Source organism: Gorilla gorilla, chromosome 6 (assembly GCF_029281585.2).
Source record: "Gorilla gorilla gorilla isolate KB3781 chromosome 6, NHGRI_mGorGor1-v2.1_pri, whole genome shotgun sequence".
NCBI classification, from domain to species: Eukaryota; Metazoa; Chordata; class Mammalia; order Primates; family Hominidae; genus Gorilla; species Gorilla gorilla.
The window spans coordinates 157,513,258-157,585,346 of record NC_073230.2 but is presented as its reverse complement, the minus strand read 5'-3'; the positions used below and the strand labels follow the sequence as shown (position 1 = coordinate 157,585,346).

The 72,089-nt window shown below is 43.1% G+C and overlaps 1 protein-coding gene and 1 long non-coding RNA gene across 2 annotated transcripts; one reads left to right on the top strand and one right to left on the bottom strand.

Moving 5' to 3' along the window:
- Positions 1–15,221: 15,221 nt before the first annotated feature.
- On the bottom strand, positions 15,222–40,619 carry C6H7orf33 (chromosome 6 C7orf33 homolog). Its single transcript, XM_019030667.3, has 3 exons — positions 40,272–40,619; positions 16,785–17,039; positions 15,222–15,754 (listed from the first exon to the last, which is right to left on the bottom strand). Exons 1-3 carry the CDS (start codon positions 40,473–40,475, stop codon positions 15,680–15,682), a joined length of 534 nt encoding a protein of 177 aa, XP_018886212.1. The 5' UTR covers positions 40,476–40,619; the 3' UTR covers positions 15,222–15,679.
- On the top strand, positions 21,034–24,092 carry LOC129534645 (uncharacterized). The gene is made up of 2 exons (XR_008681297.1): positions 21,034–21,200; positions 23,590–24,092. It is a non-coding gene; the product is annotated as an uncharacterized lncRNA (long non-coding RNA).
- Positions 40,620–72,089: the final 31,470 nt, after the last annotated feature.

Here is a 72,089-nt window from a genome sequence, read left to right as displayed (position 1 = left end):
AGCCTTGAACTCCTGAGCTCAAGCAATCCTTCGGCCTCAGCCTCCCAGGTAGGTGAGGGTAGCTGAGGGACCACAGGCGTGAGCCACTGTACCCAGCAGTAAACATTTCTTTAGGATAGATTCTAAAGAATGAATTGGGTCAGAAGATATGCATGTTTTAAATTTGGATTGATACTGCCTAGCTGCCCTTTCAAATAGCTTTTTAAATTTATATTTGGGCAAGTTATTTATTTTCTGTGACCCTTTGTTTCCTCAAGTATACAAATTCAATGTAGTCAAACCTACTGCATGGGATTGGTGATATGATTAAGTGAGAAGAACAGTGTAACAACGCTGCTTGGAATGTGGGCGGTTTTTTTTTTTTTTTTGAGATGGAGTTTCACTCTTGTCGCCCAGGCTGGAGTGCAGTGGCACGATCTCAGCTCACTGCAACTTCCATCTCCTGGGTTCAAGTGATTCTCCTGCCTCAGCCCCCCGAGTAGCTGAGATTACAGGTGCCCGGCACCATGCCCAGCTAATTTTTTGTATTTTTAGTAAAGACAGGGTTTTGCCATGTTGGTCAGGCTGGTCTCGAACTCCTGACCTCAGGTGATCCACCCGCCTTGGCCTCCCAAAGTGCTGGGATAACAGGCGTGAGCCACCGTGCCCAGCCAGAATGTGGGTGGTTCTTATCATCCTTACGCCTTAGAATCAGATAGAAGAAATCTATTTTCCTATAACCTTTAGTCTGTTTGGGGAGATTGAGGAAGATCACAACTCTCCTTGTGGGATGTCTTCATACTAGGTACATTTCAGAGGCTAAACATTCTTGGAGGTTACTAAACAAAATGATCCAACACATAGAAGGTAGCCAAAAAGATGGTGGTGTGAATTTTATTGTTAGGCTAGGGGTTCACTTAACAAGCCTGTGTAAGGATCACCTGACTCTCTTGGCAAATACAATTTAACTTCCTATTGGCTAATGAATAGGGCCCAGGCATTTTTGCAACAAAAGTTAGATGTTAATATGTAATAAACTGATACAATAAAAATTATTTTTGTCTAATAATAATGCCAATTATTTCTGTTCATTAGAGAAAAAACCCTAAAGATTATAGTTTATTGCTCTGTAGAACAATGATGAGTTTTAGTATTTAATAATTTTATTCTAGCTTTCTTCTCCTTGATGGGAAATATGTACATTCGTTTCTTGCATCTGCCTTTGAATCATTTTGTCATTCTGTTTGTTCCCTCATTAGCGAGCTAAAAATAACCTTGACATATGCTCATATGTATATGTGTTGTTTTAACATTTTGAAAATTCTACTTTTAACAGTACTCAAGATCAGACCATGCTACTGCTTTCACTCCCTGCAGATGGTCATATTTTTGAGGCCTTCATTCATTTAATTGTCTTTTTTGTGTTATCTCTAAATTCTCCATGGCTCTGGACAGTAATTAAACATAAAGGAGAGAAGTTCTCCCGCCGGCTGTCCTGCGTCACTCCTTCAGTTCTCAGCTTAGATTTCCTGTCCTTGGGAAGCTGTCATCATCCTTCTATCTTTACACCCCGTGATTTACCCCTTGCAGTGTACTTATTACACTGTATTGGAATCGCTTCTTTTCTCTTTCTCTGTGAATTTCTTGAGAGCACAGACTACGTTCTGCTTAATTTTTATCCCCAGCTTTCAGCACAGTGCCTGGCTGTAAGTACTCAATAAATATTTTGAATGAATACTTTATGGGCTAAATGTTACATCAGTCTTATTTTGTGTGTTCAAGGGTGCTAAATAATAGTCACATATAATTTATTGTTCTAACAATAGCAATGGCAATCTTTAGCTTGTGTGCTCCTTGTAGACCTTCCTTTTGGGGATTGTAGTGGTGGTGTATTTTTGCATAACCAAGTCTTCATCTTATATTAGTTGTTTTGGTCCTTTCCATAATATTTTCAGAATACTGCTCCTTTAAGACTGAGGAAAGCCTGCTGGTGAAGGAAGAGGTCCTGCCACTGAACAAAGTGTCTGTGTAGATTTAGCTACACCCATTTGATGTGCTTCTTAGTCTCGTTTAACTTACCTACTCATATATCCCTGTCTCATTTGTTCTTAGATTTGTCACAAAGCCTCTGGTTTTTGGCTTGTCCTGGTTTGAACTTGGTGTATCTGGCTCTTGACTCATTTTCTGACCTCAGACCATCCTTAAATCTGCTTTTCTACTTTGTACCAGGCTTTGGCGTCTCCAAGTACCTGACCTCAGCTCAACCTGTCTTGGGTTTTCTTCTCCTCCCTGACATTGACAACCCAGCCCTCCTAGGCACAGAGAGATGGAGCTGAGTGTGGTTTTCCTGAAATAAAGCTTGCATTATGAGAGGGAATAAACAGGTACATAGTGTTTTAGAAGGCAGCATTTTAACTTCACGTAGGCATTGTTTTCATGACAATTTTCTTTTGTTTCTCCTTTTGTTATGAAATATGCATTTAGCCAATATTAAGTGGAATATTCCAGAAGAAAAAAATAGTAAGTAAAATCTTGCTTGCCTCTCAGTAAAATAAAGCTCTATTTTTAGTTTTTTTTTCCAACTTCCTGTACAAAAAAGGGAAAACTTTAGCTTTTGGGGGAAATTTGGAGCTAGCCTGTTGGTACTGTTGAGCTTAGTGTATCTATAACTATATATTATTTTCATATATTATTCCACAATATCTTAAATACTTTATAAAGATATTTTCATAAATTACAGCAATCCTGGCTTTAGATGATTGATGGCCATTTTTAAACAATTAAAGCTAATTTCTAGCTTTTTATGAGTTTGGTATTAAGCACAGTAGTTTCTTAGAAAGTCTCCAGGGAATACATTTTGCAAAATAAAAATCAGCTAATGACCCAGGAAAGCCTCTTCATGCTTGTTTACAACTTTTTAAAGTGGCTCTTTTCAAACGTCAGGGTTTTTTTTTTCAGTCACTAGGTGAAAAATTATAGAAACCGTCACATCCAGTCAATTGGTTGCTGTAATTCCAAAAGATTTAGACAAAGTGAAGAAAGCTTGCCCACTGGAGGGCATGTAATGTCACCGGCATGTGACGAGACGTGCATATTTGTGGTGGACCGGGTGCTTGGTGTGAGAAGTGCTGGCAATGAGGAGTCAGCCTGGCCCAAATAACCACAAAAAAGAACAGATTTCAGACAGGCCGTTTTACAGTTTCCCACTTGTTCTTTTGCCAACTTCCAGCCACTTCTTTCTCTAGCACTGATCAAACAAAACAAACGATCATTCTGGAAAAGTTCTGAAAATATAGGTCACTTGTTTCTTTTTGTTATCTTTAATCTGCTGTGTATCGACTTACCTTTCCACACTGATCCACTCAATTTACGTTTAAATAAAGTTTTCAAATTAACTGCATACTAAAAAAATAAGCTAATTAGGGGGATGAAGGCTGTTAAAACATGTGTTGTCTTTTCTTCATTGCGATAAAGATCGAGGTGACCAGCATTTTTTTTTTTTTTTTTGAAACAGAGACTCACTTTGTCGCCCAGGCTGGAGTGCAGTGGTGCCTTCTCGGCTCACTGCAACCTCCACCTCCCAGGTTCAAGTGATTCTCCTGCCTCAGCCTCCTGAGTAGCTGGGATTACAGGCTGCGCACCACCAAGCCTGGCTAATTTTTGTATTTTTTTGGTAGAGACAGGGTTTCACTGTGTTGGCCAGGCTGGGGGGTGACCAGCTTTTACAAACAGCCTGTAAAATGTTTTTCATTGTAGCCACAGCCAGTTCTGATATTTTCCTGAAACCGCTCAATATGTAGCACACCTGCCATAAATTTTTTTAACTTGATTTTTATTAGAAAATCCTGATTCACATTCACTAGAATAAAAAAGAATCTGGAGAGAGTGTTTCAGTCTTCTTTCTTATTGATTCATTTCTCTCCCACGTGGCTGTATTTTCACAGCGGCACCATCTGTCAATTAAGCAACGGCTCTGCATAAGCAGTAAAACCAGAGGGTGTGCTTTACCACAGGGGCGAGCTTGTTTGTTGAGGGATACGGGCTTTTGGAGAAGTAGCTTCTCATTCAGCCCTCAGGCTTTTGTGGGGAATGCATTTTAAAACTCTGCAGACCCAGATGGAGAGCCAGAGTTACAAAATGACAGTGTTTTCAGGATTCACTCTCAGAATCTTCCTCTTGGGTATTTCTAACAATTTATTTCCTTTATTATTTCAAAAACAGAGTTTTCTTCTAGTCAACAATAATGCGTAATGCACTTAAAACATTTGTTAAGAGGGTAGAGCTCATGTTAAGTGTTCTTACTACAATACAATATTTTAATAAAATGGTTTTTATTAAATTATTTTAAAATGTACTTTATCAAATATTGAATATACTCAGAATATCCTCTAATAATATTGGAATAGATAACCTTATCCCTGATCATTTCACACTTACGTGGGAATATTCATAAAATAAATTGCTAGTAGAGGGACTGCTGGAACAAATGTACATGCATTATAATTTTGATAGACACTGCTAAATTGCCACAGGCGTTTGACCAATTTACACTTCCACCAACAATGTGTGAAAGGGTCTGTTTTTTGATGGCCTTAGTGACAGGATATGTTACCAAGCTCTTAGATTTTTGCCAATTTGATAGGTGAAAGCGATGTTTCAGTGTGGTTTAACTGGCATTCGTATTTTATGAGTGAGGCTGAATATCTCTTTTTTTTTTTTTTTTTTGAGATGGAGTCTCGCTCTGTTGCCCAGGCTGGAGTGCAGTGACGTGATCTCGGCTCACTGCAGCCTCTGCCTTCCAGGTTCAAGCACTTCTCCCGCCTCAGCCTCCTGAGTAGCTGGGATTACAGGCACCCGCTGCCATGGCCGGCTAATTTTTGTATTTTTAGTAGAGACGGGGTTTCACCATGTTGGCTAGGATGGTCTTGATCTCCTAACCTCATGATCCACTTGCCTTAGCCTCCCAAAGTGCTGGGATTACAGGCATGGGCCACCACGTCCGGCCGAGGTTGAGTATCTTTTATATGTTTTAGAGCCGTTTGTATTTTGTTTTTTGTAAATCGTTCATTCCTACCTATACTTTGCCAACTTTTTTATTGGGTTGTTGATTTTTAAAAAATCATTTTGTAGCTGCTCATTGTGTGTTAGTGAGCTTAACCCCTGGCCTGGGAAATAGAAAATGTACTCCATTCCTACACTCCTGACAAGATAGAGGAGAAAACAAAAGCAGTTTCTCCTACTATGCTCTCACAACACAGATCACTTCTGACACCAGATGTGGAGACTGATTTGAGTAATAATAAAACTCTGGTCTTGCACACAGCTGGCTCTGTATGAATTACTCCTTCTCTATTGTAATTCCCCTGTCTTGAGAAATCGGCTCTGTCTAGGCAGTGAGTGGGCAAGGTGAACCTGTTGGGCAGTTACACAAGGAACCTCCATGTGTTTGGCCATCTGGAAGCTCTATCAACCTGTCCTTTTTTTTTTTTTAATTTTTAAATTCTTTTTAAAAAATTATTTTACTTTTACTTTCTCTTCTTTTGGGATTTTACGGAAACTTCATTACATAGGCATGATTGATTAAGTCATTGGCCACTAGTGACCAATGTAACCTCTAGCCCCCCTTTCCTCTTAGGAGGTGGGGGGCTGGGGCTGGAAAGTCTGAACAATGGGAGGAGGATAAAAATGCCAGGTGTCGCAGCACATGAAGTCACAAAAGATGTATACAGAACCAGATGTGAGATAAAGGTCAGGGAGTTTCAGAACCAAATTTGTGAATGTCGGGTTTGTTCTAATGCCAGTGTTACAAACATACATGATAGCTTAAGTGAGCTCTGCAGGGCTGGACAATCTGTGAATGCCACATTTAACAAGACTGGAGAGAGGCTGGGTGCACATAACTCAAGGAGGTGCTGAGGGTTGGTCAGACCCTAAGAAATGGGTGAATGTCATGGTCAGTGCTTTAATATCAGGAATATGTGCATAGTTCAAGGAAGTGGTTGAAATCAGGCAGGCAGAAATCTGAAGGTTAATCGAGAGAGGCAGCAGGTCGAAGGTCAGATAACAGTCAGGAGCCAGGGACTTTCCAGGAACTAAAGGGCAAGGCCAGATGAGGCAAGGCAGTAAGTCAGCAGGAAGGTGAGTGAACAGCTAGCAGACTGGACACACAACAGAGGTGAGAACCAGACAAGGGGACTGGGCAACGCCCAGCTGAACGCTAAATTGACTCTTAGTCATCCCAGCCAGGAAGCCTCTGCTGACATTTCTTACTAGAACAGAAGCTAACTATTGTGGCAGTGGGGTTTCACGGGAGACAGCAAAAAGATGAAGTGCTTGAGCTTGAGTCAAAGGGGCAGCTGGAAGGGCGGTTGCTGATCACAGCCCATCCACCAAGGAGCCTTCTGTCTCCTGGCATGCGCAGGTTGTTTCTCTAAGGGGGATCCTAGGGCTGAGTTTGGTTTTGTTCCTGGGTGCCACTGATGGCTCCAAGGAATGTCTCCCTCTCCTTGAGAGGTGTCAAGAATCTTCATCTGGGGAAATAGTGCCCCAGGCTGATTTGGTTTGAAAAAGAATATGGACAGAGTCTTGGATTACTCATTTACTAAGTTTTTATTTTGAAAAATTTCAAACCTACAGAAAAGCTTCAAGAATGGTAGAACAAACTTCTATAGAACCGTCAACAGATACTTAACCAAAAATATGTCCTATTTGTCCAAACCTCTTGCCAGATTGTAATATCAGAGGAACTGGAGAATCCCGAAATCTAGGACTCACGGAAATCATTAATGGCACATTCTGAGAAACAGAAGCTTTTGCTGGGTTCAGGGGATAGAATAGGAGCTGCTGCTTCTTTTTTTTTTTTTTTTTTTCTCCTCACTCTGTCGCCTAGGCTGGAGTGCAGTGGCGCGATCTCGGCTCACTGCAACCTCCGCCCTCCGAGTTCAAGCAATTCTCCTGCCTCAGCCTCCTGAGTAGCTGGGATTACAGGCTCCTGTCACCACGCCTGGCTAATTTTTTGTATTTTTAGTAGAGACGGGGTTTCACCATCTTGGCCAGGCTGGTCTTGAACTCCTGACCTTGTGATCCACCCACCTCAGCCTCCCAAAGTGCTGGCATTACAGGCATGATCCACTGTGCCCGGCCAGGAGCTACTTCTTATATTGCAGGATGTAGGTTTCCAGGATGCTGGGGGTCCAGGAAGGGCTTCAGGGAAACAGGTGCATGTGTTTCCTGAGGCTTTAGGAGATGGAATGGACAGGTGTTCTCAAGTTCATGATATAGAAGGAGTAGACTTTACAGACATCCAGGGGTCAGGGGCCCCAGAAGGGATGAGTCTTTTTCTTTTTCTTTCTTTTTTTTTTTTGAGACAGAATCTCGCTCTGTCGCCCAGGCTGGAGTGCAGTGGTGCAATCTCGGCTCACTGCAGCCTCTGCCTCCCAGGTTCCAGCGAATCTCCTGGCTCAGCCTCCCGAGTAGCTGGGATTACAGGCACGCGCCACCACGCCCAGCTAATTCTTGAATTTTTAGTAGAGATGAGATTTCACCATATTGGCCAGGATGGTCTCAAACACCTGACCTCAGGTGATCCACCTGCCATGGCCCCTCGAAGTGCTGGGATTACAGGCATGAGCCATTGTGCCCGGCTGGGATGAGTCTTTTCAAACAAAAGGGGTGATTTTCAGAGATCAGATATACATTTAGTAAGGGAAAATGCAGTTGAATGTAGGAATGTAGGTCCTCAATCTTCCTAGCAATGTTCCTTTAATGACTTTTAGAAGCCTCCAAACCCACAGTTCCTCCTTTGCAGCAGATGACTTTGCGTCCTACTTCATAGAGAAAATAAACGCTATTAAAGAGACACTATTAGAGCACTCTAAACAAAACTGCATTTACAGGCAGCTAAAATGGGAGAAGTATGCCTGTTCCTCTGTAAAGCTCTAGTTCCATCCCGTCAACCTCACTGGGGAGACTGCTCCATACAGGATCCATTTCTCTTCCTGTATCTTTCTTTCTTTCTTTCTTTCTTTCTTTCTTTCTTTCTTTCTTTCTTTCTTTCTTTCTTTCTTTCTTTCTTTCTTTCTTTCTTTCTTTCTTTCTTTCTTTCTTTCTTTCTTTCTTCTTTTTGAGATAGGGTCTCACTCCCAATGCCCAGACTGGAGCGCATTGGTGCAGTCTTGGCTTACTGCAGCCTGGATCTTCTGGGCTCAAGAGATCCTCCCATCTCAGCTTCCTAAGTAGCTGGGCTACAGGTGCCCACAACCATGCCCGGCTAATTTTTGCATTTATACTAGAGAGGGTTTCACCATGTTGCCCAGGTTGTTCTCAAACTCCTGAGCTCAAGTGATCTGCCCGCCTTGGCCTACCAAAGTGCTGGGATTACAGGTGTGAGCCAGTGTGCCCTGCTTCCTTCTGTATCTTTCATCTCTACCTCTTCACCTTATTGACTTGAGCGATTAAATATGCTAATTTCTTCCATCCTAAAAATCTTTTTCCCATCGTACCCACTGCAGGTAGAGGTTTCAACAACAGCAAAAACCTTAGACATCTGCATTCTCAGAGATCCCAAAAGTCTACATCTAGGAACTTATTGTGAGGAAATCAGCATTGTAGATACTTTAAAGATCTGAAATACAATGATGTTCTTTGGTGATATGGTTTGGCTGTGTCCCCACCAAAATCTCATCTTGAATTGTAGTTCCCATAATCCTCACGTGTTGTGGGAGAGACTAGGTGGAGATAACTGAATCATGAGATCAGCTTTCCCGATCCTGCTCTCCTGATAGTGAGTTCTGACAATATCTGAAGTTTTATAAGGGGTTTTCCCCCCTTTTGCTCGGCACTTCTCCTTCCTGCCACCATGTGAAGAAGGACGTGTTTGTTTCCCCTTCCACTGTGATTGTAAGTTTCCTGACGCCTTCCCAGCCCTGCTGAGCTGTGAGTCAATTAAACTCTTTCCTTTATAAATTACTCAGTCTTGAGTATGTCTTTATAAGCAGTGTGGGAATGGACTAACACAATTGGAAAGAACACAAATGTCCGGTGAATGTGGATTGGCTGAATAATGGTGCACCCATACAGCAGAATACAATGCAGCCACTAAATAATATGTTTCAAAGGAATGGCATGGAAGTAAACTGACATCTTGTTAAGTGAAAAGCTAGTTATAAAACAGTTTGCAGTAGGTCAGGCATTGTGGCTCACATCTGTAATCCCAGCACTTTGGGAGGCCAAGGTGGGCGGATCATCTGAGGTTGGGAGTTTGAGACCAGCCTGGCCAACACGGCGAAACCCTGTCTCTACTAAAAATACAAAACTTAGCTGGGTGTGCTGGTGTGCGCCTGTAATCCCAGCTACCCTGGAGGCTGAGGCAGGAGAATCACTTGAGCCTGGGAGGTGGAGGTTGTAGTGAGCTGAGATAGAGCCATTGCACTCCAGCCTGGGCGACAGAGTGAGACTGTCTCAAAAACCACTACCACAACAAAAACCAGTTTGACTCCATTTTCTAGGACATAAGGATATGCATAAAAAATAGTTTACTAATTTAGGGTTGGTGAGTATGGTTAGAATTTTTAAAAAATTTTTCTATTTGGTTGTTTGAGCCCTACCCACTGTAGTAGCAGGAAACCCAGCCTTTCACTACTGTGGTCCCTGGTATCCTTCCCTTCTTCCTCCCTCCTCCCTTCTTTTTCCTTTCTCTCCTTCCATGGATTGACCAAGAGCCTTGAGCTTGCCTGGGTTCAAGTCCCACATTCTAGCTGTGTGTGACCCTAAGCTCATTTTTGGGCTCCTCATCTGTAAAATAGAACCTCTCTTTTAGGACTGTTGTTCTAGAAGATTAATGAAATGATACATGTAAGAACTTAGGACAGTGCCTGCAACACAGCTATCTCTGGAAGATGTTGTTGTTATTATTATTACATAATGTTTTCACAGTTGATAATGGTTTGGCTCTGTGTCCCCACCCAAATCTCACCTCTAATTATAATCCCCACATGTTGAGGGAAGGACCTGTAATTCCCATGTGTTGAGGAAGGGATCTGTAATTCCCACGTGCTGAGGGAGGGATCTGTAATTCCCACGTGCTGAGGGAGGGATCTGTAATTCCCATGTGTTGAGGGAGGGATCTGTAATTCCCATGTGTTGAGGGAGGGTGGAGATTGGATCATGGGGGCGATTCCCCCATGCTGTTCTCATGATAGTGAGTTCTCATGACCGCTGATAGTTTTAAAGTGTGGCACTTCCTCGTTTTTGCATGCCCTCTCTCTCCTGTCGCCTTGTGAAGAAGGTCCCTGCTTCCCCTTCCGCCACGACTGTAAGCTTCCTGAGGCCTCCCCAGCCATGCGGAACTGTGAGAGTCAATTAAACCTCTTTCCTTTATAAATTACCCAGTCTTGGGGATTTCTTTGTAGCAGTGTGAGAACAGACTAATACAATTTTTATCAGTTGAATTGTCTCCCCAAAATTCATATACTGAAGTCCTGACCCCTAGAACCTCAGAATGCAACTGTATTTGGAGATAGGGCCTTTAAAAAGGTAATTAAGTTAACATGAGGTCATATGAGTAGACCTTAATCCAGTGTGACTGGTGTCTTCCTACGAAGAAGAGATTAGGACACAGACATGCACAGAGGGACGACCATGTGAGGACGCAGGGAGAATGGCTTTATACAAGCCAAAGGGCCTCAAAAGGCTCTGCCCATGCCTTGGTCTCTGATTTCTATCCTTCAGAACTGTGAGGATATGTGCGTCTGTTGGTTAAGCCCGTCCCCCAACCCCGGTCTGTGGTAACTTGCTAGGGAACCCTTGCCGACAAACACAATATTATCACAGAGTAAAGAAGCGGCCAAACTGCATTTCAAACCTGCAGGATTTCCCCTCCTGCACACTCAATATTATGGTTTCCAAATGATTTGAGGTCAGGAGTTCGAGACCAGCCTGGCCAACATAGTGAAACCCCATTTCTACTAAAAATACAAAATTAGCGGGGCGTGGTGGCGCACCCCTGTAATCTCAGCTACCCAAGAGGCTGAGGCAGGAGAATTGCTTGAACCTGGGAGGCAGAGGTTGCAGTGAGCCGAGATCGCGCCATTGCACTCCAGCCTGGGTGACAAGAGCAAAATGGCATCTCAAAAAAAAAGAAAAGAAAAACAAGAACAAAAAACAAACAAAAAACCCATCGTCAGAAAAGAAATGAAGATACAGTAGTTCTTAGTGTGATGGGATTGTGGGCAAGCTTCAGGAACATTACCTTGACTTTTGAGTTAATCTCATTATGCTCTATTTTCAGTGAACTCTTTTTAAAGAGTGCCCTGGGCTGATGTATGGCCAGCTAGTTTTTCGGGCTCCTACCCGTACCTGCAGACACGCAGATTGCTGTTATGAGGGTGATCTGTGCTGTTTCCTGCTACTTCATCATCCCTTCCACTTTCATTTACTTTTTTAAAAAATTAGGCCGGGCACGGTGGCTCACGCCTATAATCCCAGCACTTTGGGAGGCCAAGACGGGTGGATCACCTGAGGTCAGGAGTTTGAGACCAGCCTGGCCAACACGGTGAAACCTTGTCTCTACTAAAAATACAAAAATTAGCTGGGCATGGTAGCAGGCGTCTGTAATCCTAGCTACTCAGGAGGCTGAGGCACGAGAATTGCTTGAACGCAGGAGGCGGGGGTTGCAGTGAGCCGAGATTGTGCCACTGCACCCCAGCCTGGGTGACAGCATGAGATTTGTCTCAAAAGAAAAAAATTAAAAAAATTTTTTTTCTTTAGAGACAGAGTTTCACTATGTTGCAGGAGGCTGGACTCAAAATCCTGGACTCAAGTGATCCTCCTGCCTCAGCCTCCTGAGTAGCTAGGATTACAGGCACAAGCCAACATGCCTGGCCATTTACTTTTTTAAAAACTAATTTATTAGGCCAGGCATGGTGGCTCACACCTCTAATGCCAGCACTTTGGGAAGCCGAGGCAGGCGGATCACCTGAGGTCAGGAGTTCGTAACCAGCCTGGCGAACATGGCGAAACCCCATCTCTACTAAAAATACCAAAAATAGCTGGGTGTGGTGGCAGGCTCCTGTAATCCCAGCTACTCAGGAGGCTGAGGCAGGAGAATCATTTGAACCCAGGAGGCGGAGGTTGCAGTGAGCCAAGATTGTGCCATCGCACTCCAGCCTGGGTGACAGGGTGGAACTCTGTCTCAAAAAAAAAAAAAACCCCAAAAATCACTAATTGATTTTTTACTGAGGTGACAGTAGCATAACATAAAGTCAACCATTTGTAAGTGAACAATTCAGTGGCATTTGGCACATTCAGTGTTGTGCAACCACCACCTCTGTCTAGTTCCAAATATTTTCATCACCCCGAAAGGAAACCTGGTACCTGTTAAGCAGTTGCTCCCCATTCCTTCCTCCCCTAAGCCCCTGGCAACCATCCATCTGCATTCTGTCCCTTTGAATTTACTTACTCTGTGTATTTTATATAAATGGAATCATACAATGTGTGACCTTTTGTGACAGGCTTCCTTCACTCAGCATGATGTTTTTGAGTTTCATATGCACTAGACCATGTGCCACTACCTCATTCCTTTTCATGACCAAATAATATTCCATCCTATGGATATGCCACATTTTGTTCATCATTCATCAGCTGATGGACATTTGGGTTGTTTCCACATCTGGCTGTAGTGAATAATGCTGCTATGAACATGCATGTACAAGTATTTGTTTAAATTCCTGCTTTCAATTCTTTTGAGTTTATACCTACAAGTGGAATTGCTAGGTCATGTGATAATTCTATGTATTTACTTATTATTTTTTGACACAGAGTCCTGCTCTGTCACCCACGCTGGAGTGCAGGGGCATGATCTCAGCTCACTGAAACCTCCGCCTCCCAGGTTCAAGTGATTCTCCTGCCCCAGCCTCCCGAGTAGCTGGGATTATAGGTACGCACCACCATGCCTGGCTAATTTTTGTATTTTTAGTAGAGACGGGGTTTCACCATGTTGGTCAGGCCGGTGTCGAACTCCTGACCTCCAGTGATCTGCCTGCCTCAGCCTCCCAAAGTGCTGGGATTACAGGCGTGAGCCACCGCGCCCGGACCTTCCATATATTTTCTATGTGCATAAAATATCAATCACCCTTCCCTGTTGTACACAACTTGGAGCAATGGTGTTCACTGCTGTGCAGTCTACTTCTTTTGAGTACAGTTTAATCTGTGGGTGGTCTGCAGCTAGAAGGAGCGGGCCCCAAGCAGCAAGTGTGGTGTATTGCTGGTGCAGTGTCAGTTTCTTCTCCCTTCTCTCTCTCACCCGTCTGGGCGTGAGTCTGGGTGTCTCTCTCTCACTGGTCTGGGCGTGATGGCGGCTCGCCCTGCCGTCTGCACAGCCCTGCCCTGAACACCAGCTCAAGTGCTTCTCCATCTTGCCCTCTGGCTCTGAGGCAGCCAGTTCAGGAATATGTCTTTATGCTGTGGAATGCCAGGACCCCAAAAGCACTCTGTTCATCTATAAGTCCCCAAACGCAATGCTCTTTTGGACATCCTTTGTAGTTGAAGAGCTACCAACTAAGTTAGAGAGGTCATTTATGGTTAGAAAAGCTATCTTTCCCCAAGAATCTCAAGGATTTTACCAACACATCTAGTGGCTTGTTCACTCTTTGAGGACAGGTCTGTGTTTTATTCAATCTCCTGGACCGTACTTTGAACGTAACTGATGATCAGCCCATGTCTGTTGAATGACCACAATGATTTTTTTTTTTTTTTTTTTTTTGAGACGGAGTCTCGCTCTGTCACCCAGGCTGGAGTGCAGTGGCGCAATCTTGGCTCACTGCAACCTCTGCCTCCCAGGTTCAAGCAATTCTCCTGCCTCAGTCTCCTGAGTAGCTAGGATTACAGGCATGCACCACCACACCCAGCTAATTTTTGTATTTTTAGTAGAAATGGGATTTTACCATGTTGGCCAGGCTGGTCTCGAACTCCTGACCTTAGGTGATTTACCCACCTTGGCTTCCCAAAGTGCTGGGATTACAGGTGTGAGCCAGTGTGCCTGGCCAATGATCTCATTTTAACTCCCCTTTTCCAAATAAGGTCACATGCACAGGTACAGGGATTAGGACTTCAACATATCTTTTTGGGGGACACAAATCAACCTGTAACACCCCAAAGGCTCTTTAAGGTCTAGAGAGCTCTTCCTCCCCTGAGGAGGCTGACCAGGTATATCTGGGGCCAAGAGATGAAAGGCCACCGGGCCTCAGTTCCCTAGAACAGGGCTGGGCACTGTTGTCACCTGGACCAAGCCCATAGGCCTGTCCTCTCTTAGTTGTTCTTTCACAGCGATGGCTCTGCTGGGCCTCCCCTTTCTGGCTCACTCCTCTCTGGCCCTCCCTGGCAGCCCTCAGGAACGTCTCTAGGCCCAAGACTTGGGGTTGGCCTAGCCAGGGCAGACCAGCAAGCGCACCAGAGTGGGTCATCTTTCCAGAACACACTTCAAACACAATGGCTTTTTAATATCTAAAACCTCGAGTCTGAGTTCCTCTGCCGGCCTCAAGGCACCTACTCTTTCAACTTTCCCCACTGCTCCTCCCCGTGCCAGCCCCTTCTGGTCTCATCAGGGCCTCTCCCTCTGGGTTCGAAGAGATTAGGGTCATCTTGCCTTATTTGTTAAATACTCGTCTCTCTGTCCTTCTGGCTTTGCAAATCGTACCTATCGTACAAAGCCCAGTTCTAGACCTCTCCTTTTAAAGCAGACTTTCTTTTTGAGAGGAGCTTTGCAGGTTCACAGCAAAATCGAGCAGCAAGTACCTTCCTCACGTGCTCAAGCTTCGTTGTAAACACTGATCATCCTGTCAGACATGCCTCCTTACCCAACATAAGATTTTCATTTGTTTAAACTGGGACATTAAAAAAACATAAAAGGCTGGGCATTGTGGCTCACGCCTGTAATCCCAGCACTTTGAGGGGCTGAGGCGGGTGGATCACCTGAGGTCAGAAGTTCGAGACTAGCCTGGCCAACATGGTGAAACCCCGTCTCCACTAAAAATACAAAAACTAGCTGGATGTGGTGGCAGGCACCTGTCATCTCAGCTACTCGGGAGGCTGAGGCAGGAGAATCACTTGAACCTGGGAGGCAGAGGTTGCAGGGAGCCGAGATCGCACCATTGCACTCCAGCCGGGGTGACAAGAGTGAAACTCCATCTAGAAAAAACCCCAGAAAACATAAAAGAATTGAGAAGAATGAAATCCACACAATGAGATAAGTTTCATCGCAAGTTTTACTGAATGCATGTTTTACTTAGACATACCAGATATTACAAATAATATCATAAATGACAGTGTGTTTCAGTTGTAAACTCTAGAGTCTCATCATCGGGAGCACACAGCAGACAATGGTCAGGCAAACATCTCTATCCAGGTCCTCTGGGGATCTTCGTCTCCCTTTAGAACCTGGTGGCTTGTCATTCCGTGGTCCTCTCCTGGGCCCCACACCAGTGCACAAATGCTGCACAGATTCCTGCAGGTACACGTGGAACTTGGGCTCATGATCAAAGAGAATTCTCAGCCTGTCTGCTGGTGTTCAAAGTTCAGACTTCAGATTACCAAGTTTTCATCAACTGTTATTTCCAGAACTTCAGCTATTTCTCTTTTTTCTTGCAAGAAGAGATTTCCAATCTACACAAATTTAGAGGTGTGACTCTTCGATTCTGCAAAATTCTTAACTGCTGCCAGTTCTGGAAATCTTTGTGGCCTCAACAGAATTCTGGAGGTTTCTTACTTCATGCCCACGTACCTACATGTGGATTACGAAGACTTCTGTTATCTCAGGCTGATTTACCTTTTCCCTAGAACATCAATAGCACAGTTTAAAACACTGTCTCAGCCTGGCATGGTGGCTCATGCCTGTAATCCCAGCACTTTGAGAGGCCAAGGTGGGTGGATCGCTTGAGCCCAGGAGTTTGAGACCAGCCTGGGCAACATGGCAAAACCCCTTCTCTACCAAAAATATAAAAATTAGCCAGTCTTATAACCTGGTCTCAAAATAAATAAATAGATAAAAATTTTAAAAAGTATTTTAAAAAATCGCTATCTCTACCAGCTCCCACCAGTTCCTAACAAAATCAGTTTCACCTACTTCATCTTCCTATTTATTAATGCTCAACCTATTTGCTTAGAACTTTAGCATTTTCCATGCAACTTTTCATTTATGTCAAAGATTTAAAGTGATACAGGCAACAATAATTTTGGAGAAATCTCATTGCTTTATTACTACTAACAGTATTTAAAATTTTTAGGCTAAAGTTTAAAAATCCTTACTATTGATGGATTACTTTTTAAGTTAGGAGTTCCTTTATAGATACTGTGGTTTGAGGCACCAATTTCATGGAACTTTATGTGCTGAGTGGTTGTACGGGCTCATGTAGGACTGAAGCCATAGCTTCCTGTGGAGACTCCATCTGCAAGTACAATGCCAGCTCCAAAATGGCATTTGCACAAAGAATTTCCATACAGGATCCCCTTTAGTGAGCTCTTATTTTGTTAAAGTTGCCTTATGTTCTCTTAATAACATTAGTTATCATTAATACAAGGGAGAAGGTGCTTTCAGAGCATCTTGGTAAGGGGCGCTTTCTTTTATCTTAACATAAACCAAGTTGGCAAAAAAGCATGGGATCAGATCAGTTTCATGCTGGATATTCAGAGAATATGAAACATCCAGGCATGCAAGAATGCAACAATCCCTCCAATCTTCATTTTCATGGAAGTTTCAGAGCATCCCGTGGGTTTCCTTAAACTTGGAGGTGCTAAGACCCTTCGGAGCTTACGTTTAGGTATGAACTTGTCACTCTCCTCCGAGGCTTGTAAGAGAGAGTTAGCAGATCTAGGTAACTGGAAGACAAGGTGCCGACAACTGGATCTGAGGACAAGCCCATCCTGGTGCCTGGCCTGATTCTGACTGCTCTCTGGGCATCCGTGGGACCTTGAGAAAGAAAATGCCACGGGGCACCAGATTTGGTGGGAGCTGATACAGAAGCAATACATTCCATCCCCCGGTTCATGTTTTGGTGTGGGTTTGGCTTCTGGAAAAAACAAACAAACAAACAAAGTGGGTTAAAAGGTGGAAAGATGCTGATCAGTAAGCTACTAATTTGTTCTCACATTTCTTTTGAGGCTACTAAGTAGCTGTCAGACACATGAAATAGCCTAAAGATTATAGACAAAGATATTTTGGAAATTTTGGCAACATTTGCTTTTAGGATTAGTTGGTTCCAAAATTTTAAAACACATCATTTTAATTTTTATTAGCTTTATTATTCACAGGTAATACACCAATACAAGGTTTACAGTGGTTATCAGTATATTCAAGGAAATGTGTAACCGTCACCACCGTCAATTTTAGAACTTTTTCATCATCCCCCAAATAAATCCTGTACCCATTAGCGGTCACTCCCCATTTCTCCCTAAGTCTCCCCAGGCAACCACTAATCTACGTTCTACCTCTATGGATTTGCCAATCTGGACATTTCATATAAATAGAATCATACATGTAGTATTTTGTGACTGAATTCTTTCACTTAGCGTGGTGTTTTCAAGGTCCGACTATGTTGTAGCATGAATCGGAACCTCATTCCTTTTAATTGCCCAGTAATAGTTCATTATATGGGTAGACCACGAATTATTTATCCATTCATCATTTGGTGGACATTTGGGTTGTTTCCACTTTTTGAGTATTATGAATAATGCTGCTATGCATGTATTTGTGTACAGAGCTTTTGTGTGGACACATATTTTCACTTTCTTGAGTACATACCTAGAAGTAGAATTGCTGGGTCATTATGTTAAGTGAAATCAATCAGGCCCAGAAAGATAAATACCACATGTTCCCCTTATATGTGGAAGCTAAAAAGAAAACTTGAGCCCACGGAAATAGAGAGCGGAACAGTGAGTCTTAGGGTCTGGGAAGAGTGGTGAGGAGGAGACTCCGGGGAGAGGCTGGTTAATGGATACGAAATGACAGCTAGATAGAAGAAATGAGTTCTACTGTTCTGTAGCACAGTAGGGTGAAGACGGTTAACTGTAATTTATTCTATATTCTCAAAAAACTAGAAGAGAGGGTTTTGAATGTTTATGGCACAATAAAATGATAAAGATTTTAGGTGATGATATACTGATTACCCTGATTTGATCATTATACATTGTATACATGTACGGAAATATCATTCTGTATCACACAAATATAATGTGCCAACTAAAAATAAAAGGGAAAAGATCTAGTACGTGTTTAATATTTTGAGGAAGTGTCAAAGTGGCTGGCACCATCCTGTATTCCCACTGGCAATGCATGAGGGTGTCAATTTCTCCACATCCTCACCAGCCAGCACGTGTTATTACTTGCCTTTTTAGTTATAGCCATCCTAGTGGGGATGAAGTGGTTTTAATTCTGGCTTTGATTTGCATATCTCAAATGGCTAATGATGTTGAGTATCTCTTCATGTACACATTGGCTATTTGTAATCTTTTCTGGAGACATATCTGTTCATATTCTTTGCCCATTAAAAACATTGGGTTATTTATTGAGTTGTAAGAATTCTATATTTTGGATATAAGTCCCTCATCAGATATGATTTGCAAATATTTTCTCCCATTCTGCAGGTTGCTTTACACTTTGTCGATAATACATTTTATAGCATAAAAGATTTTGATTTTGATGAAGTCCAATTTCTCTATTTTTTCTTTTGTCATTTGTATAGTTCCAACATTTTGAAAGAAATATCTAGCTCTTCAAGGTAGAGATGAAAGAGTTTCAACTTACAGATCTGATGGGAAGTTCATTATTAATGCCACACTTAGAAGATGAGGAAATAAGATACTTAGAACCAAGAAATAAGAAAACAGCAATGGAAATTAAAAAAAAAAATCACTGGCTAACTTCAGTTGACTACAAAGATCTCTGTCAGTCATGGTCCAGGCCAGAAGCAGGTGGAATATTCAGAAGGTCTGACTGGGGAGAATTTAATCAAGCGCCTTTTCTATAGAGGCATTGATAGTGCAAGGAAACCAGGCATTATAATGAAGCCCCCAGGGCTGGCAATGCTGCAAGGTTGCTATTCCAGTGTGGTGGACAGGGAGCGAGCAGGTACTGAAAGCTAGTGAAATGGGAGAGTTCCCTGATTCCCCCTGCAGCACATGCAACACGGGTGTGGCTCACCTGCTTGGTTGCCCTGCAGCTCAAACCCCTAGGGGGAGCATGCAGACTGGCAGATGCAGATGCCGGGATGAATGCTTTGGGCTCTTGGCCCTGCAGCAATGTCTAGGGGTGGGTGTCTGCAACTCCCAAAGCCCAGGTGGGCACGTGAAACCCAAGCTCTTTCGGATTTGCTATCTGCAGATGGCTTGTGTGCTAACTAGCTCAATGGACCCTCTGCCTTATTGCAAGGGCAGAGGGCCAGTGTGACAGCCTCTGTTCCCTGAGCTCTGGCCCAGTGTCCCAGAAGAATCGGATCACACATGGGCTCGAAGGATAAGTGCAAGTTTTTATTGAGTGATGGAGGCGGCGCTCAGCAACATGGATGGGGAGCCGGAAGGTGGAGGGGTGGGGGAAATAATCTTCCCTGGAGTCGGGCTGCCCAGCAGCCGGACCCTTCTCCAACCACCCCTGGCCGACCTTCCCTCGGCATCAAGACGTCCCTCTTTTTCTTCTCTGCTGCATCGTTCTGCTGTCACTGGTCTGCTGGTCTCGACATTCAGCTGCTGGTGTGTGTACCCACTAAGGTCTTGGGTTTATATGGGTACAGGATGGGGGGCTTGGTTGGCCAGGGTGGTCTTGGAAAATGCAACATTCAGTCATGAAAACAGGAGTGCCTGTTCCCACTTAGATCTGTGGCACAGGCTTGAGGGTGGAGCCCTCACCAGGGACCTGGCCCTTCTCTACCCAGCACTTCCCTGCCCAACTCCCATGTCACTAGTTATAGGGAAGGGCTGTTTGGGGAAAGCCATAGCTTTTGCTAGAGGAATATGGCTACTGCCCACCTATAGTCTGGCAGGGAGCACGCTGGAGGAATCATACCTCCAACTCTCTTTCCTCTCACTCTGTCATCTCCTGCCCATACCATCTTAGTCGAACCCAACTCACACCAGGAACAAGGTGGCCTAGTTGATACAGTCCATAAGGCCAGCCTCTGGGGCCACAGAACAAGAAGGTGGAGAAGAATGAAGGGTGGATTGTGGAGCAGAAGGAGAACATCCAGTGAAGTCACTGGGTGGTGAGTCAGACACTTTGTCCTTTTGGTGGGGGAGCAATTTACACTGAAGATAATGCCCTCATCTTGTTTTTTAACTAGCCCTGCCCCATTGCTGTCCCTTTGCCCAGGAATGCTTGTCCCCCATACTATGTAAAATTTGATCTCTCACAAGGCTCGGCTCAGAAGCCACCTTCTTCTTGCTGCCATTCCTTATAATTTGCTCAGAAGTGATCTCCCTCCTCGGAAGTTGTATTAGGGTTCCCCAGAGTGACAGAACTAATAGGATATATATACACATGTAAAATATTATATGAAGGGGAGTTTATTAAGTAATAACTCACATGCTCACAAGCCTCCACAATAGGCTGTCTGGAAGCTGAGGAGAAAGGACAGCCAGTCCGAGTCCCAAAACTGAAGAACTCGGAGTCTGATGTTCAAGGGCAGGAAGCATCGAGCACGGGAGAAAGCCGTTGGCTGGGAAGCTAGGCCAGTCTAGTCTTTTCACATTTTTCTGCCTGCTCTATATTCTAGCTGTGCTGGCAGCTGATTAGATGGTGCCCACCCATATTAAGGGTGGTCTGCCTTTCCCAGCCCACTGACTCAAAAGTTAATCTCCTTTGGCAACACCCTGACAGACACCCAGATCAATACTTTGCATCCTTCAATCCAATCAAGTTGACAGAATTAACCATCACAGCAGTCTTACTTGTGGATCAAACTTCCCACAAAGTGATTCTACCTTTTCTTGTTGTTTACAGATACCTCATATGACTCTCACTGTGCAATAAAGTCCAGATGGAACCATTTTTATTTATCTTTGTGCCTCTTGCAGAACCTGCACAGTTTCCTGATGTTACACAGTGCCTCAGCTCAGAATGGATTTGGGATCAGGCATTATTGAGTCTTCTTGGAATCTGCTAGTTGGAAGGGTCCTCAGATGTACTTCCGTTTTTAACTTAGCCATTTCAAGCTCCTACTCAGCGAAGACTCTCCCTCCAGGTGGGGGACACTGTTGGTAGCCCACTCAGCATTTCTCCTTCTTCCTGTAACAGAGCCCTGACTTTTTCCAACCCTCCACCCTCCACTAAGCGGCCAAGTATCAGAGGGAAAGCTTATCCTGGGCTGAAATAATTTAAGGATAATATGTTCCCTTTTGTCAAGAATTGGTTTAGAAATGGAAATGTGACCACGTTGTGGCTGCAGAGCCTCGGGGAGAGATTTGCTTGTGATTTCCAAGGAAGTCCTTCCTCCCTCCTTAGAGAGAAAGCCCAGTTGTTATTGGCAGCCACTTTACACCTAGGAGGACAGCCAACTTCAAGATGAAGATGTCAATATAGATTGTGGGCTGGGATTTGAAAATCTGGGCTGTTGCTAACATCACTGAGGGTAACCTAAAGTCTGCTTTATCTCTGAAATTCTCTTTTTATGAATAAGTATATTTCCTTTTTGGAAAGACCTTTGAGTTGGGGTTTCTGTGACTCTGTATCTGAAAGGAGGCCCATATACCCTGCCATTGTTTTCCTCTTCAACTCTGCTGATATAAGAGCCAAAATATAATTGAAGAGCTCTATGAATGTTTAGACTAGCTCTGTGCCCAGGAATGTAAGAACGGTTTGTAACAGAGACCCTGTCAAGCCTGAAACATTATATCTCATTTTACTAGTAGCTAGTACTCAGGGGGATGGGAGTTAGTACTGTATTTATTCCAGAATCTTGTTGATGTGCTACCTCTTGTCCATTACATTGGGCCTGATTTTTTTTTTTTTTTCCAAAATAGCGTCTTTGCAATGTGAAAGGTATTTTCTATTTCACACACATGAAAACCCCTTTGCTTCCTCAAGGTGAGAATGAACCTTAAGCTCTGATCCCAGGTAGAGCAGCAACAATATTTGCCAAAGCAAAGCCATGTTTCCAAAAGAGGCCTTTCCACCCAGCACTCTCAGCAGGACCTGATGCTTCACACTAGGGAGGCAATAGGGCTGTTTTTACAGCAAATGGACAAGCCACATTCACAGTGAGATTTGTTTTGCCTTTCCTTGCAATTTATTGATTTCCTGAGACAGAGTCTTGCTTTGTCACCCAGACTGGAGTGCAGAGGTGTGACCGTGGCTCACTGCAACCTCTGCCTCCCAGGTTCAAGCGATTCTCCTGCCCTCAGCCTCCCCGAGTGGCTGGGACTACAGGCATGTGCCACCACGCCTGGCTTATTATTGTATTTTTAGTAGAGATGGGTTTTCTCCATGTTGGCCAGGCTGATCTCGATCTCCTGACCTCAGGTGTCTGCCTGCCTTGGCCTCCCAGAGTGCTGGGATTACAGGCATGAGCCACTGAGCCACCACAATTTAGATGGGAAGTCAAACCAGCTCTTAAGTAAAGTCCATGTCGAGTGATTATTGGAGTCATTTTGGCAGGCAAGGGGAGGGGACTTATTATTATTATTATTATTTCGAGATGCAGTCTCAGTCTGTCACCCAGGCTGGAGTGCAGTGGCCTGATCTCGGCTCACTGCAACCTCCGCCTCCTGGGTTCAAGCGATTCTCCTGCCTCAGCTTCCCAAGTAGCTGGGACTACAGGTGCGCACCACCATGCCCAGCTAATATTTTTGTTTTTTAGTGGAGACGGGGTTTCACCATGTTGGCCAGGATGGTCTTGACATCTTGACCTTGTGATCCGCCTGCCTCGGCCTCCCAAAAGTGGTGGGAATACAGGCGTAAGCCACAGCACCCAGCCCGGGGCTCATTATTGACAGAATTTCTGGTTACCTAATTAGCAATTTCCAAGCACTTGTCTTTCTGGGTAGAAAGATCTCATTTTCTTTCATCTAGTTTTTTAAGCAGGAATGGACAAAGCCTTTAATTGGCGTTTGAGAGGGAGTGAGGTAATACGCTGGAAGTAAAGGCAGGGATTGAAGGCCATTTTATCGGGCACCTGTGGCTGAAGAACTGAAAAAAATCATCAGTTAGGAAAGGGAGAAAACTAGGGGTTTGGAGCCAGGAAAGAAGGAAGAAAAATGTATTAAGAGGAAGAAAGAATATAGGAATACAAGAGAGTATAAGTGTCAGGCTCGCCTGGGTACGATTAAAGAAACATATTTAAACCCGATACGCTTTCTTGTGGTAACAGACAAAAAATACGTTTGTTGGTGGTTCCTAAGTGAAAATATCCTGCAGAACTTTTTTTAAGGTTGGTCAAAAAACTCAAAGAAAAATATTTTTTGAGTCATATTTTCTAAAGGCTGTGGTCTTCTGATCAGTCAGATAGGAGGCATTTATTGCCTAAAATCACGCAGGAAGGATCTGTTCTTTTTCTGAAGTCCTGTAGTGGCATAAAACTGACCTCCTAAGAAATTCTTCCTTGTCTCTTTTTAATCAATAAATCTACATTCTAGGGAAATTGACCATTGCTTCCAGACATGTGCGGGAGTCCAGAACATGCCACTCCAAAAGAAGGAGGATTGTTGAGCTGAAGACAATTAAGAAGAAACAGATGCAGGAAAGCTCTCTGCCCTCCATTTGCTTAAATGCAGGACAGAGATTTACAAGATAAAAGACGTCCTGCCCCTCTCTTTTACCAGGGAGAACAAAGGTTAACCACTGAAGACAGTTTTAGACCATTATCTGCCAGGAGTTGGAGCAAGAGGAATCTACCTGAACATGCTTTACCAACTCGCTTTTATCTGCCAGTTACTTGCTTCCCCGCAGAGAAGCCCCCTCTAGAGACCCAAAGTCCTTTTCCTTTGTCCTGTCACTTCTCTAAAAATCACTATTCTTTGTTGAAGATGCTATACAAGCTGGAATTCAAAGCTATTTCTTTGAGAACTACTCCTTCCCTGGGTGCCTGCCATGTAGATGTGAAACATACATGTAAATAAATTTGTTTTTCTCTTGTGTGTGTGTGTGTGTGTATATATATATATGTATATATATATATATTTTTAATGGGGTCTATTCCAACTAAGAACCTTATGAGGTGGCCAAACGCGGTGGCTCACGCCTGTCATCCCAGCACTTTGGGAGGCCAACGTGGGTGGATCACCTGAGGTCAAGAGTTCGAGACCAGCCTGGCTAACGTGACGAAATCCCGTCTCTACTAAAAATACAAAAATTAGCTGGGCATGGTGGTGGGTGCCTGTAATCCCAGCTTCCTGGGAGGCTGAGGCAGGAGAATCACTTGAACCTGGGAGGTGGAGGTTGCAGTGATGCAGTGAGCTGAGATCACGCCACTATACTCCAGCCTGGGCAACAGAGCAAGACTCCGTTTTTGTTTGTTTGTAAAAGACCTATGAGGATTGAGGAAACAATGATTTTTCTTCCCCTACACATGATTTTGTGTCTGCCGCATATTTTTTTTTGTTTGTAATATCAATGTTTCTCAAAGTGGTCTGTGGGCTACCAACTTCAGCATCACCTGGGATGCTTGTTAAAAAGTATATGTTGTAGGTTCCACACCAGCTGCAATGACCCAGCATCTCCAGAGGTGAGGTATTTTTGACAGTATCCCAGATTTTGATAAATTCTAATGTTGAGAAACAGTGGTCTAGATTTTAAGACAAGATCCATGTCATTTATTTTTGTTCCCTTCTGATGCCTAGCACATAGAAGGTACTTGATAAATATTTTTTGGAGAGATGAATCTAAGAAAAGTGAAACTGTCTAAAAACTTGCCTCCGAATTTCTTTACTGTCCTGTCCCTACCTATCTGCAGAGTGAGCCTTATCTGTCTGTTCATAATCTTCTGCATGTTGGGATTTGTGGTGGTGATGGTGGGTGCAGCAATGTGAAAGGCATTAGGAGCTTGTCTTGCCCAGATGATTCCTGCAGGATGAACATGGCTGGGCTTCCATCTGTTTAAGCCTCGTTCTCAGGCCATTCTGTTTATTCTATAAACCACCCAGGATCATTTCAAGAAATTAGTTTTCTATTTAATTCACCAGCGTAGTCAGGGTCTGGCCAAGAGATAGTTTACACACAAGTTAGTTGAACAGTAAGAATTTAATACCAAAAGTGTTAACTAGGTAAAAATGTGTTCATTATAAAGTTGTAACAGGATAAAAAGAGAACTCTAAGGTCTCATAGAGGTAGCAACTGCAGCTTCCACTCCCAGGGTTAAAGAAACAATAAGAAAGGGAACAAATAGGAACTTAGAGGTGGGGCACCTGGAGCTAAAACTCAGACCTTCAAAGTGGGGGCTCTGCACTGGTTCTGGTGAATATGAGATGGGCCGTATGAGGTCAGGTCTGCAAGTGCTAGAAAAACTGCAAACTGCAAACCACATTCAAAAGCTTCTTCAGAAAGGAAGTGCTGCTGTCGGGGTGAAGAAGCATTGCTATGATGATACTCACAGGAGCAGTGAGCAGACAGGAGGAAACTCATCCTTTCCTCCTCCTCTAGCCTTGCAGTCTCCCTTTTGCTCCCCTTCTTGCCAAAGGCCAACCTGGGTCCAGCTGGCAAAGCAAAATGCAGTTGTAGTTGCCCTGACATCACAAAGCTGAGCATAGAAGGGAGGAGTTGGAGCTGAGACACCAATGACTTAATGATGGGCATAGCTGGGTAGGTCACTATTGCTCACTGTCTTGGATGCCTTTATTCCACTATTCTCCTCTGAACACCTTGTAATTTGGTCTTAATTCCTGAGATGATTTTGTCTTTTCTTGCACTTTCTTTTCTGAGCTAAATAAATTGTTTTACATCTCATTTTTGTCTTTTTCTATTAGGAGTTTTTTCTTTGTTTGTAGCTGTGACTACAGGTGTGTGCCACCATGCCTGACGAATTTTTGTATTTCTAGTAGAAATGGGGTTTCACCATGTTGGCCAGGCTGGTCTTGAACTCCTGACCTCAGGTGATCCACCCAACTTGGCATCCCAAAGAGCTGAGAGTACAGGCGTGAGCCACCGTGTTCAGCCTCTATTAGGAGTTTTTTTATTCATGTTTTTTTGTATGTGTGTATATACATTGCTGCTAGTTTAATTATATTTAACTCATGTTGAAGCATGTGCTATATAGTTTTTCTCTGCCTTTTTTTGGAAATATTTTTATTGGTGGAAAAATTTGGATTCTTCCTGTTTTCTTCTTGTAGTAACTTCCTATGGAGGTTGCCTGCCTTCTTCTGTTTATTTTAAAGTGTCTTGGAATTATTTTTAAAATTTCAATAGGTTTTTGGGGAACAGGCAGTGTTTGGTTACATGAATAAGTTCTTAAGTGGTGATTTCTGAGATTTTGGTGGACCCATCACCTGAGCAGGGTACCCTGTACCTGATGTGTAGTCTTTTATTCCTCACCCCCCTCCCACCCTTTCCCCTGAGTCCCCAAAGTCCACTGTATCACTATGCCTTTGCATCCTCATAGTTTAGCTCCCACTTATAAGTGAGAACATATGCTGTTTGGTTTTCCGTTCCTGAGTTACTTCATTTAGAATAATGATCCCTAGGCCGGGTGTGGTGGCTCATGCCTGTAATCCCAGCACTGTGGGAGGCCGAGGTGGGCAGATCACTTGAGGTCAGGAGTTTGAGACCATCCTGGCCGACATGGTGAAACTCTCTCTCTACTAAAAATACAAAAATTAGCTGGGTGTGGTGGCAGGTGCCTGTAATTCCAGCTACTTGGGAGGCCAAGGCAGGAGAATTGCTTGAACCCGGGAGGCAGATGTTGCAGTGAGCTGAGATTGTGCCGCTGCACTCCAGTCTGGGCAACAGAGTGAGACTCAATCTCGAAAAAAGGAAAAAAAAAAAAAGAATAATGGTCCCTAATTCCATCCAGGTTGCTGCGAATGTTGTTATTTCATTCCTTTTTATGGCTGAGTAGTATTCCATGGGATACATATATCACAATTTCTTTATCAAATCATTGATGGGCATTTGGTTTGGTTCTGTATTTTTGCAATTGGGAATTGTGCTGCTATAAATGTGTGTGTGAAAGTATCTTTTTCGTATAATGACTTCTTTTCCTCTGGGTAGATACCAATAACTACCATCAAATGGTAGTTCTATAAAGTGTCTTGAATTTTTCTTGATCAGCCATTAACACATGTGTCTATGGAGTGAGTGAGGGATTTGAATGACTGATGAGGTTTCTTAGTTTAAGAATGCTCTCTCCTGTTGGTACAGTGAAGTACAGGTTCTTTAACAAATGACTTATTTTCTGGTGCCTGGGAAGGTCAGTGTATTTCCAATTTTATGACTTCTTTGTTTCTGTGGGATCCATAATTTCCACTGCTTGACTTTCTCTTTTCACTTCACTAGATGCCTCCTCTTCCAAATTCTCACTCAGAAGCAGTGCTGTCCTAATGCTGCATCCTGGATCCTGCACACTCTACAGTACCTTTCTTCCTTTTGATTCTCCTTTTTTGGAGATAGAGTCTCGCTCTGTTGCCCAGGCTGGAGTGCAGTGGCATGATCTTGGCTCATTGCAGCCTCTGCCTCCCAGGTTCAAGCGATTTTCGGTCAATTTTTGTATTTTTAGTGGGGATGGGGTTTCACCATGTTGGCCAGGCTGGTCTCGAGCTCCTGACCTCCCAAAGTGCTGGGATTACAGGCATGACACACCGAGTCTGGCCTCCTTTTGATTCTTTAGTAGCCAGATCAGCCTGGTCTCAGAGCTCTTCTGAGATTTCCCCCATCCTGAGCAAGACCCTTTCATTCTGGGTGTGATGTTTTATTTGTGTTCTGCCACCACTAGGAACCTGGCTTTCCTCTCCTCATTTCTGTGTGTTCTCATCTGACTGCTTCAGTGTGGGCTCTGGGGCTGGGTCTGCTGGTTTTGTATCTTTATTTCCTCCCTTGCATGTAAATGGACATTTGTAGCGTTCTCTTTGTGATGATGTTGACAGGCTTTTTGGGATGGTTTCATTTGCTTTTCTTGTTGATCTTTATGCCTTTTGGAGAATAAATGGAGAATTTCAGACTTAAGAAGTAGCCATTATCCTATAGGAATCTGGAAAGGATGACTCTTTTAAAAATATATTACTTTTCTAACTGGCTGGTAGATAGACATGTAATTGAGTTCACATACTTATTTTGTATCCAACAGCTTCGATAAATGTTAAAATTAATACAACAGTTTAGATTATTTTTGGAATTTTTAGGCAGACAATTACATCATCAGTGGATAAAGGCAGTTTTGTTTTTTCTTTTCCAATTCCTATGACTCTTGTTTCTTTTTCTTGCCTTACTGCCCTGGCCAGGATTTTTGGTACAATTGTGAATAGAAGTGTTGATAGCAGGAATCCTTGACTTTTATTTTTTATTTTTTGAGATGAAGTCTTGCTCTGTTGCCTAGGCTGAAGTGCAGTGGCACAATCTTGGCTCATTGTAACCTCCACCTCCTGGGTTCAAGCAATTCTCATGTCTCAGCCTCCTGAGTAGCTGGGATTACAGAGATGCACCACCACGCCTGGCTAGTTTTTGTATTTTTAGTAGAGATGGGGTTTCACTATGTTGGCTAGGCTGGTCTTGAACTCCTGACATCAAGTGATCCACCTGCGTTGGCCTCCCGAAGTGGCTGGGTTTACAGGTCTGAGCCACCGTGACCCACCCTTAACTTATTATTATCAATCTTAGAGATAATGCCTTCAACATTTTGGTATTAAATATAATGGTTGCTGTAGATGCCCTTTATCTTATTTTCACATTAAAAAATAATTTAATGGTGAATTAATACTAATTTTATGAAGCTTTTTCTATAAAAACTGAGAAAAATCATAAAATTTTAATCTCAGTTAGATAAACTGACAAAGGGAGATTCATATAGATTTTCCAATGCTAAACCACTCTAGCATTCTAGAGATAAAGTCAGTTTGGGCCGGGTGCTGTGGCTCACGCCTGTAATCCCAGTACTGTGGCAGGCTGAGGGAGGAGGATCGCTTGAGGCCAGGAGTTTGAGACCAGTTTGGGTACCATAGTGAGACCCTGTCTCTACAAAAAATAAAAAAAATCAGCTGGGCATGGGAGCATGTGCCTGAAGTCGTAGCTACTCAGGAGGCTGAGGTGGGAGGATTACTTGAGCCCAGGAGTTCGAGACTCTAGTGAGTTATGATTGCAACACTGTACTCTAGCCTGGGCAACAGAGCAAGACCCTGTTTCTAAAACAAAACAAAACAAAAACCCCACAAAAACAAACAAACAAACAAAAAATATGTTCTCTAACCATATTGCAATAAAATTAAAAACTAATAACAAATAACAAGTGGGTTGCTTAAAAAGGCCCATCCGAGGTGGCTCATGCCTATAATCCCAGCACTTTGGGAGACCAAGGCAGGCAGATTGCTTGAGTCCAGGAGTTCAAGACCAGCATGAGCAACATGGTGAGACCCTGTTTCTACGAAAAATACAAAAATTTAGACAGGTGTGGTGGTACATGCCTGAAGTCCCAGCTACTTGGGAGGCTGAGGTGGGAGGATGGCTTGAGCCCAGAAGGTGGAGGCTGCAGTGAGCCGAGATTGTGCCACTGCACTTCAGCCTGGGCAACAGAGTGAGACTCTGTCTCAAAAAATAAAAAAAAATTTAAAAGCTCACTTATTTGGAAAACAAATAACATGCTACTAAAGAATCATAAATTTTAAAAGGATTTAAAAATCATAAAAATACAAAATATGTAGAACTAGGCAATAATGAAAACACTGTCTTTTAAAATTGGTGGGAAGCCGCCAAAACAGTATTTAAAGAAAAATTCTTCACTCAAAATAAATTAGGCAACAAGAAAGGTTAAATCAAATGAACTCAAAGAATGATCTTAAAGAAGTCAATAAGGCCGGGCACGGTGGCTCACACCTGTAATCCCAGCACTTTGGGAGGCTGAGGTGGGCGGATCATGAGGTCAGGAGATCGAGACCATCCTGGCTAACATGGCAAAACCCCATCTCTACTAAAAATACAAAAAATCAGCTGGGTGTGGTGGCGTGTGCCTGTAGTCCCAGCTACTCAGGAGGCTGAGGCAGGAGAATTGCTTGAACCCGGGAGGTGGAGGTTGCAGTGAGCCGAGATCACACCACTGCTCTCCAGCCTGGGTGACAGAGCGAGACTCCGTCTCAAAAAAAAAAAAAAAAAAAGTCCATAAAATGGAGAAAGCAGAAAAATAAAGATGAATTAAGCCAAAAGCTGGTCCTTTGAAAGATTAATAAGACAGAACCCTGGCAAAATGGATCAAGAAAACACAAAATAAGATGAACATAGGGAAAATAAAGAACTGAAATGCGGAAATGAATATAGGTGCATAACAAATTTTTATCTTAATGAGTACCATGAACAACAAACATTGAAAATTTGAAAACCTCATTGACATTAAAAAGTTGCCAGTATTGCCCTTATATCCTGGCAAGAGGGGTCCCTGCTCTGGGCTTAATTTATTTCATTTCATTTTTCATTTTTGTTTTTTGAGACTGAGTCTTGCTCTGTCACCCAGGCTGCAATACAATAGCATGATCTCAGCTCACTGCAACCTCTGCCTCCCTGGTTCAAGTGATTCTCCTGCCTCAGCCTCCTGAGTAGCTGCGATTACAGGCACCTGCCACCATGGCTAGCTAATTTTTTTGTATTTTTAGTAGAGATGGGGTTTCACCATATTGGCCAGGCTGGTCTTGAACTCCTGATCTCAAGTGATCTGCCCACCTTGGCTTCCCAAATTGCTGGGATTACGGGCGTGAGCCACTGCGCCCAGCTCTGGGCCTATTTTAGAGGCTCAACTCTGACCCTCCTCTGGTTCTACCCATCCCCAAATGGCTAGAGGTACCCAGAGACAAGAGGCTGTGCCCATTGGAGCCTGTTTTCGTACCACAAAACTGCGGAGCATGGGCTGTGAAATCCTCTAAGCAGCTCTAAGTTCATTTCCAGGGATCGAGGAGGCTCTTTCCTACACGCAGCCTGTCCTCCCAAAGTGGCCAAGGGGTGGCTGTTTATGGGCGTGTAGATGGAGTTTGGACACGTAAGCTGTGTGTCTGTAAACGCACTCAGGAGGTCCTTGAGGTGCAGGGCAGAGCTGGAGATGGGAAGAGAGTAGTCATGCTGCAGGTCAAGGGCCAGCTCTCCACAGCCACCCACATTCCAGGGTGGACTTTAAGAAATCTGAGAATTCTAGGCTGGGCGTGGTGGCTCACGCCTGTAATCCCAGCACTTTGGGAGGCTGAGGTGGGTGGATCACGAGGTCAGGATTTCGAGACCAGCCTGATCAACATGGTGAAACCCCATCTCTACTAAAAATGCAAAAATTAGCAGGACGTGATGGTGCGCACCTGTAATTCCAGCTACTTGGGAGGCTGGAGGCAGGAGAATTGCTTGAACCCGGGAGGTGGAGATTGCAGTGAGCCGAGATCATGCCATTGCACTCCAGCCTGGGCGATAAAGCGAGACTCCGTCTCCAAAAAAAAAAAAAATCTGAGAATTGTAAATTTGAACCTGGCCTTCCAGGTTGTTATAAAGGCATTTTTGTCAAGGTAGGAGGATAGAAGATATTTAACAGTTTATTCACATGACTTCAAACTTTTTCATATTTAGACATATTGTTCAGGGGTTTCATTTGTGTTCTTGTCTCAGGCCCTATAATATTTGAGGTAGACCCGTTTCTTAAGATTTCAGATTTGTAGGAATTAACACTACGATATTAGGTACTAAGCTGTGGGAGCAGTTTGCCATAATTTAGAAAATAGACCATTCTGCATCTGGCTCAATAATTTCATTCCTGGCCAGGGGCAGTGCCTCATATATGTAATCCCAGCACTTTGAGAGGCGTAGGTGGGTGGATCACTTGAGGTCAGGAGTTTGAGACCAGCCTGGCCAACACGGTGAAACCCCATCTCTACTAAAAATACAAAAATTAGCCGGGTGTGGTGGCAAGTGCTTGTAATCCCAGCTACTTGGGAAGCTGAGGCAGGAGAATCACTTGAACCTGGGAGGCGGAGGTTGCAGTGAGCCAAGATCTTGCCATTGCACTCCAGCTTGGGCAATAAGAGTGAGACTGTCTTAAAATAAATAAATAAATAAAAATTTAAAAAAGATAAAATAAATAATTTAATTCCTGGATATATTCTCATTCTCTCTCTCTCTCTCTCTCTCTCTCTCTCTCTATATATATATATATATATATATATCTCCAGGAATGAAATTTTTTAATATATATATCTATGTATATAGGTATGTGTGTGTGTGTGTATATATATATATATAGAGAGAGAGAGAGACAGAGAGAATATAGGTTCACTTATTTGCAGAGTGCCAGTTCTGCTATAAGAAGGAAGAACTTGCACCAGAATGTTGTAGATTAACTTTATTATGCAACATAACAAGTTTAGCTGATGTTTGTTTCATAGTAAGATTTTCATGATTAAGGAAGCAGGGCATTGGTTTACTAGAAACAAACAGTTCTCAGACCATATTTTGAGTAGCACTGTCCCAGAGAAAGTTTTGCTTAAGTGCCAGAGTTGTCACATACCAGGATGTTTCTGTTAGTATTGTTTGTAATCTAATTGTTGGCAATTGTGGCAACAATCTGGGAGCAACCTAAGTGTCCATCAACAAAGAAGTAGAAAACCAGACTGTGGGATGTTTATAGAATGGCACACAAAACAGCAATGAAATTGAGGGAACTGAACATTTCAATATGGATGCGTTTCATAAGCCTCATATAAGGGGTGGGGGCAGGAGAGGAGGAAGGCAGATTGCAAAATAATCAGTGTATAATACCACTGATATAAAGCTGAAAACACACAAAAATACAGTGTGTTGTTTAAGAATACATATATAAGTAGAGTATAAGAAATGCAAGGGAGGCTGGGCGCCGTGGCTGACGCCTGTAATCCCAATACTTTTGGAGACCAAGGCGGGAGGATCACGAGGAGATTGAGATCATCCTGGCTAACACAGTGAAACCCCATCTCTACTAAAAATACAAAAAATTAGCCGGGCATGGTGGCAGGCACCTGTAGTCCCAGCTACTCGGGAGGCTAAGGCAGGAGAATGGCGTGAACCCGGGAGGCAGAGCTTGCAGTAAGCTGAGATCGCGCCACTGCACCCCAGCCTGGGCGACAGTGCGAGATTCCGTCTCAAAAAAAAAAAAAAAAAAAAAGAAATGCAGAGGAAGGGAATGATCCACAATGAATTCAGAATAATGGTTACTTTTTGGGATGGGAGTTTGGGAAGGATGAGGCTACTATGCTGGATAGTAGCATGAAGATTCTTATTATGTTATTTGATGACTTTTGTCTAAAAAATATTTTTGGGCAGGGTGCAGTGGCTCACACCTGTAATCTCAGCACTTTGGGAGGCCAAGGTGGGTGGATCACCTGAGGTCAGGAGTTTGAGACCAGCCTGGCCAATATGGTAAAACCCCATTGCTATTAAAAATACAAAAATTAGCCAGGCATGGTGGCAGGCGCCTGTAATCCCAGCTACTTGGGAGGCTGAAGCAGCAGAATTACTTGAACCCAGGAGGCATAGGTTGCAGTGAGCTGAGATCGTGCCATTGAACTGCAGCCTTGGTGACAGAGTGAAACTCCATCTCAAAAAAATAAATAAAAATAAATAAATAACATTTTAAATACATTTTGAAAATATTTTAATTATAATTTTTGGTTAAATATATATACATATATATGTATGTATTATATATATGTGTATATGTATATGTATCCAAATGAGTTGAAAACTTAGGTCCACACAAAATATCCACACAGATGTTGGTAGCAGCTGTATTCATAATTGGCTCAAACTTGGAAGCATCCAAGATGTCCTCCAGTAGGTAAATGAAAAAATAAACTGTGGTACACCTAGACAATGGAATATTACTCAGCACTAAAAGGAAATGGGCTATCAAGTCATCGAAAGGCTGAAGGAAGCTTAAATGCATATCGCTAAGTGAAAGAAGCCAATCTGAAAAGGCCACGGACTGTAGGATTCCAACTATATGACATTCTGTAAAGGACAAAACTATGGAGACAGTAAAAAGATCAGTGGTTGCCAAGGAGTAGAGTGGGGGAGGAAGAGAGTGGGGAAGGAGGAAGGGAGGAACAGATGGAGCACAGAGGATTTTTAGGGCAGTTGATATGGTTTGGTTGTGTCCCCACCCAAATCTCAAATTGAATTGTACTCCCATAATCCCCAAGTGTTGTGGGAGGAACCTGGTGGGAGATAATTGAATCATGGGGGCAGTTTCCCCCATGTTGTTCTGATGGTAGTGAGTAAGTCTCATGGGATCTGAGGGTTTTATCAGGGGTTTCCGCTTTTGCATCTTTCTCATTCTTTCTTTGCCTGCTGCCATCCATGTAAGACGTGACTTGCTCCTCCTTGCCTTCCACCATGATTATGAGGCTTCCCCAGCCATGTGGAACTGTAAGTCCAATTAAACTTATTTCTTTTGTAAATTGCCCAGTCTCAGGTATCAGCAGCATGAGAACAGACTAATACAGCAGTGAATGAGACTGTAACAGTAGATGCATGACCTTATGTATTTGTCCAAACCCACTGTAATCTAAACTATAGACTTCAGGTGACAATACATCAATGTTGGTTCATCAGTTGTAAAAAATCTACCACTCTGGTGGGGGAAGTTGATAGGGAGGGAGGTTGTGCATGTGTGAGGGCAAGAGGTACCAGAAATCTCTATTTTCTGCTCAGTTTTACTGTGAACCTAAAATAGCTCTAAAAATATAAAGTTTATTATATAAAAGTATATAAGTCCACATTTCTGTGAAGGCAGTTCTTTTTTTAAAACTCAAACTCTGCATCAACTGCAGAATAGAGATTATAACTGGAATGTTTAATGTTAACCTAAAATATATTTGAAAAAAAAATTTAATTGCACACAACCTGTTGCAATTTTGTAGTTACTCATTTTCTTGCCAGTATTCTCAGTAATCTGTGATCATGGTTAAACATTGGTTAATGTGATAAATTTAATGGTTATGACCTGGGTAAGCCACAGCATCCTCTCATAAAATGAAGTCCAATCAGCTTTAAGGTCAAGGTAAAAATAGGAATAGCATAGGTTAAAAGAAGCAAGCAGGCCAGGCACAGTGGCCTGCTTGAGATATAGATCTATATATATTATATCTATATAATATAGATCTATATATATTATATCTATATAATATAGATCTATATATATTAATCTATATAATATAGATCTATATATATTATATATATTATATATATATATAATATAGATCTATATAATATATAATATATAATATATTATAGCAATATAATATAGATCTATATAATATATAATATATAATATATATTATATTATATAGCTATATATTATATATAATATATAATATATAATAGCATATATAGCTATATAATATATATCTATATTATATATGATATATCTATATAATATATATCTATATTATATAGATATATATAATATATTATATATATAATATATAGATATTATATATATCTATATATCTATATATCTAATATATATCTATATTATATATATCTATATAATATATATCTATATTATATATATCTATATAATATATATCTATATTATATATATCTATATAATATATATCTATATTATATATATCTATATAATATATATCTATATTATATATGATATATCTATGTAATACATATCTATATTATATAGATATATCTATATTATATATGATATATCTATATAATATATATCTATATTATATATGATATATCTATATTATATATGATATATCTATATAATATATATCTATATTATATATGATATATCTATATTATATATGATATATCTATATAATATAGATCTATATTATATATGATATATCTATATTATATATGATATATCTATATAATATAGATCTATGTAATATAGATATCTCTATATTATACATGATATATACCTATATAATATAGAGATCTCTATATTATATATGTATAATATAGAGATCTCTATATTATATATGTATAATATAGAGATCTCTATATTATATAATATATATCTATATAATATAGACATCTCTATTATATAATATATATCTATATAATATAGAGCTCTCTATATTATATAATATACTCAGGAGGCTGAAGCAGGAGGATTGATCACTTGAACCCAGGAGGTCAAGGCTGCAGTGAGCCGTGAATGTGCCACTGCACTCCAGCCTGTCTCAAAAAATACAAAACAAACAAACAAAAGAAAACCTGACCTGGTGAATATTCAGAAACTATTAATGAAAAGCTGGTGCTCATTGTTAGGTGGTCAGGACTTTCTGCTTCTTAAGAGTCCCTAATGATTCCCAGGGCCAAGCATGTTCAGATGGGGACACTGTCTTGTGGCTCACTGTTGTCTCATGTAAGCAGGAGTGGCTGGGAGTGCAGGCTGCAGGTTGTACTTGCTGTTAGGTTCCTGAACCATAACATTAACATAGACATTGTCCTTCTTTTGAATAGAAGACAAATGATCCACAGTGGTACCATGCCAAACCTCACTCTGTAAGGATATATTGGACTGAAATATATTGAATATATTCCCAAATTCAAATATATTGAATTTCATCATATTTTCCCTAAACCATTTGGTTTCACATTTCCCTAAACAATTTGGTTGGATTATATCTCCCTACAAACTGTCACCCTCCTTCTGCCAAGCAAATGAAATGATAACTGTTCTGCATTTTACTTGGGTGTCATCTTAGTACCCTTACTGGTAAGTTGGTATCATCTTTCCTCTTACTTCTTGTATTAGGCTGTTTTTGCATTGCTGTAAAATACCTAAGGCTGGGTAGTTTATAAAGAAAAGAGGTTGGTCGGACGCGGTGGTTCACGCCTGTAATCCCAGCACTTTGGGAGGCCGAGGCGGGCAGATCACAAGGTCAGGAGATCGAGACCATCCTGGCTAACATGGTGAAACCCCGTCTCTACTAAAAAATACAAAAAATTAGCCTGGCATGGAGGCGGATGCCTGTAGTCCCAGATACTCGAGAGGCTGAGGCAGGAGAATGGCATGAACCTGGGAGGCGGAGCTTGCAGTGAGCCAAGATCGTGCCACTGCACTCCAGCCTGGGCGACAGAGCGAAGACTCTGTCTCCAAAAAAAAAAAAAAAAAAAAAAGAAAAGAGGTTTAATTGGCTCATGGTTCTGCAGGCTGTACAGGAAACATGGCGTCTGCTCGGCTTCTGGGGAGGCCTCAAGGAACTTTCACTCATGGCGGAAGGCAAAGTAGGAGCAGGCACATCGAACAGCAAAAGTGAGAGCAAGAAAGCAAGAGAAGGTGCCACACACTTAAACAACCCGATCTTCTGAGAACTCACTCACTATCGCAAGGACAGCACCGAGAGGATGGCGCTAAACTATTCATGACAAATCCACCCCCATGATCCAGTCACCTCCCATCAGGCCCCACCTCCAACACTGGGGATCACATTCCAGCATGACACTTAGCCGGGCAAATATTCAACCATGTCACTTCTTTTCCAGCAGGCATCTCTCTGGGCTCTGACCCTTTCCTGTCAATCCCAGTTGGGAGTCTCCGTTTTTACAATCCCCTCCAAACAGGCTGTATCCCCCAACCCTGGCTTCATGCTCAGCCTTTCCTAAATGCATTAAACACCCAGTCAGAGGAAAAGCATTTTGACTTCCAATTAACATTTAAAATAAAAACTAACTTTAAAACATGTTATTATGAAGGCAATAGAGATTCTCTATTTAAAGAAATTCAGGCCAGTTGCAGTGGCTCACACCTGTAATCCCAGCACTTTGGGAGGCTGAGGCAAGCAGATGATTTGAGGTCAGGAGTTCGAGACCAGCCTGGCCAACATGGGGAAACCTCGACTCTACTAAAAATACAAAAAAATTAGCTGGGAGTGGTGGCAGGTGCCTGTAATTCCCGCTACTTGGGAGGCTAAGGCAGGAGAATTACTTGAATCCAGGAGGCGGATGTTGCAGTGAGCCAAGATTGAGCCATTGCACTCCAGCCTGGGTAACAAGAGCAAGACTCCATCTCAAAATAAATAACAAAAATAAAGAAATTCAGAACATTCTGAGCTTTGGAAAAATAATATGTAACCCATAGTGCCATCCATAGACAACCACTTTGAGACTTTGCTGTATCTTCCAGTGATCTAATTAGATTTAAATCATGTCGGCCAGGCATGTTGGCTCATGCCTGTAATCCCAGGACTTTGGGAGGTGAGGTGGGTGGATCACTTGAGGTCAGGAGTTTAAGACCAGCCTGGTAAACATGATGAAACCCTGTATCTACTAAAAATACAAAAATTAGCAGGGTGTGGTGGTGGGTGCCTGTAATCCCAGCTACTGGGGAGGGTGAGGCAGGAGAATCATTAGAACTCAGGAGGTGGACGTTGTAGTGAGCTGAGATCGTGCCATTGCACTTCAGCCTGGGTGACAAGAGTGAAACTCCATCTCAAAAAAACAATAATAAAAAAAAGATTTAAATCATATCTACCCTGCTGGGCACAGTGGCTTCCACATGAAATCCCAGCACTTTGGGAGGTTGAGGCAGGCAGGTCACCTGAGATCAGGAGTTTGAGACCAGCCTGGCCAACATGGTGAAACCCTGTCTCTACTAAAAATACAAAAATTAGCTGGGCATGGTGGCATGCACCTGTAATCCCAGCTACTTGGGAGGCTGAGACAGGAGAATCACTTGAACCCAGGAGGCAGAGGTTGTAGTGAGCCAAGATCACGCCACTGTACTCCAGCCTGGGCGACAGAGCTAGACCCCATCTCGAAAAAAAAAAAAATCCTATCTACCCTATATGCTCCACCCATGCACTTGTGGCATCCTTTAAAAGGAAGGTTTAGGCAGTGATAATCTTTTCTCACCTTCTTTTAAGCACATATACGTCATTGATTATCATTTATATTCATCATTCAGAGACTTATTGGTTCACATCAAAGTACCCCTGGCTGAGGAGGTATTTTCTTCTTTTTACTCTTCTAATGCTAAATGGGCTTTCCCTGACATGGGCTGTCTGCATCTGACCTTAGCAGCAGGCAGACACGACCCCCTTGCTGACCCTGCAGTTCATGCTGCTGTTCTCAGGGAAAGGTCATGAAATCCTCTCTGCCCTCGAATGACCAGAGTCATTCTTCATATCAGAAGATACTCTGAGCCTGTGGCATGTGTCAGTTTGGGGCACTGTGCCACAATGAGGGTGTGGGCAAATGGGAAGAAGCCAGGAACTGCAACATGGGAGAAAACAAATTAGGGCTGGAGAACTACGTGGGGACACCTGTGGTCCCCATCAAACTGAACACCCAAAGCTAGAGATAAATACAAAGTGGGAGCTCATACTTTAACCAAAAATGCCTGCCTAGTGGGAGGCAGGGGCTTGGGGATCAAGAGGTGTCAAAGATCAAAGACAGGCAAAGAGTTAAAGAGCCAGGTCTTGCTGGGCATGGGTGGCACTTCAGGAGGTTGAAGTGGGAGGATCGTTTGAGGACAGGAGTTCAAGACCAGCCTGGGCAACATGGCAAGACCCCATTTCTACAAAAAATAAAAAAATTAGCTAAGCCTGATGGCACATGGCTGTAGTCCTAGCCACCCGGGAGGCTCCTCTGGGAGGATCACTTGAAGCCAGGAGGTTGATGCTGCAGTGAGTTATGATTGTGACACTGCACTCCAGCCTGGGTGGCAGAGCAAGATACTATCTCTAAAACAACAACAACAACTCCTGGTCTTTAAAGCGAGAGAAGAGACAAGAATCTAGGCAAGGAGAAGGGAACAGGTGCAAAGCTTGTGCCAAAGGGTGACCAAGATAGAGGCTTCCTGTGGACCCATCTCCAGGGCAAAACATAGTCTGAGAACAAGTGCATTCCTTCTACCACACTGTGTGAAAATATACAATTTTTACGCTGGAATTTTTCAAATCAACATGACTCAGGCTAAACACAAGAATACTCAGTGGAGTGTTTTGTGAGGATTCTTTTCCCTAAGAAGATTCCAGGCCTTCTTTGGGGTAGTGAATTAATCTCTGTCTCTCTCTTTACTTAAATGTCGTTAAGCCCAGTTCCATAACACATAGTAGAGAGTCAAAAACATTCGTGGATTGAGTGAATGAATTCTCAAGAGACACTGACTGACTAAAAGAGCAGTTGATTCATCTTAGAATCATTAACTTACCTTATGTCTTCCCGTGGCATATGACAAGTTAAATTGACCTGGACCGCCCCTAACGTGGACCCAAACAGCGACTGCCCTCCCACTCAGGCGAAGGTCAATCCGGCGCCTTACCCCACTGGGCAGGAGGGCTTCACATTCACATTGGGGGCCTGGAAGTCTCCAGGGACACTCTTCAAGGCTGAGGCTTTGAACTTCCACTTGCATTTTGGCAAAGGATGCTGTCAAGGAGAGCGGCGCTTCACCACCAATATCTAAGATCAAGTCGCACGGATCCCCAGGGTCAGTAGGAGGATTCAGACACAGGCTGGGCGCCTCGCTCCTGACCACTGGATTGGCATCACCATAAGTAAGGTCACAGCTGAGTAGAAAATGCCTGAGGCAAAGTGGGGGTGAAAGAGGGGCCACCGAGCAGTGTGATAGGCAGCCCCTTCCGCCAGCTCATTATCCCCACCTGCTCCTGTCGTCTCATATTAGAATCCTAATGCGAGTTTACGGAAAGTCAGCTGGAGCTTGTCCTCCATGTAATTCAGATCACGTTGCCTGCAGCTCTTAGGTACTCAAATAAACAGAAGGACTAATATTACTACTGAAAAAGTAATTAAGGGCATTCATTGTAAAGTAATAATGATTACCTCACCCTCACCATATGGCCAGAACTGATTAACACCTAGAAGAAATGATCTAAAACCTCTACAATCAGAATTAATGTCTCAGGTCATAATGAGAAACATTTTGTAGCGGGGTTTGGCGGGGAAAGATGAAAAAGTGGTTGGGAGTTTACTAAATCAAGAGGCACAAACAAAATATTGAGGATAACATCCTTTTTCAGGATTTTTCCTCTCATTCAGATTAGACAAGTTGCGTTTTTAGTGTAGAACCCATATCACAAATGCAAAAAATATTATGAGATTTACACATTGGAATTGTCACTTAATTGGATGAGTTTTTCCTCCATTGTTTCTTTTATAATGATGAGGAATTGATGGAAGAATCTCCATCGAGGCTGGCAGTTTCTTAAATCACCAGGGAAGGGCTTAGCCCACTGATTGAAAATCTTCTTATCGTAAATTACTGGTTAAAATGCTGTTTGTTGTCAGGAGTATCATGGAGTGTGATTTAATCTCTTAAGATTAGTTAAAGTGGTAGAAATGTTAGCATTTCTGGGTAATGCCAAACAGGTTAGCATTACAAAAGATGCCTAGAAAGATACGGACCCATTTGGAAGACAAGGTTCCTGTAAAAGCCAGTTTGCAGGTGCACCGTGGGGGGTGACAGGATGCCCCGGGCTGTTCTTGATTAGTGCGTGTGCCCTAGGGTCATGTGGTGAAGCATAAGGAAGCAGAATTTGGGATATTTTCCCACCAGAATCCCTAAGATTACTCTGTGTACTGCTGGGGAAAAGCTTAATGGGCTCAACACCACCCTTGAGGGAAGGCAATAGTGGAATCTCTTTTTTCTGCAAATACTTCCTTGGGTGGTGCATCATGATTCCCTGAGGCAGGATTTCCTGCAGCAGAGCTGGAGGGGCCGGAGGGGCTGGTGGGGCTGGTGGGGCTGGTGGGGCTGGAGGGGCCAGAGGGGCTGGTGGGGCTGGTGAGTCTAGAGGTGCTGGAGTTCCAAGAGCTTGGCCTGGAATCTTGAACCTGCAGCCATACATTCGGACTCTAGCTTTGCCTTTTTACGTATCTGTCTTTGACCACTAGAGAAATAGACAGACTTCATAATATTATTTCCTCGACTGCCTCTTAAAAGTCAAAACCTTAAGTTAAGGACACCTCACATTTTGGTCAAGACCAGTGGACTTAGGTAAGAGTAAATCAGAGAATTCCCAAGGTGGAAGAAGTTATTCATAGACAACGAATGAATCCCCTGGATTTGGGGTGCGGAGTGAGGTGACCAGCTGGTCACCCTGGGGGTGAACAGAGCCAAATGCCTAAGCCTCATTGTTGTTTTAATAACCCACGTTGGATTCAGGGAGTACCTGTGCAATTCTGTGATTAGCACATCAGGCAGTGAGATTTCCGCACGTTGTAGCTGAGAGGCCGGCTGCTGAGACGACCTCTTAGGGAAAAGTGGAAAACTCTGCCTCTAGAATGGAGATCTGGCTTTCTCTTCCTCTGCTCAACCTGAGCTCAGGGATTCTGTGCCCCTCGCTCTCCGGACAGTTTTTACACCAGATTATCTTCTAATTGCTGTGAATGCAGCCGCATCAGCAAGTCCCCATCTGGGGACATTATCGATTTCAAACCTTGGTCAGTCATGAAGCCCCATTGAAGGGCTTCATCCAGAAATCCACAAAGAAAGAAAGAGATCCCGCAATGCTGTCATCTAAAATGCCTGAAAATGCCAGTGCTGCGACAGATGGCCCTGCTCGGTGTAAGTGACAATGCCCCCAGCAGGCCATTGATTCTGTTTGTGAAATTTAAATATCTGAACAATGACTGATGGTGCTAGGGAGAAGTGTACCTTCAATCGCCCCGACTCCCACCCCCGCCAGGGTTCAGCATATCTCAGTAGTCCTAGTAAAAATAGGTCAGTAAACAGCCTTATTTATGGTGAATGCTTGGGGTCCCTAGGTCATTGAGCCACGAACACTCGTGGAACTGAGGTGTGGCTGGGGATGGGGTTGGAAATAACTCGTTAAGCAGAAACCAGTGTATTCCACATGCACAGAATACAGAAGGAACTGAGTTGGCAGCGATCAAGACAGTTCATGGGAGGAACTCAGAGGAAAATCAATGCTTTCTCTCTGTGAGAAAGTTTTGAACGCTTTTCCCTTTAAGAAATGTGAAAACTGTCGTTTAATTTTAAGGAACGTGATCATTATAAAAACCTGGACTCTTTCAAATTACAAAGTTTCGTTTATGAAAGCAAGAGTTTGAAATGTCCCTTTAAGATAGAATGGGGAAAACCAGGATTATATTAAGCCTTGTTTATCAACAGCTCATAACAATGTGTGTTTCTGCATGCTTTTCCCTTACTCTGAAATAGGTTTTACTTTGCTTAAATTAGTAATTAGTAAATATTAATGCTTTATTGGTTTAATAATACATGTATTAAAAGCAGTTTATTTTCACAGAAAAAGCCTATTTGGTATTGTATGCTACAAAAGAGAAATGCCATAATTCCCAGTGGGGGCTGTGGATACTGGACCCCCATAATCAGGTGCCAGAGTTCACGTGGTGTTCAAAGTCCAAATTATAGGCATAGTGCCAAGGACTCTCAGGATGGCTTCTGCAAATCTTCAGAAAAGGGATGGAACAGCAGAATGAGTGCCATCATGGCTTGGATGGTTGGAGGTGCTTTGGGCATGAAGACCCTCTAACTGTGAAGTTAGAGGCTTAGAGGCTTCCAATGTTAGCTCTGTTTTAAGTATATGCACAAAGTCACAGTCTCATAGCTGAGCTATTAAAAATAAAATCAACACCAAGATATACTTGAGAATGACTTTTTTATCACTCGAAACACTTCCTTTTATCATCGATTACACATGCCTTTGATCTTTGTCTTGTGTGAAAGTCTACTATAAAAATGTTTATCGTCATTGTGTCTATACTGATGAATTTAAAGGGTCTAGAAAATATTTCAGAAACAAGGTTTTGGCAGCCCCCCCAAGCATTAATTAGCATCTGACTTAGAAACACCCATGTGCAAATGCAAAGCTCCAAAAGCGACTTTTGACCCTTTCCTTCTGTGTTGATTGTTGCATGGATGGCAGTGGCATGGTGGAAAGACACATGGGCTCTGCAACATTAGTGTTAAAACCCTCCGTGGGATTAGACTGCCCCAAGCAGCCCGGTGTCTATTCTGGGCTCTGGTCTGTAGGCCTCCTGGGGGCTGACAGCAGCTGCCTTCAGGCTCTCAGGGTGGGGTCCTTCAAGGAGCAACTGCGCAGCTGCTGTGCTCCATCTTTCTCTTGCCCATCCTGGGAGAGCCTCTTCCCCTCCCCCTGTCCCTTACTTTCTGGCTAAGAGACCATTCTCCTAACGGCGGGCTTCCTACTTCCTCCTTCAGCATTGGATGCGTCTGTTTCTGCCAGAGCAGTAACAGCCCCTGCCTGGAATATTTGTATTGTAATTTAAAAAACTGATATCTACTGTTTCTTGAGCTCTCTGATGCTAAGTGCTTCAGATGAATTATCCTTCCAAACCACCTTACACTCACAATTCCAGATCAGTAAGTTATGGGTTGATCTTAGTGTTACTGGACAGGGATACAGATCCAGACCCCAGGAGAGGGTTCTTGGATCTCGTGCAAGAAAGAATTCAGGGCGAGTTCATAGAGTAAAGTGAAAACAAGTTTATTAAGTAAAGGAATAAAAGAATGGCTACTCCACAGACAGAGCAGCCTCGAAGGCTGCTGGTTGCCCATTTTTATGGTTATTTCTTGATTACACGCTAAACAAGGGGTGAATTATTCGTGCCTCCCCCTTTTAGATTATATAGGGTACCTTCCTGACGTTGCCATGGCATTGGTAAACTGTCAGGGCACTGGTGGGAGTGTAGCAGTGAGGATGACCAGAGGTTACTCTTGTGACCGTCTGTGTTTCCGTGGGTTTTGACCAGCTTCTTTAATGCAAACTGTTTTATCAGCAAGGTCTTTACGACCTGTATCTTGTGCCAACCTCCTATCTCATCCTGTGACTCGGAATGTCTTAACTGTCTGGGAATGCAGCCCAGTGGGTCTCAGCCTCATTTTACCCAGCTCCTATTCAAGATGGAGTTGCTCTGGTTCAAATGCCTCCGACATTAGGATGATATGGCTTCTTTTACATGTGGCTGTTTACACGAGATGTAGAGAAGTCTCCAGGACTATAGGAAGGACACACAAGCCCAACTTTCATCTGGAGAAAAGGAACTGGGTTTGGCCAGGCTAAACCCCACGTGGCTTGAAGTCTTGGTGTCCCGTTCATGATGTTATTCCATACTGAATAAGCCAGATGCTGAGAAGTCTGATACATGCTGAACTACTGTGTTTTGATGTGAATGTCTTGTTGAAATCCTATGGTCAGACGGCACTGTTGGCAGGAATCGGGAATTTTTCCCAGAGAGAGTGGATATTCCCACCATCAAAGATCTTGAGAAGATCAATAATCCCAGGATGGGGAATGAGGCCTGGAGAAGTGGCCTTTGGCCTGGGAGAGGGCATGGAGAAACTGCCCTTTCTCTGGGCCTCATGGGCCAGAAGGGACCCTGTTGAATGGTCCGTGCCTTACAAATTCTGAAAGCAGTCTTATCTAGAATTCAGTTTTAAAGAATTTCTGTATTGCAATTATTTCCTATTATCCCCAAGAGTAGTGGACATTTGTTTTTGCCCTCCTAATGTTCAACTCACCCTTTTTTGGTAACAGCACCTTCAATTTTCCTGGGGAAGATTGGATTCCCCACTCGTCCCATGGGTTTCAGACAGGGCTGGCCCCATCCCATGGCTTCGTGGGTACACTAGTGACAACAGAGCTGGCCGACGTGAGTACTGTGCACCGCTGGCCATGGTGACTGGTTCATGGCTGAGCATGTGACCCCAGCTGGGCCAATCAGAGCCAGGCTTAGGTCTTGCTAGGACTATCAGGGAGAGTCATCCTCTTATCTTTGGAAGGAATAAGCCTAGAGCTTCCGGGGGCCACCACTTGGAGAATAAAGTACACAGAGCGAAACAGAGCCAAGAAAGAGAACTTGAATCCTGAAGACATGCAGCCATGTCTTCAGAGTGAAGACCTGAAGCCATATCTTCAGACTGAAGACCTGAGCCTCTGAATCCAGCCATGCCCAAATTAAGAATATGCCTGTACTTTTTCAGCTTTGTGAACCAAAGAACTCTCTCTTTTTGGCTGGAGTCAGTTTCGATTGGAGTTTCTGTCATTTTCTTCTAAAGCTATCTTATTAAATGTATAAGCTATGTCTCATCTATCACCATGGGAAGTTCACGAGGGGTCCTTGCCCATGCTTGACTAAAGCGCACTGTGTGAGAGCAGCAACAGCTTAAGAAGCTGATGCAGACCCTACAGGAAGTCATCTGCAGCAGGGAGGTGGACAGCGGCAGTCTGAGGCCTGATACCACCAAAAGCCGCAAGCTTTCCACTGGACGGATGTGTGGAGCATGTCATTTTATTTGTAGATCCTCAGAAATACCTGGGAAAGGCATCTAGTTAAGAGGCTCTGGATGTCATAATAATTTGGGCATTAAAAGCTAATGTTTATACCCATGTTCAAATCAGCATTATTGACAATAACCAAAAGGTAGAAGCAATGCAAGTGTTCACACACAGATGAATAAATAAACAAAATGTGTTCTAGCCATACAATGGGATATTATTCAGCTTTAAAAATGAAGGAAATTCTACCACATGTTACAACATGGATGAATTTTTAGGACGTTATGCTAAATGAAATAAGCCAACCACAAAAAACCCCACAAAATATTTTATGATTGTACTTATAAGGGGTATGTAGAGTAGTCAAATTCAGAAAGTAGAACAGTGGTTACCACGGGCTGGTGAAAGGGGGAAATGAGGAATTCTTGTTTAATGTGTACAGAGTTTCAGTTTTGCAAGAGCTCTGAAGATGGATGGTGGTGATGTTTGCAAAACAATGTGTTTCTACTGAAAATGATTGAACTGGACACATAAATACAATAAAGATGGTACATTTTGTGCATGTATATTTTACAATTTTTTTTTAAAGCTAATGTTATCTCATTCTCATTATATTTCAGGCAGCGAGGCGAGTCAACACTTGGATTACACAGCTAAGTGTTTTACATTGTGCCAGGGAGGAACAGACAGAGTTGACTGGGGTGAGAAGGCTGAAAATAGGTTCTAGGTTTCTTCAAGGAGTTTCAGATTGGAGACAGGTCCTGAATCAGTAACGAATATTATACGAACAGTCTATAAATTTAATTTAGGCTACCTACAAGAGCTAGAAGTTCATTCTTTTCTTTCTTTCTTCCCTCCTTCCCTCCCTTCTTTCCTTCCTCTCTTTCTCTCTTTTCTTTCTTTCTTTTCTTTTATTTCTTTTGACAGGGTCTCACTCTGTTGCCCAGGTTGGAGTGCAGTGGTGCCACATCATAGCTCACTGCTACTTCAACCTCTGAGGCTCAAGCAATCCTCCCACCTCAGCCTCCCGAGTAGCTAGAATTGCAGACATATGCCACTACACCTGGCTTTTTTTTGGAGAGATAGGGTCTCACTGTTTTGCCCAGGCTGGTCTCAACCTCCTGGGCTCAAGCGATCCTCCTGCCTTGGGCTCCCAAAGTGCTGAAACTGCAGTTGTAAGCCAGTGCACCCAGCCCTTTCTGAGAATATTTAATACACTTAGAGGTGAGACCTAGCAATATTGGAGCTACAGTCTTAGTTTTTGTTTTTGATTCTTCCACTGTGAATCTGGATCACCTGTAGAATGATCGTGGTGGAGAGGCAGAGGAACTGGTGAGCCCCTGTGTCATGATGGGGTAGGTTAAGAGTGCTTTGGGAGTAATGAGATCCTTGCTGGAGGGAAAAATGTAGGGAAAGATCTGGGGTTCTTGGTGTTCCTTTCATCCTTTATTTCTTCCCTTCCTTGCTCCAGGCAGCATATATCATCTGCATAAAAATTGCATTAAAAATAATTTTCAGCCTTTAATCCCAGCACTTTGGGAGGCTAAGGTGGGTGGATCACTTGAGGTCAGGAGTTTGAGACCAGCCCGGCCAACATGGCAAAACCCTGTCTCTACTAAAAATACAAAAATTAGCTGGGCATGGTGGCGCTCACTTGTAGTCCCAACTCTCTGGGAGGCTAAGGAAGGAGAATTGCTTGAACCCAGGAGGTGAAGGTTACAGTGAACTGAGATCGTGCCACTGCACTCCAGCCTGGGGGACAAAAGCAAGACTCTGTCTCAAAAAAATAAAAGAGGCCAGGTGCGGTGGCTCATGCCTGTAATCCCTGCACTTTGGAAGGCCGAGGCGGGCAGATCACGAGGTCAGGAGATCTAGACCATCCTAGCTAACTTGGTGAAACCCCGTCTCTACTAAAAATAGAAAAAATTAGCCGGGCGTGGTGGCAGGCACCTGTAGTCCCAGCCACTCGGGAGGCTGAGGCAGGAGAATGGTGTGAACCTGGGAGGCAGAGGTTGCAGTGAGCCGAGATCGTGCCACGGCACTCCGTCCAGCCTGGGCGACACAGCGAGACTCCATCTCAAAATAAAATAAAATAAAACAAAACTAATTTTCAAATGCTTCCCTTTGAAGTACAGAGGACCAAAGTGGATGAGCCCTGCTGACCTTGAACACAAGAGGCAGCATGCCAGGACCTTGCGTGAAGAGGCCTTTCTCACAGGGTGAAAAGCACGCTTACCAGCCTGAGCCCTAGCAGCTCCAGCAAGATGAACTTGGTACTGTGGAGAGAAGAGTGATGGAGAAGGAAAGAGGAAGGGAGATAAGGCCCCAGGGACTTCCAGGTACCTATCCCAGGAAGACAGGCTGTCCATATGCTCGAAATATTCCTAGCACGACCTGTAACGATTGTATTTTGTACCATTCTCCAATTAGGTTAGTGACTGTGTATGTTCCATGTGTGACTGTGTACTCTTTCAGGTGGTATGAGGCATCATGGCAGAATGACGTGTGTAGGTTTTATTCCTCTTCATTAAAACAGTGATTCATCAGGTTATGGGTGCACCAAAATCTCACAGATCACCACTGAAGAACTTAATCATGTAACCAAGCACCACCTGCTCCCCAATCATCTTTGGAAATAAAAGATTAAAAAATAAATTAAAAAAATTAAAAACCAAAATTCATCTCTAAAAAAAAGAAAAACACACACACAGAGTAATTAGAAATGGTGGCCAGGCTGGGTGCGGTGGCTCATGCCTGTAATCCCAGCACTTTGGGAGGCTGAGGCAGGCGGATCACGAGGTCAAGAGCTCGAGATCATCCTGGCCAACATGGTGAAACCCCATCTCTACTAAAATACAAAAAAAAAAAATTAGCTGGGCATGGTGGCGGGCACCTGTAGTCCCAGCTACTCAGGAGGCTGAGGCAGGAGAATTGCTTGAACGCGGGAGGCAGAGGTTGCAGTGAACCAAGATCACACCACTGCACTCCCGCCTGGCAACAGAGTGAGGCTCCGTCTCAAAAAAAAGGTGGTCAATGAGATGAAGAAAAAGATAAAAAAGCAAGGGGGTGGAATAGGGACTGATGAAGGCGTGCATTTCCTACCAGTATCCACCAGACTGCATTTCAGGAGGTTACACAATAAGGTTTTATCCGCAAGATGAAGTGAAACCCAGGGACTTTAAAACGTCCACATTTATTTTAACACATAGGTCATTTAGGGGAAAGGAATTGAGTTTCAAGAAATTGAAACTTACGGGATTGCTTAAAACCTTGTTGATGGAAATAGACCTAGAAAAACTCCATTGACCTGTCAAATCAATGATGGCCATTCAGTGGGTTTCATCTCAATAGTTTCTGGGGAGCATTTTGTTAAACATCCTGAGGAGCGGTGCCCCCAGTGGTCTGGAAATTCTTTGATTCTGAATTTTCAATCAATTAACCTCCTTAAAATCATTTCTCCAGGAAGATATTTTTTAAAAAGTAGAGAGATGATGTGATGTTTAAAACTGAGTGTCAACTTGATTGGATTGAGGGATACAAAGTATTGATCCTGGGTGTGTCTGTGTGGGTGTTGCCAGAGGAGGTTAACATTGGAGTCAGGGGGCTGGGAAAGGCAGCCCTTAATCTGGTGGCATAATCTAATCAGCTTCCAGAGAATATAAAGCAGGCAGAAAAACGTGAAAAGGAGAGACTGGCCTAGCTTCTCAGCCCACGTCTTTCTCCCGTGCTGATGCTTCCTGCCCTGGAACATCAGACTCCAAGTTCTTCAGTTTTGGGACTCAGACTGTCTCTCGTTGCTCCTCAGCTTGCAGACAGCCTATTGTGGGACCTTCTGATCATGTAAGTTAATACTTAATAAACTCCTATACATAAATAATATATATATGTATATCTCCTATTATATCCTATTAGTTCTGTCCTTTTAAGAGAATCCTGACTAACACAGATGATGAAGAAATAATTCACATTTTAAGGTGTGTTTATTTGTTATGATTTTATCTTACTTTAATTTATTTTTAGAGATGGGATCTCACTGTATCACTCATGCTGGAGTGCAGTGGCACAATCATAGCTCACTGCAGCCTTCAAACTCCTGGGCTCCAGCAATCTTCATGCCTCAGCCTCCCGGGTAGCTAGGGCTACAGGCACGTGTCACCATACTTGGCTAAATTTTTGGCAGTTTTAATGGTTTTATTTAAACATAAATAAAATATGCACATGAGCTGTGTATTCTTTTTCTTTGCTGCGCAGCCTGATATTGGGGTTGGTGACTCTGAGGGCAGCTGGGCTGCCCTTTCCATGTGGCTTTGTGGTTCTTGGAGGAAACACTGTGAGCGATCTCCGCACAGGGAGATTTGCTGCACGTCAGTGGCACTTCCAGCTCCTTGACATTGTGGACCAGGAACTTCCAGAAGCCACTGGGCGGCATGTGCTTTGTTTTTTTGTTCCCATAACCAGTGTTGGGCATCAATATCTGGCCCTTGAATGTTCTTCGAACCCTGTTGCCAATACTGCTGGGTTTCCACCAGTTACACTTAATTTTGACACATCGATCTGACTGGTGCCAGATGAACTTCTTGGTCCTCTTTTTGACAATCTTGGGCTTCATGAGGGGTCTGAGGTCAGCCATCATGTCAAGTAGATGGTTGTCACCTCCGTAGGCGGCACCGAGGAAGAGAGACTGGCTAATTTTTTAATTTTTATTTTTGTAGAAGTTGGGGGGTCTCACTAGGTTGCCCAGGTTGGTCTTGAACTCCTGGCCTCAAGTGATCCTTCTACCTCACTCTCCCAAAGTGCTGGGATTACAGGTGTGAGTCACTGTATTCAGTTTAGGTGTGTTTATATAGGTGTGGTAATAATCTGTAATCTTGAATTCTTTGAGTATTCTCTCGTATTTAGACAATCATTGCAACATTTAAGAAAACTTGATTTACTAAATTTACTATTATGACTTATAAAAATCACTTAAAAGAGTGCAGAATTTTTGCCTTCTGTGGCAGATGCTGTCATTGCTCTTGGATCCTTTTTCCAATTTCAGGCTTACTAGTGGCAGCGATTTTCTCTCTGACACCCAGCAAGTACCTGTATATGGAGGGTAGTTACTTCTGAGTGGGTCCCAGAGCAAGAGGGGGCTTAGCAGCAGGTCCAAGCTGTGGAACAAATGGCCCTGCTACTGGGGCCATATGGCTCACCAGATCCCACGGTGCTAGAGGAATCCATGCTTGATAAAGACACCATCTCTAGCAAACCCCATTAAAAGCATGTCAATATAGACTCCAAAATTCTGAACAAGGCCATGCCACCTGGGGAGGAAAACTATACATCATTGGAAAAAGCTCTTCTTATGCTGTTGGGCACTGGTATTGTTTGGCTCTGTGTCCCCACCCGAATCTCACCTTGAATTGTGATCATCCATCCCCATATGTCATGGGAAGAACCTGGTGGGAGGTAATTGAATCACGGGGGCGGGTTTTTCCCAGGCTGTTCTCGTGATGGTGAATAAGCCTCATGAGATCTGATGGTTTTATAAAGGGGAGTTTCCCTGAACAAAATGTCTTGCCTGCCTCATTGAAGACGTCCCTTCGCTCTTCCTTCATCTTCCGCCATGATTGTGAGGCCTCCCCAGCCATGTGGAACTGTGAGTCCATTAAATCTCTTTCCTTTATAAAGTACCCAGTCTCAGGTCTGTCTTTATCAGCAGCGTGAAAACGAACTAATACAGGCACGAAGTATATTTTGACTATGGATATCAACCAACATATGACCACAGCGCCTATCACGCGTTGGCTGCTATGGTGCTGTCATAAAGTGACATGAGCACAGAGCGATCTAGGATAACGTAAAAGTGCTGCATCCAGGATGGAGCCTGAGTGTGTCTGGGACAAAAGTAAGTTACACAAAGAGGCGGTCCAGACCCCATGTCATTCAGTGCCCTTTCATCCATTCTTCTCCCAAGCTTCTGTCCGTGGCCCTGTGGGGTGCTCCCTATGACCAACTGATGGAGGAAACAATCTGGGCCTGGTTTGTGGAAGGCTGGACTCCTACTGCAGGACGGCCTGACTCAGAAGTGGCCCTGAAGTTTGTTGTGAGCGCAAACTCTCTCCACAGAGCTTCTCCTTCACGTGGAGAAAAGTGCCCCAGGTAAGGATGCGCTTGGCCTCCTGAGCAGTGGCTAAGGCTTGCCTGGTTTGTCAGGACCCTGGAAGAAGTGATCTGCGAAGGAGTTTGGGAAAGAGGCCTGCGGGTGGACCTAGGGGAGTCACCCAGTGTGTGAGACTTTTGGTATCTTCATCGAGGCCCAGCCAGGAACATCCACTTTAGAGGAGGCACTGGATAAGCAGATGGACAGCACGACTCACCTTGATGTCAGCCAGCCGCCGTCCTCAGCCAGCCCAGTGTTCACACCATGGGCCCACCAGGGGAATAACTTTGGTGGGAGAGGTAGAGGTTGTGAATGTGCCTGACAGCATTGGATCACTAAGGCTAATTTGACTCCTGCTCTGCCTGTCAGTAGCAGACACTAATACTGGGCTCCATGACATGGTACAACCTCTTTCTTTTTTTTTTTTTTTTTTTGAGATGGAGTCTCCCTGTTTCCCAGGCTGGAGTGCAGTGGCATGATCTCAGCTCACTGCAACCTCCGCCTTCTGGGTTCAAGCAATTCTGCCTCAGCCTCCCAAGTAGCTGGGATTACAGGTAACTGCCACCACACCCGGCTCATTTTTGTATTTTTAGTAGAAACGGGGTTTCACCATATCAGCCAGGCTGGTCTCAGATTCCTCACCTCATGTGATCTGCCCGCCTCAGCCTCCTAAAGTGCTGGGATTACAGGCGTGAGCCACCGCGCCTAGCCAACATGGTACAATCTCTTGAGACCACTTAGGCACTTGGCAGCAAGTCAATTATATTAGAGACTTTCCACCCTAGAAATATGTGGCAATGATTTCTTTGTGACCAGAATTGGTATAGCTTCCAGATACGGGTTTAAATTTTTTGCCACTACTATCTAAGGGCACACAAAATGCCCAATTTATTGACAGGAGATCTTGCAAAACACTGCCTTGCATGAAGGGGCTCACTTCATAGCTAAGTAGGTGCAACAGTGGACACATCACCAAGGGATCCACTGGCTACGCCCCTCTCATGTCACAAGTCTTTCTCAGACTGCTTTTCCCCCATCAGCCAGTCTTCATCCTCCCATGCTCCTCACCACCCAGCCAAGTCCATGTATATTCGTATCCTGTCCTTGGGGCACATTTCCCTCCATACCGAGCGAAAGTTCTGCACACTGGAAGGCTTTCCCCTCACCGCCCCTTCTCAAGGTCACTTTCGAGTTGGGTTCTAGCACAGTAGCCGTCCATTTTTAGCTAAACAATCCTTGAGCCAGGTCCAGCTCCTGACCTGGAAGAATATTGGAGTGTCCTTTTAAAAGCATATCTTAGAGGGGCTGGTTAGCTCAGTTGGTTAGAGAATGGTGCTAACAAAAGCATATCTTTTTTTTTTTTTGGAGACAGGGTCTCCCTCTGTTGTCCAGGCCTGAGTGCAGTGAGGCCATAGCTCACTGCAATTGCAAACTCCTGGGTTCAGGTGATCCTCTCGCCTCAGCCTCCTGAGAAGCTCGTACTACAGACACATGCCACTGCACCTGGTGAATTTTTATTTTTTTTTTAAAGTAGAGGCCAGGTACGGTGGCTCACTCCTGTAATCCCAGCACTTTGGGAGGCTGAGGCAGGTGGATTGCCTGAGGTCAGCAGTTCGAGACCAGGCTGGCCAACATGGTGAAACCCCATCTCTACTAAAAATACAAAAATAAGCCAGGCACAGTGACGGGCACCTGTTACCCCAGCTACTCGGGAGGCTGAGGCAGGAGAATTGCTTGAACCTGGGAGGTGGAGGTTGCAGTGAGCTGAGGTCATGCCACTGCACTCCAGACTGGGTGACAAGAGCAAAACTCCATCTGAAAAAAAAAAAAAAAAGATAGATAAATAAAATAGAGACAAGGTCTTGCTGTATTGCCCAGGCTGGTAAAAGCACATCTGAGCCCCCAGCTAGAGAGGACACCTTTGGGGTTGGCTTACTCTCCTTTAGGGAACAGTACATACCTTGGAACCAACCGTCATCACATGTGCTCTGCCCCTGAGGGGTAGCACATGGACATCTGGGAACCAACGCCTAGAAGTAGGAGTGGCCCTTCTCACTATCACCTTCAGGGACCCACTTGGGAAATGCAGGCTTCCTATACTTGTAACTTTATGTCTGCTGGGTTGTTGAGGGTTTGCAGGGAGGACACTTTCAATAGGGAATACAGTACAGTTTCCATAGTACCTAAAGCTGTAGGTGCCAACTGGTGGGGTCATTTGGTCTCCTCCTGGCAGTGGACAGCAGGCAATGAGGGAGTCAGTGCACTGATAGGTGACAGGTTGTCATGAGGAGACAGGCTTACTGCTACATGATGGGGGCAGAGAGGCGCATGTTTAGAACCCACTAGGGCACCTCGGCTGGGCGCAGTGGCTCACGCCTGTAATCCCAGAACTTTGGGAGGCTGAGGCGGGTGGATCACCTGAGGTCAGGAGTTTGAAACTAGCCTGGCCAACATGGTGAAACTCTGTCTTTACTAAAAACACAAAAATTAGCCGGGCATGGTGGTGGGTGCCTGTAGTCCCAGCTACTCGGGAGGCTGAGGCAGGAGAATCTCTTGAACTTGGGAGGTGGAGGTTGCAGTGAGCCGAGATCGCGCCATTGCACTCCAGTCTGGGTGACAAGAGTGAAACTGCGTCTCAGAAAACAAAACAAAACAAAACAAAAATACAACCCACCATGCCACCTCTTAGACTGTTCTGCACTTATAACTGTGAATAGACAATTACAGCAACTACAATGTGACCAGGGGGTGACAACTAGGGGTGCCGGCTCCTCAGAGATGACCCATCAGACAAATACTGGCCTAGAATGAGGGAAATTTAGAATGGAGAGTAGAGGAGAAAGGTGAAAATCAGTTACAGTCTGAGGACCAACCAGTAGAAACTTGTTCCACTCATCTTTCTCTTCAAAGCTTTTTCTTCGAGAAATTGTGACTAGCCCCTGTCACAGAGGATTACCTTGACAGGCACAAATGGATTTGGCTGGTGCAACGGGTGGGCAGTACTCTACCCATGTCCCCTGTGACCTTGTACCATTTTTGGGCACACTAGTTCCTGAGGGTTTTCTCTCCCAACAGTCAGGAGCCACATCTCTTTGTTGGAGGGCTGCCCTCCAGCGGCCAGAGCTGGAAATGCCTGAGAATGTATTAGTATATTCCCTTGGGGCCGCCCTTGGCCAGTAGTTGATGGCTACTGGGGTATAAATTCTCTGCTCTTTTGCTGCTAATTAGGACAGTTCTCAAGTGTGACCTATGTTGTCTCCAGAACTCTCTCTGGGATTGAGTTGAAGGTACTCTATATGCGACTTTGATATTGTTACCCTTACTTGGCCTCCTCGCCTTCCTATCCCTAATTCTCCATTCCTTTACCATTTTTTCCTAATAAATTACTTTTACATGAATTATTACCATTATTATTACTATTATTATTTTGAGATGGAGTCTGGCTGTGTTGCCTAGGCTGGAGTGCAGTGGTGTGATCTCAGCTCACTGCAATCTCTGCCTTCCAGGTTCAAGTGATTCTCCAATCTCCACCTTCCAGCTTCAAGTGATTCTCCTGCCTCAGTATCCCGAGTAGCTGGGATTACACCAGGCCTGGCTAATTTTTGTATTTTTAATAGAGATGGGGTTTCACCATATTGGCCAGGCTCGTCTCAAACTCCTGACTTCAAGTGATCTGCCTGCCTCGGCCTCCCAAAGTGCTGGGATTATAGGTGTGAGCCACCGCGCCCGGCCCACTTTTACATGAATTCTTGTCTGGACACTTTCAATAGGGAATACAATATGGTTTCCACCATACCTAAAGCTGTCGATGCCAACTGGTCAGGTCATTTGGTCTCCTCCTGGCAGTGGACAGCAGGCAATGACGGAGCCAGTATGCTGACAGGTGACAGGTTGTCATGAGAAGGCAGGCTTACTGCTACACAATGGGGGCAGATAACTTAAGCTAAGACATTTTCTTAGGTGTTTGAAGTGAGAGAACCAGATGTGTTAATTTTGTAATCAGAGTGTAAGTGTCTAAGGGAATTTAATTTTCTAAGTCATGTTAAACATTTAAAGATGATTTGGTCAGGTAAGAGTTCATCGAAATATTAATAAAGGGACAAAAAGAAGTGGCTGTTCTTTTTCATACAAAATTAGTTAGGTTTATAAATAAAATAGCAAGATTTAAAAATAGAGCTTCAAGTTTTAAAATAAATTAGGTTTCTAATTCATAACTAATACAGTTGACTTGAAGAAAATAAATATCTTTAGAAATTGCTTTTCAGGTTGGAGAGTCCTTTTTGAGCAGCAGAAGCTCATTATATTTCGAAAAACATAAATATTGAATGAACAAATTCCAGGCTTAACTTTATGCTTATAAATTTCTGTAGTTATATTCTTCATTGTAAGTGTGAATTATCAAAAATATCCAGCAAGGTATATGAAGTACTCGAGTCAATATCAAAATGTCAAGCCTGAACTAAAAATTAGAAGCACTCAAATCAAAATTGACAAATGGGATCTAATTAAACTAAAGAGCTTCTGCACAGCCAAAGAAACTATCATTAGAGTGAATAGGCAACCTACAGAATGGGAGAAAATGTTTGCAATCTACCCATCTGACAAAGGTCTAACATCCAGAATTTACAAGGAGCTTAAACATATTTACAAGAAAAAACGAACAACCCCATCAAAAAGTGGGCAAAGAATATGAACAGACACTTCTCAAAAGAAGACATTTCTGCAGTCAAAAAACTTATGAAAAAAAGCTCAACATCACTGATCATCAGAGAAATGCAAATCAAAACCACAATGAGATACCATCTCACGCCAGTCAGAATGGCGATTATTAAAAAGTCAGGAAACAACAGATGCTGGAGAGGATGTGGAGAAATAGGAACTCTTTTACACTGTTGGTGGGAATGTAAATTAGTTCAACCATTGTGGAAGACAGTATGGTGGTTCCTCAAGGATGTAGAACCAGAAATACCATTTGACCCAGCAATCCCATTACTGGGTATATACCCAAAGGAATATAAATCATTCTACTATAAAGACACATGCACACATATGTTTCTTGCAGCACTATTTACAATAGCAAAGACATGGAACCATATGGCACATATACACCATGGAATACTATGCAGCCATGAAAAGGAATGAGATCATGTCCCTTGCAGGTACATGGATGAAGCTGGAAGCCATCAACCTCAGCAAACTAACACAGGAACAGAAAACCAAACACCTCATGTTCTCACTCATAAGTGGGAGGTGAACATTGAGAACACATGGGCACAGAGAGGGGAACAACTTACACCAGGGCCTGTTGGGGGTGGGGGGTGATGATGGGAAGGAACTTAGAGGACAGGTCAATAGGTGCAGCAAACCACCATGGCACACGTTTGCCTATGTAACAAACCTGCACCTTCTGCACATGTATCCCATTTTTTTTTTAGAAGACATAAAAAAAAATTAGAAGCACTCATAAATTATCCCAGGTACTCATTTACCAAACTAGACAACTAATTACAATTATGCTCATCAATGCATATAAAATAAGTAGTTCAACATTAAAATGAATCTATAAAAAGGTGCATCAATAATCATAAATGCAAGATATCATTACATCCCATTCTGGTAATCATCTGAGATAACTACAATTTTAAAATCTGGAATTTCACCTTGAAAGGTGAGATAAATACAGTTGAATATATTTTCAGGTGTGTCTGTTCCTAAGTGCAATTTTCAGTTTTACTGAAGAAAATGAAGGCAGAATTCAGAAAATGAAATAAAGCAGTATTCATTTTATTATGAAAACAGGTAGTGAAAATTTTATTGGCATTTTCCTAACTGTATAAAACTTAGTAAAACACTTCATGCTTTAAGAAACATTTCTGTTCTTGATAAAAATTTAGGGCTTAAATGCTTATCTTTGGTAAATTACTTTTACCATCTGTTTATGATGACAGATCTCTCACAGCTTAAAGCAGAATTCCTCTCTATTTACTTAGGTCTTTGATTTTACAACAAAGTGGGGGCTGAATATAAATATTCTTACACGTCCCGCTTTCTCTGGGGAAGCAAAGGAGAATGAATTATAGGGGAGAAACGTGGAAGTATAAATATAACTCTGTCTAAATTATTTGGCAGTTATGTTAGTCTGTATTTTAAAAACCTAAAAAAAGTAAACATTCAAGTTTGTTCCTCAGTACATGAATTTTGAAGCAAATTTATAGTTTTTTTTTTCACAGAGAACCACACATGTCGTATCTGTTAAATTTTTTTATGTAGTTATTCAGAAATATTGGAAAAATAGACCAGGTAAACAAGTATAGGCAATCCTAAATTCTAATTTATGTAATCACAGTGTAATTATAAATATTGTTAGATTAGAAATATTTCAGAAACAGATTTTTCTCTTTCAGTTCAAAAATATTTCTATGAGCATATATTAACGGAATATGTCATAATTGAATAAATATAGGTCCTACTTTAAGGAAGCTCATTCTTTCTCTCTCTCTGTCTCTCTCCGCATCTGAAAGGGAAAAGCTGGTCTGTGGTGGACGCAGCAGATTTTATAGGCAGGCTTGAGGAGGCAGTGTCTGATTTACATAGGGCCCCCAGATTGGTTCAACCAGGTGTGACATTTACATTGTGGCAGGGAAGGCTGGTTGCCCCACCCTCATCTTACTTTGCAAATGGACTTTCCACTCAGCCAGCGCCATCTTGTCTGCTCCATACTGTACACGTGGCTGGCAGAAAGAGAAGATGGAGCTGCCGTTTTGAACATGCCTAGTCCCAGGTAGCCTTTTCCATTGGCACAACTGCTGGCATTCACCTGTGCAAGCTTCCAGCTTGCTTGCCTATGTTTGCAGCTCGATTTTACAGGGTGCTCTTTGTTAGAAAAGTAAATGATTTGGGGGCTGCTTTTTATTAAAAGGAAAACCTTAGCAAGGAATCCCGTACCCTCACTATCTGCCTAAGTAATTTCTTTTTAACTCCTGTATCAGAACTGATATGAATATATGATTAATTCACTTTCAGATTTTTTTTGAGACAGTCTCACTCTGTCACCCAGGCTGGAGTGCAGTGGCGTGATCTCAGCTCACTGCAACCTCTGCCTCCTGGGTTCAAGTGATTCTCCTGCCTCAGCCTCCAGAGTAGCTGGGGCTACAGGCGTACCCTACCACGCCTGGCTAATTTTTGTATTTTTTGTAGAGACGAGGTTTCACCGTGTTGGCCAGGCTGGTCTCGAAACCCTGGCCTCAAGCAATCCACCCTCCTCAGCCTCCTAAGGTGCTAGGATTACAGGAATGAGCCACCGCACCTGGCCCCAGAAATATTTTTCTGGTCTTTTGCAATGCCGGGGATGGTAGTTAAATGGTCATGCCCTCCATACAGTGACTTAACTAGCTGGTGTAGACACGTACAAGCAATGAAGACATCTTCCCAGCTGTTTTGATTTTGTGTTTGTTTTTATCTTTTAGTTTAACTTCACTTAGCAGTAATAAAGACATTCTTCTATGTTATATTTTAGAAGTTTTATAGTTTTTCTCTTCATCTTTAGGTCTTTATTTCCTTTTGAATTGATTTTGGTATGCAATCTATTTTTATATAGGGGTCCAGTTGCCCCAGGATTATCTATTGAAAAATCCTTCTTTTTTTTCCTGTCTGCCGTTCTGCCTCTGTCCCTGATTGAAAACACCTTTATAAAATTATGACTGACACAGCGAAAGAGATCTAACCTGACCAGCTCCATCTTGGTTCTAACCTTTAGGATGTCCTCATTCCTTCCTGGGCATAGGCTGAACTAACTTTGGGAGAAACTTAGTTTATAGTTTAAAACAAAGATGATAACAGCCCTTTCCCAAAACAAACCTCCTTCTTGCCTGGGAACTAGACTGCCTTTGTAGGACTAACAAATTAGCCACAAGATTGGAAATTACGGTTTAGGAGTCATGCAGCTGGAGACTACAAGATTCTGACCCTCCCTAAACTGCTCCTAAGATCAGTGCTTGAGACATTTTGCAGACTCTACACTTGATGGATCAGCTGGCACCACCCAGATTGATAAGTTGGCCCATCTGATTTTGTGGGCCCCACCCAGGAACTGACTCAGTGCAAGAGGACAGCTTCAACTTCCCATGATTTAATCTCCTACCTAACCAATTAGCACTCCTGGCTCACTGGCTTCCGGCTTCCTCCCACCCACCAAGTTGTCCTTAAAAACTCTGCTCCCTGAATTCTCAGGGAGACTGATTTGAGTAATAACAAAACTCCGGTCTCCCACACAGCTGGCTCTGAGTGAATTACACTTCCTCTATTGCAATTCCCCTGTCTTGGTAAGCAGGCTCTGTCTAGGCAGTGGGCAAGGTGAACCCATTGGGCAGTTACATTATCAAGTCTCTATAAGTATGGGGGTCTGTTTCTGCCTTCTGATCTGTTTTATTAGTGTGTTTGTCTCTGAGACAATGCCACACTGGCTTAATTCTTAAAGCTTTGTAATATGTTTGGAAAGATGATAAAAGCAAATCTTTCCATGTTTCTTTCCTACATCTTAAGGAATGAATTGGCTATTCTTGGACGTTTGCATTTACACATACATTTTAGGATCAGTTTGTCAGTTTTTTCAAAAGCAAAAAGCTGCTGTGACTTCGTTTAGAATTACATAAAATCTATCAATCAATTTAGTGATTAAACTGGAATACTAGGTCTTAACAATTCTTGAACACAGTGTATCTCTGCATTTTAAAAAATCTTTTTCAATGTCTCCCAAAACAAACTTAATTTTCTCTGTAGAGGTCTTACACATCTTCATATCTGGAAATGTCATAGTTTTTGATGTTATTATAAGTGATGTCTCTAAAATTTAATTTTCTGATTATTTGCTACTTATAAGTTGGACTACAATTCATTTTGATATGTTGATTTTGTGTCAAGCCAAAGAGATAAATTCTGCTATTAAGTTTAATAACTTTTTTTTTTATTTTTTTATTTTTTATTGATCATTCTTGGGTGTTTCTCGCAGAGGGGGATTTGGCAGGGTCACAGGACAATAGTGGAGGGAAGGTCAGCAGATAAACAAGTGAACAAAGTTCTCTGGTTTTCCTAGGCAGAGGACCCTGCGGCCTTCCGCAGTGTTTGTGTCCCTGGGTACTTGAGATTAGGGAGCGGTGATGACTCTTAACGAGCATGCTGCCTTTAAGCATCTGTTTAACAAAGCACATCTTGCACCGCCCTTAATCCATTCAACCCTGAGTGGATACAGCACATGTTTCAGAGAGCACAGGGTTGGGGGTAAGGTCACAGATCAACAGGATCCCAAGGCAGAAGAATTTTTCTTAGTACAGAACAAAATGAAAAGTCTCCCATGTCTACCTCTTTCTACACAGACACGGCAACCATCCGATTTCTCAATCTTTTCCCCACCTTTCCCCCCTTTCTATTCCACAAAACCGCCATTGTCATCATGGCCCGTTCTCAATGAGCTGTTGGGAACACCTCCCAGACGGCGTGGTGGCCGGGCAGAGGGGCTCCTCACTTCCCAGTAGGGGCGGCCGGGCAGAGGCGCCCCTCACCTCCCGGACGGGGCTGCTGGCCAGGCGGGGGGCTGACCCCCCCACCTCCCTCCCGGACGGGGCGGCTGGCCAGGCGGGGGGCTGACCCCCCCACCTCCCTCCCGGACGGGGCGGCTGGCCGGGCTGGGGGGCTGACCCCCCCACCTCCCTCCCGGACGGGGCGGCTGGCCGGGCGGGGGGGCTGACCCCCCTCACCTCCCTCACGGACGGGGCGGCTGGCCGGGCAGAGGGGCTCCTCACTTCCCAGTAGGGGCGGCCGGGCAGAGGCGCCCCTCACCTCCTGGACAGGGCGGCTGGCCGGGTGGGGGGCTGATCCCCCCACCTCCCTCCCGGACGAGGTGGCTGCCCGGCGGAGACGCTCCTCACTTCCCAGACGGGGCGGCTGCTGGGCGGAGGGGCTCCTCACTTCTCAGACGGGGCGGCTGCCGGGCGGAGGGGCTCCTCACTTCTCAGACGGGGCGGTTGCCAGGCAGAGGGTCTCCTCACTTCTCAGATGGGGCGGCCGGGCAGAGACGCTCCTCACATCCCGGACGGGGCGGCAGGGCAGAGGTGCTCCCCACATCTCAGACCATGGGCGGCCGGGCAGAGACGCTCCTCACTTCCAGGATGTGATGGCGGCCGGGAAGAGGCGCTCCTCACTTCCTAGACGTGATGGCGGCCGGGCAGAGACGCTCCTCACTTTCCAGACTGGGCAGCCAGGCAGAGGGGCTCCTCACATCCCAGACGATGGGCGGCCAGGCAGAGACGCTCCTCACTTCCCAGACGGGGTGGCAGCAGGGCAGAGGCTGCAATCTCGGCACTTTGGGAGGCCAAGGCAGGCGGCTGGGAGGTGGTTGTAGCGGGCCGAGATCACGCCACTGCACTCCAGCCTGGGCGCCATTGAGCACTGAGTTAACGAGACTCTGTCTGCAATCCCGGCACCTCAGGAGGCCGAGGCTGGCAGATCACTCGCGGTTAGGAGCTGGAGACCAGCCCGGCCGACACAGCGAAACCCCGTCTCCACCAAAAAAATACGAAAACCAGTCAGGCGGGGCGGCGCGCGCCTGCAATCGCAGGCACTCGGCAGGCTGAGGCAGGAGAATCAGGCAGGGAGGTTGCAGTGAGCTGAGATGGCAGCAGTACCGTCCAGCTTCAGCTCGGCATCAGAGGGAGACCGTGGGGAGAGGGAGAGGGAGAGGGAGAGGATTAAGTTTAATAACTTATCAGTGGGTAAATTTGGACTTAAGTACATAGTTTTAGTGTAAATCTTCTGAAAGTTTTCCCTTTCTTTTCGATTTCTTTTTCTTTCTTTATCATGTTAGCTAGAATGTCCAGTATAGAGTTGATTAGAAGAGTTGATAACAAGCAGTCTTGTTATGTGCTGATCCCAAAGCCTATAAGTGTTTCAACTGTAAGCATGATATTTACTGTACATTTTTTTGTAGATGTCCTTATCAGATTAATGTTTACTCTATTCCCAATTTGCTATGGATTTTAAGCATAGAGATTAATTTTGGTCCAGCACAGCAGCCTGTAATTCCAACATTTTGGGAGGCCAAGGCAGGCAGATCACTTGAGGCCAGGAGTTGGAGACCAGCCTGGCTAACATGGTGAAACCCCCATAACTACTAAAAATACAAAAATTAGCCAGGCATGGTGGCCTACACCTGTAATCCCAGCTATTTGAGAGGCTGAGGTGAGAGGATCACTTGAACCTGGGAGGTGAAGGTTGCAGTGAGCCGAGATTGTGCCACTGCACTCTAGCCTGTATAACAGAGTGAGACTGTCTAAAAAAGAAGAGAGATTAATTTTGATTTTGATCAAAGCTGTTTTTCTGTATTTATTTATTGACATTTTTCTTTAATCTGTTAGTGTTTATATGAATTAATTTTGCAATGTTAAATCAACCTTCAATTCCTGGGATAAACCCAGTTTGATTTTTATATATTTATATATTTTATCTTTTCTCATTTTATTTTGAGACAGAGTTTTGTTCTGTTGCCCGAGCTGGAGTGCAGTGGTATGATCACAGCTCACTGCAGCCTTGAACTCTGGGGCTCAATTGATCTTCCCACCTCAGCCTCCTGAGTAGCTGGGACTACAGGCATGAGCCACCGTGCCTGGCCATATTTACATATTTTTAATATATTAATGAATTCAGTCTAATTTTGTTTTTCAGGATTTTTGTATCTATGTTCAAGAATGAAATTGGCATCAAACTTTCCTTTCTTGCACTATCTTCACTGAGTTTTATGTTGAGGTTACGCTAGTGTCATAAAAAATTATTTAGAGTTGGGGATTGTGTCCCCTTCCTCATTTATAAATCTCTAGAAGAGTTTGTGTAATACCACAAATATTCTTTCTTGACAATTTGTTAGAACTCATGGTTGCCACGAGTTGGGTGCCCAGCTAATTTTTGTATTTTTAGTAGAGGTGGGGTTTTGCCATGTTGGCCAGCTTGGTCTCGAACTTCTGACCTCAAGTGATCCGCTCACCTTGGCCTCCCAAAGTGCTGAGATTACAGGCATGAGCAACCACACCCAGCCTTGGGAATTTCGTTAGACGTTATTATTACCAATTTATATAGTATTACTTAATCAATGTTCATGGACAATCAGCTACAGATGATCTGTTTCTTTGTTCTTTATGCCTTCATACTCTTCAGACCAGCTGTCTTGAGTCACTTTCTCTCTGACTGAGTACATCCTTTAGTAATTCACTTAGGGTCTGAAAAAAGACAAATGCTGATAGTTGGGTTTATTAGGATCCACCACCTGAGATGGGAATGGAATAAGAACCCTGAGTTCTAGAAGGGGCACTATTTTACTCTACTCAAAGTTGAAATCACGGTCTCTACACTTTGCATTTTCCCAGTGTCTGAGGCGCATGGCCCCGGGAGAGGAGGAGAATGGGACGGTGGTTCAGATCTGCTGATGTAGCTGTGGTCAGTCACTGGGGAGAAGAATAGGCATGTGGATTTCTGCTCCTCTGAGATGGATCCATCACTGACTACTGAACTTGTTTTCTCATTGGCTCAACTTAAGAAGGTTCTCTAGAGGTGAGAAAAGAGTTCACAAATTCATTGGTCTGAATGAGGTGAATTTCTGAGATATGCTTTTATTTTGGAGAACAGTATACACATTTAACTTCTATTTTCAGTGTAGAAAAAATGTCTATCATGGTTTTTGTCACTCTTATTAAACAGAGAAAGGGTAAAATGCAGTTATGGTTATGGGTTCTCAGTTATGCCTGAAAAAAAACTGAAGTAAAATTTAATTTATCAAAAATGATCAGGAAATCTCCCCACTACCATGTAGGATCAAGGACGTGAAACAACCAAAACCAAAGAGCAGCTGGAGACCACTTGCCAGTGATTAGCACGAGGTAAGCTGCAAAGAACTTTGAATTAGGTCAGTCTAAATAATAGTGCGTTTTTCAAGTCCTTGCCTTGGGAAGATCAGGAACACGGTGAATAATTGGGATTACCTTTGTCTCACTAAGAGCCAAACCCCAGGTGTTGTAAGGCTACAAAGCTATCTCATTGTCTTCCTGTATCATCCAACGCTGAGATCCTCTGTGACATTTTAAATTGCTTATGTAGCAAAGCAAATGGAGTACAGTATTCAAACATAGTTTTGTGTTTGTAGAGAACATAAGAAGCTGAAAATATGAATGGATTCAAAGTGCATGTAGAAAAAAATGTGTCTGCTATCTTTGTGATTTGTTGCTAAGGAAATGTTTCATAGAGTATTAGTACTGGACGAGCCCAAAGAAATAATAATATGAAGCCATGTGATATTTGGGACACACTTACACTAAAAATTATTGTTTATTACATTTACATTATATTATTTGTTCTTTATCTGAAATCCGAATTTACCAGAGCGTCTTTTGTTTTTATTTGCTAAACCTGGCACCCCTATTGAAAAACCTGCTCCCCAGGCTTCAGCAATATCTCACTATTTAGAAAAAGTTAGGTTAAAGTTGAATTGTCTGCTATTTTAGAATGTCTAAATATATTCAGAAGGCAAACTATTGGAAGATTTTTTTTAAGCTAATTTTATATTCAAAACTTAGAAATAAGGCTCAACGAGGAAGGCGTGTCCTTCCAATGTCATTTTGGAGCATTGTTGAATAGGTCTATCTGAAGATTATTTAAATATTTAGGGCAATGTTCTTGTTTGTCCCGCGATCTATTAATGATTAAAGGGCCGAGGTCTGTGAAGTTACATGTTATCGTGAGGTATTTGTCTGGCAGTGATGCAAATCAATTCTGTCTGGTAGAAAAGATAACCTAAAAGGTTATAATTACTGCTTTAGTGCGTTGCAGGACATTAACTTGTTTTGTATAACCTAGGGCTCTTATGCTAACATTTTTTTCATTTTTTTAAAAATAAAATCTTTAAAACTTTAAAGCAGTTTTTTTTTTTTTTGTAAATCTAAAACAGTTTTAGATTTACAAAATTTGTGAAGATAATACATGACAGAGCAGGAGTATTGCCATCTTGGACAAGCACTGTCATTTTAAGTTCACCTTGATCAAAAACTGCCTAAATCCAAAGGGGATCAGCCTATGACTGTAAACCACAAATGACATCTCTGACCAGAAACATTCCAAATCCCTCCCTGACCAGAGATGTGCCAGCCCTGAGACAACCTTCCCACTGGCCAGAAAGATGTCAGCCCCAAAGATAACCTCCCCTCCACCCAGAGGCATTCCAACCCTGCCATAAACTTCTCCCCTACACAAACATATTCCAAGCTTGTGATAAACCCCCTCACCCTAAAACCAATATATACTCTTAGTCTGTAAGAGAGGGTGCTCCTGACTGAAATTGGCCAGAAGCCCCTCTCAGGTTTTTTTCCACAAAAATAAACCTATCTTTGACTGTTAAGCACGTTTCATGTTTCTTTCCTTTTTCTTTAACTCTTACAGTACAGAGGTTGCTACTTGCCTCATCCCCACTTTTGCCTATTATTAAGCTTATGTTCATATGGTGCATTTGTCACAACTGACGAACATTGATATATTATTATTAACTAAAGCCCGTACTTTATTCAGATTTCCTAATGTCCTTTCTCTGTTCCAAGATCCCATCCAAGTTACTGCATTATAAATAGTAGTCACTGCCTGGGTGCAGTGGCTTACACCTGTAATCCCAGCACTTTGGGAGGTCAAGATGGGCGGAACACCTAAGGTGAAGAGTTTGAGACCAGCGTGGCCAACATGGTGAAACCCTGTCTTTACTAAAAATACAAAAAATTAGCTGGATGTGGTGGTACATGCCTGTAATCCCCACTACTTCGGAGGCTGAGGCAGGAGAATTACTTGAACCTGGAAGGTGGAGGTTGCACTGAGCTGAGATCATGCCACTGCACTCTAACCTGGGTGGCAAGCGAGCTCTGTCTAAAAAAAAAAAAAAAATAGTAGTCACTAACATTCTTTTCTCAAATACCTATAAATATCCATTTCCTCAAATGTTCCTTGAGCCAGTTTTGCCATCTTGGTAGTTCTCTTATTAATGGGTAGAAAAAAATTTTTTTGACATGCATTCATTCTCTACCTTATACATAAATTACATTTTTAACCTTTTGAAAAGTTAACTTTGGTGCCTTCTTATAAGAAAGGGAGGCATGAGGCCTATGGTTATGCATCGTGACTCTATTGTGACTTTCCAGCATAATCCAGGCTGCAGGAGAAAGACAGGGTTGTGGAGTGAAATCCAGTTTCTATTTCTTGCAGAAAAATGCAGCTGACCAGGTTGTAGTCAAGAACTAAGCTCACCTAACTGAGTAGGAATGTCTGATTGTCAAAAGTCAATAACAACAGATGATTTAAGTCTTCTTAATGTCTTCACATACATTCTAGATGTATACAAAACCATTCTATTTATGATAAAAAATATGTAATTAAAAATTATATCTCAAAAAGCCTTCTGGGAACATTTTCAAGGCTCAGATTTTCAAACCATGAAGCACCAGTAATTAGGAGGAAGAGTTAAAGGTTTATTTTAAAACTGCAGGTGAAACCAGAGTGATAACAATCTGTGATTAGTAACGGTTGAAAATTTGTTAGAAGGTACCTGAACATATTTTGGCATTTGTATTTCTTTAATGTTTTCTTTAAAGGAAATGTTGTTTATTATTGGTAAAGCAAAATTTGTTTCTGTTAATTTTGGACTGCTAATTTTTTTCTAAAAAATATAATTGAATGCCATTATGGCCTCTCCCGTACTGTTATCCACCTCTGAGAAAGCTTAACAATTTAGATCATGAAGTCCATAGGAAGAGAATATTGTTCCATTGTTGGCAACCATCAGCATTTCATAAATAGCTCCAAAACTGAAACTGCCTTTGCAAAATTATGACTCAGACAGTGAAAGAGATCTAACTTAATCGACTTCCTCTTGCTTCTAACCTCCAAGCTGTCCTTGTTTGTTCTGGGCAAAGGCTGAACTAACTTTAGGAGAAACTTAGTTTGTAGTTTAAGACAAAGATGATAACAGCCCTTTCCCAAAGCAGATCTCCTTCTTGCCTGGGGACTAGATTGCCTTTGTAGAACTAACATTAGCCACAAGATTAGAAATTATGGTTTAGGAGTCATGCAGCTGGAGACTACAAGATTCTGACCCTCCCTAAGCTGCTCCTAAGATCAGTGCTTGAGATATGTTGCAGACCCTGCACTTGATGGATCAGCTGGCACCACCAAGATTGGTAAACTGACTCATCTGATCTTGTGGCCCCACCTGGGAACTGACTCAGCACAAGAAGAGAGCTTCGACTCCCTGTGATTTCATCCCTGGCCAATCAGCACTCCTGGCTCACTGGCTTCCTCCCACCCACCAAGTTGTCCTTAAAAACTCTGCTCCCCGAATGCTCGGGGAGACTGATTTGTCTTTTCTGACTGTGTTTTTTGCTTTTTAACATGCCTTGTAATTTTTTTGATGATACCCAGTTAAGATGTATCAGGTACAAGGAACTGAGGTAGGAACTGGGACTTTCAGTTTTATGAAACTCTGGCTAGAAAGTGGCTGTGTGTGCTGTTTGCTTCTAGTTGGACGTGTCAGAGGTTAAAATAATCTCTGATACTCTTATTTTTGTCTCTTCTATTGTCTTTGGGTTTCCTCTGGGACTTTTTCCTAAATAGGGTCTGAGGCTTGTAATTCTTTCAGCTGTAATCTCCTGCTGATGTGATGGGAAGGTGTGGGGGAGGGGAGGTGTTCTATCCCTTTAGGATTAGGCCTTGGCCTTTTAGTGAGCCTGTGCCTCTGGGCTGTCTTCTCAGCACCCCTTTGCCCTCTCTCTCCCCTTCAGGCAAGACAGGAAGGTGAGATGGGGCTGGAGTTGGGTATTTCCCTTCCCTCAGGTTGATTAGACTCTGGTAAAACCCAAATGGGCTGGGCTCTGGTAAGGTAGTTTTCCTTGAGGGCAGGGTTTTGTTAAGGAGAACAGAATCTCTTGGGCATACAGTTGATTCTTGCTTAGGGGCACTGACACCCCCCTTCCCCCTGCACAATCAAAAATTCAAGTGTAAGTTTTGACTCCTCCACAACTTAACTACTAATAGCTTACTGTTGACTGGAAGCCTGACCGATAACATAAACAGTTGATTAACAAATATTTTGTACATTATATGTATTATATGCTATATTCTTACAATAAAGTAAGATAGAGATGATAAAATATTAAGAAAATCACAGCTGGGTACAGTGGCTGACACCTGTGATCCCAGCACTTTGGGGGGCCAAGGCAGGTAGATTGCTAGATCCCAGGAGTTCAAGACCAGCTTGGGCAACATGGTGAAACCCTATCTCTGCAAAAAATACAAAAATTAGCTGTATGTGATGGTGTGTGCCTGTAGTCTCAGCTACTCAGGAGGCTGAGGCAGGAGGATTGATTGAGGCTGGGAGGTCAAGGCTGCAGTGAGCTGTGATCAGTGCCACTGTACTCCAGCCTGGGCAATAGAGAAAGACCCTGTCTCAAAAAAAAATAATAATAATAGAAAACTGGGAATGGATCGTCATAAAAGTCTTCATCCTCTAAGTCTTCATGTTTAGCAGACCGAGGAGGGGGAACAGAATGGTGATATGGTTTGTGTCCCCACCCAAATCTCATCTCAAACTGTAATCCTCAGATGTTGGAGGAGGGGCCTGGTGGGAAGTGACTGGATCATGGGGGCAGATTTCCCCCTTGCTGTTCTCAGGATAGTGAGTGACTTCTCATGAGATCTGGTGGTTTTTAAAGTGTGTCACTTCTCCCCTCACTCTTGGAAGATGTGCTTGCTTCCCCTTCACCTTCCGTCATGACTAAGTTTCCTGAGGCCTTCCAGCCATGCTTCTGTACAGCCTGCGCAACTGTGAGTCAATTAAACCTCTCTTCTTCATAAATTACCCAGTCTCAGGTAGTTCTCTATAACAGTATGAGAACGGGATAATAGAGAAGGGATGGTCTTGCTGTCTCGGGGCTGGTAAAGGAGGAAGAAAATCTGTATATAAGTGGACCCTTGCAGTTCAAACCTGTGTTGTTCAAGGTCAACTATATTTCAGATAGTTACTTTTTCCCCTCACCTGACTGAAGTGTGAGGGACTTTTCCCTGATCTTCACTGTGAGAGCCTAGAGAAACTCCTGGAGGTAAAACTCATGAAAATGTCCTCTCCACTCCAAGACTGAATCTCCAGAGTTTTAACTCTCCTGCAAGTTCATGCTGAGTCTCCAGAAGTTTATCAACTGCAGTTCAAGTGCTCCTACCAGCACTGGCTCCAGCCTAGGGCTCCTGCTTCTGGACTTCTGTTCCTGCTAAGCTGTGATTCTTGGTATTCTCTTCTTTTTCTAGCTTCTGGACCAGCAGCTTGCCCCGTGACGTCTGTTCTCTGATGAATCTAAGAGGGGTTGTTGGTTTTCATTTTGTTCAGCTTTTATCTTGTTTTGAGAATGGTGGTGGTGACTTCCAAGCCCTTATATGTGGAAGAAAGTAGGAAGCCCTTGTGGTTCTGTTAGCTCTACTGTCCTGGAACTCTGTGAAATGGATTGTGGGTCCTTCACACTTCGCAGCCTGAATGTTTGAATGGCTTCTTTCTTTATAATGACATGTAAAATATGACATGAATGATACAAATTAAGTTTTGTTCCCTCTATTTTTTGGAACATTAGAAACAACCCCAAAGGCCATGATGCAAATGGTAAAATAGCTTATAGGAAATCACACACAATTTCTATGTGGCAGGTCCAGGATTCAAACCTGGTCAGTCTGACTCCAGAGTCCAGGCAGTTAATCAGAAAGTGTCCAGTCTCCTAAATATAACTCAACTACCTTATCTTTTAGTTAGAGCTGGGAATATACATGTAGTGTTGTCTTGCTCTGTTGTTGGTGATAATTTTGATCACTTGGTTAAGGTGGTTCTACCAGATTTCGCTAGTCATTGTTTTTTGAAATATTTATTCCCATATTTTATTATATATGTAGATGTATGTATATATACATACATATATATATATTTTTTTCCTTCTGGCCCTCCTATTAAGATTCTATTGCTTCTACTTCTGCATCTTTAGTTCTTTCTTTGTAGTTTAAAGCTCTATTTTTCTCTGTTGCTTTATCAAATTATTAAAAATGTCTTCATCTGATCGTCCAATTTACTAATTTGTTCTTCAGTAGTAAGCATCCAACTATTTATCACATCTGTTGTTTTTGTTACTTAAAATATTATTTTTATACATAAATTTCTAGTTGATTCTGTTTTCCTTGCTTCTTATTTTTGTATCGTATTAGTAATATCATCACTGACAGGGCTAGCACACTGTACAACTCAAAGGTAGCATTCTCCAGGAAAGCAGTGTGACTGGTGCCTCAGGAGTGGTGCCATGAGGTAGCTCTGAGTCCCTGATATCCTTAAGCATTTTTATCATGCTTATTTAAATTTCTTGGTCTACCTTTAGATGAAACATGTTGTTTCATCTGTCGTCTTTCGTTTATCGTTATACTTAGGGAAGTAGTTACTTTGGCTGAGGGGTTTTTTTTTTTTCTTCCTCTGGAATTATCAACTACTCTT

Bases quoted from the DNA above. Each gene is read 5' to 3' on its own strand.
- C6H7orf33 (XM_019030667.3), bottom strand. From the start codon at position 40,475: ATGCAAGTGGAAGTTCAAAGCCTCAGCCTTGAAGAGTGTCCCTGGAGA. The intron at 17,040-40,271 runs GTAAGTTAATGA...TGTTTTTTCCAG, and splicing joins ATGCCACGGGAAGACATAAG to AAGCCAAACCCACACCAAAA. The intron at 15,755-16,784 runs GTAAGCTCCGAA...ATCCACATGTAG, and splicing joins TGACAAGTTCATACCTAAAC to GTACGTGGGCATGAAGTAAG.